The sequence below is a fragment of the Artemia sp. Qi Xiang Cuo genome, chromosome 11 (assembly GCF_049724085.1).
Source record: "Artemia sp. Qi Xiang Cuo chromosome 11, ASM4972408v1, whole genome shotgun sequence".
Lineage (NCBI taxonomy): Eukaryota > Metazoa > Arthropoda > Branchiopoda > Anostraca > Artemiidae > Artemia > Artemia sp. Qi Xiang Cuo.
In genome coordinates, this window is record NC_142804.1 from 53,429,384 (window position 1) to 53,501,472 (window position 72,089).

The 72,089-nt window shown below is 35.0% G+C and overlaps 1 protein-coding gene and 1 long non-coding RNA gene across 2 annotated transcripts; both read right to left on the minus strand.

Moving 5' to 3' along the window:
- Window positions 1-7,852: 7,852 nt before the first annotated feature.
- Window positions 7,853-17,073, minus strand: LOC148947141 (uncharacterized). Its single transcript, XR_016142428.1, has 2 exons — window positions 17,050-17,073; window positions 7,853-8,217 (listed from the first exon to the last, which is right to left on the minus strand). It is a non-coding gene; the product is annotated as an uncharacterized LOC148947141 (long non-coding RNA).
- A 9,825-nt stretch (window positions 17,074-26,898) lies between these two features.
- Window positions 26,899-45,819, minus strand: LOC148947142 (uncharacterized). Its single transcript, XM_089096899.1, has 2 exons — window positions 45,615-45,819; window positions 26,899-31,870 (listed from the first exon to the last, which is right to left on the minus strand). The coding sequence occupies exons 1-2, from the start codon at window positions 45,771-45,773 to the stop codon at window positions 26,960-26,962; spliced, it is 5,070 nt and encodes a 1,689-aa protein (XP_088953025.1). The 5' UTR covers window positions 45,774-45,819; the 3' UTR covers window positions 26,899-26,959.
- Between the last annotated feature and the right edge of the window lie 26,270 nt (window positions 45,820-72,089).

The window sequence follows — 72,089 nt, forward strand, 5'->3', positions numbered from 1 at the left end:
CTCTTTACAAATATAATAATCATTTTTGTTGCAAATGAATTTTACCCCCTCACCCCTATATATACCAATTCAGAGCTGTTTTCAGGCACAGCAAATTCAAACAGGGGTTGTTCTTGTCCAGTTTAAAGTTTCTAGTTTTTTGTCTAGTTTTAGCAGGTTCAAAGTTTCAACCCCATGTTTGATGCACTGACGGACAATGTTTGATGCACTAGACAAGAACAACCATTGTTTGAAGATGGGCTGTTCACAGCTCAGCAAATTTGAACATGGGTAGTTCTTGTTTAGTGCCTCAGTGCATCAAACATGGGATTGAAACTTAAAACCCACTGAAACTAGACAAAAAACTAGAAACTTGAAACTAGACAAGAACAACCCATGTTCAAACCCACTGAGCCTGAAAATACAGCTCAGGGTATATATTTTCACATTAGGGGGGGGGGGGGGGGTAGTTTAATATTGCCTCTCATTTTCATCAGAAATAAACTTTAACCCCATCCTCCTAATGTGAAAATATATAGGCTACCCTGAATTGGTAGGCCTAGATAGGCTATAGGGGTGGGGGTAGAACTCATTTGCAGCAAAAATGATTATTATATTTGGAATGAGCATAAAAAAGGGCATTGAGAGGTATGTTTACTTTCTTGTAAGTCAATAATATGAACTGCAAAAAAATTACCCATACTTAATCAAAGACAAGTGTCCATCATGTCCAAAATTAAAGACCTATTTTCCATTTTTATCTAGAAGTAACTTAGCCGGTAAAGTTCTACAAAATCATATTAGGCCTATTGAGTTAGGCTAGGACTAAAGTGAATACACCATTTGATACCTTTTTTTATGCTGATTACAAATATAATAAGCATTTCTATCGGAAATGAATTTCAGCCCCCCCCCCCTATATAGGCTATACCTAACCTAACCCTGAATTGGCCTATAAATAGGGGGGGGGGGCTGAAATTCATCTCCAATAGAAATACTTATTATATTCGTAATCAGCATAAAAAAAGGCATCAAATGGTGTATTCACTATAGTCCTAACTCAATAATATGATTTCGTAGAACTTTACCACCTAGCCTATGTCTGAGATTAAGCACTGTCAGATTCCTTGGGTCTTTTCCTACTAGGCTATTTTTATTTGATTAGGTAAGTTGTTTCTTTCTGTAGAGCTGCTGATCTTGAGTGTAGAACTACCTTGTTGGAGTTGCTGCTTATGTCTCATCTCATCAACTGACAAAAAAAACAAGAAATCAGCAAACTCTAGCAAAGTTTATTTCTTTTAGCTACAGGCTACCAATTTTGTATGGCAGCCTTGATAAAAAAAAACGAGATAATTTTTACCTTGTGACTTGCAGCTTCTTCAACCATATTTTATTGATTAACTTCTTGTTGGAACCTGAACCAGGACAAATCAAATATATTAAATATTTTCAGTTTGTATTGTATTTTTACTTTTTGCTAAAACCATCAGACAGGGTTGACGTTAAATACTGCATATGATTTTTCCTAATAGCGAAAAAGGGTCGGCATCAAAAATGGCGAAAATGCCAATTGAAAGTGAAATTGGTGTCCAGCCCCGCGTTCAATATATCTTAATGTAATTAATTATAGTTATTTATTGAACAAGTACCAAGCAAATTACGACTAATATTAAGTTAAAGACGTACTAAGTGCGAATTACGTTCCGGTCTTTAGAAGGTAGAGGTTGAAATTTAAAAACAAATTTCAATGCTAGGCTTGAAAATTTCTTTGACTTAACTTTTGCTCATTTTTGGTTTAATCTAATTCTCTACTTTTCTTTAGACCTTTTTTGTGTAAAAAAGTTCGAAATTAATTTTTTTGTTCGTTTTAATTGACATATGTCTTTTCCATTGGCTAAGAAAATTATTTGAAAAACTTTTAGAACGTTTGAAGACTTTTTGATTTTTCTTCTCATGAATAAAAATAAGCGCTACCAAAAGTGGGCTAATGTACAGAAAGCCGTTTGGAAAACTGTTTCTTAAGCTCTAGAAATCATCCACCACGAGAGTGGTATAGATTCGTAAACTAAATACTGAATAGATACGACTGTATTTTGGCCACTTTACTAATTACCAAAACTTCTAGTGACAAAGAATCGGCAGCTCTGGCTCACGGAATCGCAATCAGACTCCAGAAATTTAAATATATATTCACACTAAATCTAGTGTAGGGATTTTTTTTGTGCCACAAACTCTATGTCTGAGCAGCTGTAGGCGGTAGGCTTAGTTTTCTCTAGGGCTACTGGTCTTATTGCAGCTACGCGAGATAGTTCTATATATTTAAACTGACGAATCTTTCGATGAAATCATCCATAAAACAAAATAATTTTCTCGTGAGTGCGGTCTCACCGATAACCTTTTGTAAAACTTGCAGGATTCTGGTTTCTCATCTAAAAGTTCAAAGCGTGCACAGGGAGTAGCTTCCAACTAATGGGATTTTGTAACCATGTTGACTTTTGGAAAGTGATCTTGCTGAAGTTAAAGAATCAGCTAGGGATGCTTTCACAAAAGATTATTTTCTTATGATAGTTACGGTGCTGCGAGTTGGAGACCCGCCTTGTGAATGGTCCTTCACTGTTGAGGGCTAGGCACACCTAGCTGATTTCGGGAACCAATTTCATCATTAGTGGTCAAACGATAGAGGTAAGAAAAATTTGTTGAAAGAAAAATTTATTGCACAAAATTTTCAAAACAAAAAATCATAAACACAAATAGTCAACTGGAGTTTATTAATAGTTGCTTCATTAGTCTCAGCTTAGTTCTCAGCTCAGTAGTGGGGTCTTTCGCCACAGACACCTCTGACTGACTATTTATTTGTATTCCTATTTTTTTGTGATCATCATGATGAAAATCAGCGCTGATTTTGTAAATCAGCGCCAAAAACTAGAAAATTTTTCAAGCTCAAATCGACGCCGATTTCCTTTAAAATTGGTGCTGATTTGGAAATCAGTTCCCGAAATCAGCTACATGTGCCCAGCCCTTTAGAGCCAATCTCTGCGTTAGATATTACTTCGCCGCAGCTTCTAAATACTAGGCGAATAGCTAGAATAGCAGCGCATTAAAAAGAAGCTTACATTGCGATAACCATGTTAGACTTGTAAACAGATCTTTTGAGAAGATATGTCGACTCTAGCCAATGCGCTTAACGATTGTCTAAAGGCAATGTCAATAGCGTATCCCGAAGTTTTGAAAATTAAACCAATCGTCATTACTCTGTTTATCACAGTTGCTAGTTTTGAGCTTCCTTTCTATACTAAGCCTGAATAAAAGCCAAGATCAACGACAAGTGACGAAAGGCTCAGTGATCTAATATTGATATTTAGTAAAAACACCTTTGTGAAATCATTGGTTTTTGATGTTATCGTTGATATTTTTAGAAAAATGAGACCTTGTCGATTCCCAGCGTTGCAACAAAATTTTAAATTACTTTCCAACATCAGTTCTATCTGTATTTATTAAATCTGTTTAAATTGTTTTTTACTGTTATTAGCCGATTATGGGCAGACCTGTACTGGCTACTCTGAATAAATATTGCTCTTAAATAACTTTGTGAGCCGGCCGCTTTAGGGGGCATACAGATTTTGATTAGCCCCCTTAGTTCAGAATGAAATGATGCCACTGCGAATAGTTGCCCTTCATAATTGGTGAACTAAAAAGGACGCTAAAACCTTTAATTTATGTTCAAATGAACTCTGCCAATATTCTAGGATGATTGGTTCGATAATCTGGTGATTTTCATTAAGGTCACTACTTTTTGCGGTGTTTTTCCCTTTTTTTTCAGAAATCAGGCAAATTTTCTCAGACTCTTAGCTTTTGATGGGTAAAATTAAATAATGAATCTTATATATTGGGAATTAGCCAAAACAGCCATTTCTTATAAGTTTTGGTTACCATTGTTCCGAGTTGCCCCCTACTTACAGTAGGTTACCGCGAAGTGCATATATGTATATATATATATATATATTGACTTACTTACTTGACTTAAAGCTCTTGCTCGGCAGCGTAGCCAGCGTAGAGGGAACTATATACATATATATATATATATATATATATATATATATATATATATATATATATATATATATATATATATATATTTATGTATTATTATATAACTAATTTTCTAGTAGATAAATTATAGTTAATTATTTGCTTGCAAAAGCTGCTACGACTACCATTTGCTATAAGTACTGTTTCTACGACTATCACTCCTGACACTACAACTACCAAGACTGTGGTTTGTACTGGTACAGTGATTACTACAACTATAACTGCTATATCTACGAACACAGCTACTACGACTCATACTACTACAACTACTACTGCTATAAATTACTACCACTATTAATTTAAACTCCGTAATGAAGTTATAACATGATCATTTACTTATTATTGGGCACATGTCAACGGAAAACACAATAAAGTGAGTTGGTCGAAATTTTGTTTTTGGTAGAAAACAAACCCCTTCTTTAGGGCTCCCATGAACTTTTCCCTACCAAGAAAAATACAATCATCCGTTGGACCAAGAAACAACATCTGAAAGTTTGAATCCAATTGGAGCCATGATCAATCATATCTGCTAACCTCCATGAAAATTTGAATATCTTATTGTCCGCTCTTATTTCTAGTAGAATTGTTTACATGTGCTAATATTTTTCTTTGTAGCAGCATATTTTACACAATAACTGAGAAAAAATAGCTTGAACTGTCTTACATTTTTCGTTTAAGTTAAATAATTTTATTGGTCGTATGATTTGTTTGAAAGAAGTAAAATAAGTCTACTCTGTTATATCAATAGATATAACAAAGCTCTTCAATATTTATGTGTAACAACATTCTTTCAGTCCAAGCTTACCCTTGTTCCAACTAATTACTTGCGATTGCCCGACTTGAAGCTGAGTTGAAAAGAGGAACGATCTGCTTAGTCTAGGGACATAGGGATCTTTAAAACATTATTTCGACCAATCTCGGACCAGCATAATGTAAATAGCTGATCATCATCAAACCTGCAAATACCCTTCACCTAAACTGTACGATCAGATTTTGCTCCGAATATAGCTTGTGCAAGGTCATGGAACCTGTTCCCAGAAGAAATCAGAGGTGGAAGCTCTCTCACGTCATTTAAAAGAAGAGTAAAAAATCATTCATTAGCATTGGAAAGATTAGTTAAATAATGATAAAAAAGCTATATAATGTACGAAATAAAAATAAACCATTTTAAACTTCAATACCTTCTTTTAAAAGCGTTAAGTTTTACTGTTTTTAGAGCTTGATTCAAGACACTAAAAGATTTATTGGATTAAACAAATGCCAGTACGAATGTTTTATGGTAATCCAAACACATTTTCTGATATATTTTGGAAAACTTCAATTTTAAACCCGCCTCTTAAACTGAATAATTTATGTCATTAGGTCCAACGAATAATATTTTATCTTACTTTGTTGTAAAGAAGACATTTGAAAGTAGTTGTTCTGTTTAAACCGTATTGACCTCTTTACCTTTTCTTCCCTCCCACTTGGTTAGGAATTGAAGCTGTTAATGTAAAAACTATATTTGGCGTTAGTTGGATGCCTGACAGGTGTCCCTTTAACTAACTGGTAAAAGTTGTATTAGAAAAAATATAAAGAAATTGTGTTTTCCGTTTTTTTGCTCCCCTGTAAAATTTATACTGTGAAATATACTGCCTTTTGAATCACGGCAGCCGATTAGACCCATCCGACTATCATAGCTGAAAATTTTGAATCATAGGAAGCTCATGCACTGCCTAAATAAAGAACGATGTTGTCACAATTTATTATTGACTTGTTCTTTTCTAGACCAGGGTCCTTCGTATCGAAGTTGTCATAGAAACTTCGGACAGGGCTCATTCGATTGGACATTGGAATGTCTAGTGCCCTTTTTAATAGTTGAAAGTGATTGGAAGGCAACTAACACCTCTTCCACGTTAGCCGTTTCCCCAAACGGTTTCCCAAACCGTTTCCAATCAAAATTTTGAGATAGCCATTTTGTTCAACGTAGTTAATTTCCAGATAGAAATTATATTTTTGAGGAGGACACTCCCCCACAGCCCTGGGGGCAAGGGTTGTAAGTTATGTCCTGGGGGCCTATAAGGTTCTATAGAAAGCTTTGTCTCAGAAACTTCAAAAAGGGTTCGATCGATTGGAAATTCAAAGGGCTAGTGTCCTTTTTAATAGTCGAAAGTGATTGGAGGGCAACTAACCCCCATCTCACCCCCCCCCCCCCCCACAGCCCTCAGGGAAAGGGTTGTAAGTTATGCCCTGGGGGAATATAAGGTTTTTATAGAAAGCGTGATCGTAGAAACTTCAAAGAGCTCATTCGATTGGAAATTGAGATGGCTAGTGCTCTTTTTAATAGTCGAAAATAATTGAAGGGAAACTAATCCCCCTCTCACGCCCACCATTTCCCCAAACACATACAATACAAATTTTGAGATAGCAATTTTTTTCAACGTAGTTTAAAGTTCGGGAAATTAAGTCTTTGAGGATGACAACCCCCCCCCCCAGAGCCCTCAGGGCAAGGGTTTTAAGTTATGTCCTAGGGGTATATAAGGTTTTTATCGAAAGAGTTGTCGTAGTAACTTCAAAAAGGGCTCATTCGATTGGAAATTGAAAGGGCTAGTGCCGTTTTTAATCATCAAAAGTGATTGAAGGGCAACTAAACCCCGTCTCACGCCCACCATTTCCCCAAACACACACAATCAAAATTTTGAGATATTCATTTTGTTCAACGTAGTTGAAAGTTCTGGAAATTAGGTCTTTCAAGATGACAACTCCCCCCCCCCCACAACCATCAGGGCAAGTGTTGTAAGTTATGCCCTGGGGATATATAAGGTTTTTATAGAAAGTTTTGTCGTAAAAACTTCAAAAGGGGCTCATTTGATTGGAAATTGAAAGGGCTAGTGCCCTTTTTAATAGTCGAAACTGAATGGAAAGCAACTACCCCCCCTCTCACTCCCACTATTTACCCAAACACATTCAATCAATGTTTTGAGATAGCCATTTTGTTCAACGTTGTTGAAAGTTCTGGAAATTATGTATTTGAGGATAACAAACTGCCGTGAGCCCCCAGGGCACAGGTTTTAAGTTTCGCCCTTTGGGCATATAAGGTTTTTATAGATAGCGTTGTCGTAAAAACTTCAAAAGGGGCTCATTTAATTGGAATACAGCCATTGGAATATAGCCAAAATTCATTTAAATGTTTTCACTTTTATAACTAAGAAATAAAAAATTAATTAAGATTTTAAGGTATTAATATTAGCATATGTATATTAAATTGACAATGCACATTTTTGCAGTAAATTCATTTGAATTTTTTTTCGGTAAAGTACAAATGTTATTCTAGTATTTAGAAAGCATAGGGTTTAGAACTTTACTCAGATTAATTTATGCTCGTTTTGAGTTTGACTTATTTTAATTTCTGTTTATTTTGGATTTCATTTAGTTATTGACACTGATTTGTGGTGTAGATTTTTTGATTCTATTTTTTTTCGGTTTTTGGTTTTATGGGGTTTATTACTTTTTCTTGAAAAACTTATTTTGTGCAAAGTTTTTTTGATTAATCATAGGTTTAATTACATTAAAGCAGCAGCGTGTCTCCGAGTATTGGCGATATAATAATTTCTCAGATGGCTTTAAGAATTTACGCAGGAAAAGTTAGGACTTTCACCATAACATAAAATCAATTCTTATTTAATTAATCTTAATTTCAGTTTTGATAAGAAATTTTCTCGACAAAACTGTAAGGCAGACAACACAAAAATACTATTTTCTGTTTTTTGCCTACTACTGATGTTCACAAAAAAAACTGATCCGATTCAGAGCAAAAGCGGATTTAAGCTTTGAAAATACATAAAATTCACATTATATCACACAAAAATCACAAAGAATCAATAAAGCTGCTTTGCTACTGTCTGGGAGGTTCATTTACATTTATATGAGGCATATCATTGTAATCAATTATCTTAGCCTGTTTCTCGTCAACCCAGCTTTTGGCCTTTCCAACTGCTGGCCTGTCTTGCGGTATGTCAACAGGAGTGTCTTTCGGCATTTGTGGGTATATCGGCTTTTGATTCTCCTCTGGGTGGGCCCAGTCTCGATATTTATCGACTTCTTGCGATGACTGTCTCTGCATCCTTGGCTGTTGCGACTCTTTCTGTGCCATTTTTATACCTTGACAGACTAAAAAAATAATGAATTCGATATTACGATAATTCACAGTCATTAAAAAAATGAAGTATCTATAAAAATCGATAACACACTGATGAAATGGGCATTTTCTAGAATTTTTTTATTTCCATATTATGAACAGAAAAAAGTTACCAAACATTGTAAATAAAAACGCGAATCATGCGAATCAGGTTTTTAATGGTTAATCAGTGCTAAAAATGCAAAAAAAGTCGAGTCATGCTGAAAAATCCAATCATCAGAGTTTTTACTTAATTAAATTGTCAATAGTATTCTGTTTTGAACAAGAATTGTTAACAATCAAAGATGACCATCTAATCTATTTTCCTTAGTTTCACCTTTGCCTACTCACAAACATGTATTTTTGCATCAGTTGCTGAAGTGCAGTGATAAAACATGGCACGTGCCGTCCAATTTTGTGATTTAGCAAGTTCACCGTGTAGGATCAACTCAGGAGCGTCTCCATCCTAGATCAGAAAGTCATTATTGTTTTTTTATTTGATGAGTAACGAATTAGCATTTGTAGTAGTATGTCAGCCATTTGTTAATAACTTTAAATAAAATGTCGATTTTTATCTCATAATTGAATTTTTTTAGGTAATTAATTCAGTGAAAAAAAAACAAGTTTTCCAGCTTTAGCGATTCCGACAGATTAGCACGTGAACGAGGCCTTGACCCTACTCACCCAGCCACTCACCTTGGAAAAACAGTACAGTCAAACATAATCAACCAGAAAGAAGGATCCATGGACATGCAACATCGTAGTTAGTAAATATAAGTCATCGTAAACTCAAAAGTAAAAACACGTTAAATCTAATGGATTATTAACCAAGGGTGGATCTACATCAAAGTCTTGGAGGGGGGTATGATATGACAAGGGAGCCAATAAGCAAAATCTTAGGGGGGGGACAATGTGACAAGGGCGTCAATAATTGACCAAATTGACGAAACTTATTATAAAAAAGAGTGAAGAACAAGGAATAAGGGCGCCAGAAAATAACTTAGGGATGGGGACCCGGGCCCCACCACCTCCGGATCCGCCATTGTTATTACCTAGTGATCCCCATAAATCAGGTCTCATCAGAGAATTTTATCAAAATTTAATTTTAAAGTCAGAAATTGGTGGGCATCTCCAAAGAATGTTGGCAGAATGACATTTATCTCTCTTGAAAAGACAAATATATACCCCTAATAAAGTTTTTATAAAAACAACAACATTCTTTTTACAAAGTGTTCTCTCGTAAAAAAAAAAAGCTGCATTCACCGCCTCCATATAAAAATAATCTTGAGCACTTGTGATGAAACTAAATTAAATTTTAAATGTCCTCTTTATGGAAATTCTCCATTTGAATGTAAAAGGACCTTAAAGTTCAGGGCAAACTTAACGTAAGGAGATTAGAGCAATAGTAACATTGCTAGGATATTCAAGAAAAAAATTACTCTTGAGCAAATGTTTGAGTCAAGTGTCTTCAAATCGTACATGATATCTAACTATTAGTAATACCTTTAAGCCTTTTCAGCAGATAAACCTTTTCAGCAGAAAATGAACTCTAAAAAAACGGAATTTTGATAACATTTCATGTATGTACGAGTTCTCTAGCATCGCAAAAAAATATTCTATTATGCTAATTTCAAATACGTAAAATATGCTAAGTTTGAAAATACCTATTAACAATAGCTACCAGCAGGAGATTCTTGCAAAATTCAGAAGAAGTGATGAAAATGCGAAATTTCGGATTGTATCTAAGAAGGATGACAAAAGGTCGTTCTAGTTTGTTTTCTAATTTATTTTTTGGATTTATAGCTTATTTATAAGCTACTAATCAATTCTTATGTTTTTTTCTGAAGTGATCGTATGGAACGAGTCGTTACAAAATACCGGAATAGTGCCTTTCAACCAAATAATGGTCGAGTGCCTTTTTTAAGTAAACTAATTTAAAAATAACTGGAATCCCTCTGATTTACAGATTCAAGCGTCAAACCGGTCAAAATCAAAATCTGTCTGGCATATTATCAGGTCGTCTAACGCCATCGTCCTCCCCCGCAAAGATTTCTAGGTTCTATTCGATGATCCCCTTATGTTTCAAGACGTTCAAGAAAGTTTATTGGCCATTTTTCTGAGGTTTCATGTTCAAACATGTCTTTTTTTTACTTAAACTATCTTGGCCTAGGAACCTACAAATATAATTTCCACGCCGTCAAGATAGATAAGCTTTTTGCACAATTTTTTGAGTCTGTGTTCAAGCAAACCGATTACTTTCAACTTTTGCTGTGCATACTTGGCAGGAATGAAGATAGAAGTTTTAAGCTGATAAAAAATATTTTCATCCATTTTCAGGCCCTACTTTACGGAGGCTCGTGTTCCCAGCCAAATTTATATCAGATCAGGGTCTCCTTGGCCAAAGGACTTACGGGTGTGTGTCGAACCGATCAGGGACCATTTTCTGGCCAATTTTTGGGCTACGTTTTTGAAGGTCTGTGTCACCAACCTAAAATTCTTTTTTTATACTTGAGTTCCCTTGTCCAAAGGACTTGCGGATTTAAATTTCAAGACATTTGGAATAGACGTTTTGTATTGTAGTTGTCTTTTAAATGACGTAATTCGCCAGATTCATCTTTTTTTTCTTTTAATTTCCTGCTTAAATTTTATCAAGAATATACTTGAGCAACAGTTTAGCTTCTTAGAGAAATCCATGAACACGATTATTAGTGAGAATATTCTGTAAGTTCCCAGAACCTCTGTAAGAGAATATTCTGTAAGTTCCCAGATTCTCAGATAACATTTTCGTTTGTCAGGAAAATTCAGTGAAATTATTAGTTACAACTTTTTATTTGCAAGTGGAAACACTTTTGCAACTGAAATTTTTTTGTTAAACCTAGAGGAAACACCTTTTATTAGTACAGACAAATAAAATGTTTTAATGTCAGAAAAAATAAAAATCAGATCCATAAAATCAGTGGAGTCCTTTTTATATTTTAAAGTACTAATGGAGTTAAACTACTAATGGAGTGAACTAATTTGAAAATTGCTTTTGTGCAACAACATTAACTTAAAATTTCAGAGGAAAAAGATGGAATTTGAGTTCATTCACTATAGGATAGGAAGATTTCAGTGGGAAATTTACAAACCCCTGCAAACAGCTCATGGCAACGAACTATAAGTAAGGAGCGATTCTTTCCAATAGTAACTCGAACTAAGAAAAGGAATTTTGATAATAATTGATACATCAAAAGAATTGGACAATATGCTGTTTCCAAATATTTAAATTCCTCAACTTTAATATTACCCATCAAAAACTACGAGCCTGAGGACATTTTCCTGACTTTCGAAACAGTGGGGAAGCCTACCAATAAGACAGTTGAACTTAATAAAAGCCTAACCATCAGATTAAGCACATCAGAAAACTATTGTAAATGTTTCAAGCTCCCATCTACAAAAATGGAGAATTTAGTATTTTTTGCCAGACGAAAGATCGTGGATGCCTTTATTTATTTTTTTTTTTTTTTTGTGTGTCTTCTCCAAGGGTATCGTATCGAGCTAATAGTTCAAGCATATGGGAAGAAGAATCGTTTGAACAAAATCAAAAGTTCCAGTACCCTTCTTAAGTAGCCAAAAAGATTGCAGGGGAAAAGGCCCTCCTCCCACTCCCCTTTTCCCAAGACATCCGATCAAAATCTCGATATCCATTTAATTCACAACATATGAAAGGTTCAATAGCTGTGCCCTTGCGGATGACACTACCCCCCACAGTCCCTGGCAAAGGGGCTGTTACGCAATTAGCCATTGTATACGTATAGTATACGTTTTTCGGAAATACGTGTATTTTTTGAGGGGAGGATTTATCTCTCAAGGGATTTTCTACGGTTAGAATATTCTGTAAGGAAGAAAGTTTCCAGGGGGAATTTTCATGGAAAATTGTACACATTGGTGGGGGGAGAGAATTTCCTGGCAGGATTTGAAAAGCAGTCATAAATTAAATATAAAAGTTTTCAACTTAAAGTAAGGAGCAGCATTGCATCTTAAAATGAACAGAAATTAATCTGTATGCGAGGGGAGCTGCCCTTTCTCGGCCCTCATTCTTTGCGGTTAAGTTTGACTTTTTGTCACAATTCTTAACGAAAGACTGTTTGAGCACAAGGGTCATTAAATTTGAAGGAATAATATTTTTGAAGATTTTTTTAAGACTTTAGCGTAAAGAGCAAGGGTTAAGGGGCAGCCCGCATATATGGAATAATTTCTGTCCGCTATGAGTTTCAATGTTGCTTCTAAAAAAGGTTTGAGACAATCCTTATAAATTGTAATGTGGTTCAGAGTAAGACTCATAGCGGAAATTGTGAAATTATGAAAAAATTAGAGTATAGCCTAAGGCTATATGAGACTATTGGAGAGGGTCTGGGATGAATTTCAAAAACGTGAATCAAACCATGAAAATAAGCATAGAGCTACCAATCTAAATAAAAATAACCTCTCTTTGTTCTAGCCGAAGAAATCCTGTTCTAGATATGGTTGGGCGATATTTAATATCGATATTAATATATCGATATGTCGCACCAAATATCGACATCGAATATCGAAACTTAATATCGATATTGAAAACGATATTATTTCTTTTTTTTTGTATTTACCAGTGAACATCCAGCAGAAAAGATCCAACAGAGAAAATTGTTTCGTAATGTCGAGAAGAAGAATAATATATTCAAGTCATTGACTCATCCATGGGTGTACGTAGCTTCTTGTAGCAGGGGGGGGGGGGCGCTGAGGTTGTATTGTCAGTTCACAAAACCTTTAAGCTTCAGCATTAATCTTCTTGGATTAGAGATAAATCTTTCCAAGGCATTATGGATAATTGCTTCTTGTTTGACTTTTGTTCTGTCATTTCGGCTGTTTATTTCCAACTTTTTCAACCATCTACCTTTTATCAACTGCTTTTTTAGCCATGTACCTTTTTTCAATTGCTTTTTCAACCTTCTGTTTTTTCAATCATCTGCTTTTCAGCCTTATCTAGTGTAAATTTGAAGTTCTGAACGGGGCAGAAGGCCCCCCCCCTCCGTACGCCCATGGACTCATGGTTTGTTTATACATTGCGGAAATTCATGCGGATTTAGCAATCCGTGCGGAAATTCCGTCCGTTTTTGTGCTAGAAAAAATCTCTAGCTTTCCGCAACCTTTTGGTCAAATCAGGACGGAATTTTGTCGAGATTTTTAAATGAATAAAATCATGAGTATGGATTATCAAAAACAACACGATCTTGTAACTTTCGTTCAAGGCTACACCCGGCTTCTATGATCCTGCGCACCCAGGCTATAAGAAAACTAGGAAAAACGGTATCATTTGGCTCTCTATGGTTCAACAGCTTTCAAAAGAGGGTAAGAACATAGGTCATGCTGTTGCAATAATTTGAAATCTTTGCCTTAAAACGCAGTGTTATTTTAGCCATGGTTCGAACAGAAGCGGACGGATTTCCGCATGGATTTCCGCAATGTGTAAACGAACCATCATCTATGCTGATACACAGCATGCAAAGTTGTATCCAGAAGTTGTCATAACCCGTTCGCAAACTACGTTTAGTGAGGGTGGACTCTTAAATTTTACTGAGAACCTCCGAAAGGATCGGCTAGATAAAATACCTTCTAGGCTTATAGGTTTTGTTCAGATCACATTCGTCACTATTGCCAAATACTTCAATTCGCGTTTGAAGAAATTATATATTATTTCTGATGATTTTCTCTAAGCTGAGAGTAAAACAGCAAAAGACATGGGTTTGGCCTTACTGGAATCTGTATCAACAGATGCAAGTGCCCTGACAGTCCCCGGGATTCAGCCACTATAGGATCAAGTCAGTTTCTGGGGATTTCATGACGAGGTTTCGGCAGTCAATGCAAGCCGAACTTCATCAGCCGCTGCATTTTTCACGGCTGTCCAGATTTTCAATATGGAGTCTTCAGTTCCAAAAAAACTGATCCGCTGAAGTCATGGAAGTTTTGTAATATAGGTCTCAGAAATACCTATAGCAATTTGTCATAACATTAATGTCCATGTCCGCCACCAATGCCCTTTCTGAGAGTGAATTCCAACCTGATCAGTTAATCATATATTCGTGATAACAAAATGTGAGTAAGGAGCAGCTCGGCCAAATAGCAACCGAAACTCTAAAGCACGGAATTTTGATAACAATAGGTACATCAAGCGAATTGGCTTTTCCGCTGACTCAAGATACATAATATTCATCAAGTCTCATGTACCCATCAAAAGTCATGGAAGTCTCAGCAAATTTGTACGACTTTTAAGAAAGGGCAGAATCGTCCGTAAAAAGTCACAGAGTGAGTGAGTTCTGTATTTAACAATAAAAATCATAGCAAAAAACTACATCAACAAAATCTCCCCTATAAGGCTCCATGGCCGAATCTTAGAATCTTAGAAGAATCTTAATAAAATTTGCAGCATCAGATTCGGCATATCAGAGAACCTTACTGTAAGGGTTTCTAGCTTCCATCTGAAAAAATGTGAAATTTTATAATTTTTGCCAGACGAAAGATCACAGATGCGTGTTTATTTTTTATTATATATATTTTTTTTGCACTGTGATCTTATCGAACCAATGGTCATATAAGATCAGGAGAGGGGCTTGCTCGAACAGAAAATACAGTTCTAGCTCTCAATTTTGTAACCAAAACCGATTGGGGGGCAGCTAGATCCTCTCCCTCCCATACCCCTTTTTTACCAAAGTTATCCGATCAAAATTTTGAGAAAGCCATATTGATCAGCATAGATGAAAAGTCAAGTAATCATGCCTTTGGGGATGACATGGCCCTGCAAGTCCCCGGGGAAAAGGTTGCAAGCTCTGAAATTTTTCTATTGTCTACATATAGTATTTGTGGTACTGTGCTAAAATCCAGGAGACGCGAAAGAAAGACCGCATCGAAATCTCTAAGCCGCTATTGATAAACAGGTTTCCGCTGCTTAGTGAGATACCGCTCACTCCGTGAAAAAAATTTAAACTTAAGTTTTTTTGGGGTTTAGGGGGACTAAAAGGTAGCTATGTCAGGTTAGGTTAGATTAGGTTACGTATCTAAAATATGCTATGCTATACCCTCACCCCCCTGATGAGCAAATATATAGCCAAAATTTGTTCATAAACTATTATATTTTCCTCCTATTTTGTTTTATTTCATTAGTATTAACCAAACTTCTCTTCTCGCATGTATCCTGGATTTTAGAACAGTACCTTATTTCTTATTGGGAAGTAAACAGACATTTATGGGAGGGTGAATTTTCTGCGGGGGGACTTTTATACAGTGGAGATTTTCCAAGAGTAGATCAAAGTGAAACCATAAACCGGGGAATTACCAGAATTCTTATGCTAAATTATTTTTATTTTACGTACTTTCTCTGCCAATTGAATCTTATACGTGGAGATATACCGGGGAAATTGCCCTAGAAAAATTTTCAAAGGAGTTGAAATTGTCTGGGGATTTTTCCGTGTATAGGGGGGGAGGGGGGTTCACGGGGGAGAGTCTGTATGGGGGAATTTTACGCGGGAGAAAGTTTCAATTGAGACATTGGGAGGGGAGAATTTCCAGGAAACACTTCACGGAGTGAGGATTTCCAGCATGATTTGAAAAACGATTAGAGATTAACAGAAAAACAACCCTTTTTTTCAAACGAAAGTTGCCTCAAAAGAATTTTCCAGGCGGAATTGTCCGGAAGAAGTTTTCTGGAGGGGGAGAATTTTCGGCAGGGATGGAATTGTCTGGGGGAAGGGGGATCTTACGCAGGAGGAATTTTCTTGGGAGGATTTTCCATGGAGAGAAAAAGCAGAATTTTCGGTATTATTTGAAATATAATTCAATAAAAAAAATCAACTAAAAGTAAGGAGCAACACCCGAATTTAAAATGAACAGAAATTGTCTTGTGTATGAGGAGGGGGTCCCTCTCCTCAATACCTTGATCTTTACGATAATTTTAACTTTTATTCCAATTATTTAAGAACAACTCCTGAAACAAAAGAGCCCATTTAATTAGAGTAAGAAGATTTTTAAAATACAAAAAGAAATTTTGGTGTGAAGACCGAGGCATTGAGGAGGTGCTATCCCCCTTATACACGGAACAATGTCTGTTCGTTTGAGTTATAATGTTGCTCTGTACTTTCAGTGGAAAAACATGATTTTGTATTTAATCACTGAAACGCAGAACCAACTCTCAGGGGAAAATATTAACATGCTGCTGATTTTGAATAGCCAAAAACAGCCAGTAGATTTTTACTTATTCTGAGGCCGAGGAATCCCAAATAAGGGTTTTTATAATATTCATATATAGTTACACATTAGGGGTTGGGTGTAAAATTCATTTCTGATTCAAATGAGAGGTAAGTTTAAACTTTACCCCCACCCCAACCCCCTAATGTGCGAATATATAACCTGAATTGGTATAAATAAACGTTCAAATAGGGATGAAATCCTTTTAATAGACAGTGATGATGATAACAGTGATAGGAATTCACAAAAATACCAGATATTTTGGTCACATATGCAGTGACCGTCATCAGTAGTAAAACTCTGATGTAAAAAGTAGTAAAAATTATCTACTGAATTGGTTGGTATCTATAGGGGCGGGGGTAAAATTCATTTGTGACAAAAATGATTATTATATTTGGAAAAAGCATAAAAAAGGCATCGAATGGTATGTTTACTTTACTCGTAAGTCGAAAATATGAACTGCGAAAAATTTTCCCATACTTTAGCCTGTAGACCCATCCCTGAAAGTTTCATTTTCCTAACCTAACCCTATTCCAATATAGCCAAAAGTAGCTGAAGCAGAATTTTACCTTGATTTGGTAGTATGAACCATACCACTGAGGAGATATACGCAAAATAATAATGGAACTCCTACAAAATCATAAACTTTTTCCTCCAGGCTAACGCTGTCTTCCCAATTTGGAATTGGCAGGGGTGGCTGAGACGGCACTGTATTGACAACAATCAACAACACAGATGTAAAGCTACAATAGCACATATATCAAAGTTAACACAGGAAAGACATAGATAGCAAAGAAGTGAAGTACAAAATGCTAAACCGGCCCCAGGGCTACCTTTCATTAATGTTTCACAAGTTTTCACTACCATTCCCAAACTACAAATTACATTGAAATGCTTAACGATATGGGTTTTTAATAGACAACCTTTTAAAAAAACTGAAAATTATTATTTTGTTATTCTGATTTTGCTAACGACTTACTTATTAAAGCTATCCTGATTCTATCCGTAATACGATTGGGTTATTTTTCAATTTCTTGACTGGAATTGCGAAGACTCCAACGTTGATGAGTCGAAGATTTGCTACGCAATACCCATATGCCAGTGTGAAAAAATTACACAATACACAAACACACAGAAGAAGCCTGGCCGCAGTGAGCCGAATTACAAAGTATAAAGATCACGGTGCAGATTTTTAAAAGGAATGTTTTAAAATTTTCCCATTGAATTATTTTTTCATCCTACAGTATTCAAATTTAAATTTCATCGTCTCCGTTCAAAACTTAAGGTCAATTTATCGCACAAGCGCAAAGGCGTAAGTAGGTTTTCAGTGCAAGGCGGCGATGTTAGTGTTTGCTTCAACTCTAATAATGTGAGCAGGTCTGTTTTTCATAATGTTGATTAAAAAAAAAAAAAAAAAAAAAAAAGTTTTTCAAAGAAAAATAAAGTAAGATCAGCAAAAATAAACATTTATAATAATTCAAGCTCAAAACGATCAGAAATTACTTTTAAAGAACAAATGAAATGCAAATGAACAAAAATCAAATAAAACAAACATACAACCGGTACCATATAAACGATCAAATAAATCTTAAAACAAGCAAAAATTTAATTGAGTGTGCAATTCAAGCTTAAAACGAACAAAAATTCTTTTACTACTAAAAAGCGAGTAAAACGCAAAACGAGCACAAATCAAACAGGTATTAATATAAATGAATAAATAAATCTTAAAACGAGTAAAGCTTAGATTGAATATGAAAATCAAGCTTAAAACAAACAAAATCGCTACAAACAAGAGTGTGGTTACTGTCCCCTTCCCTAACTGCAAAAGTATAAAGCCTATCATTGGTGCTTTACTGAAAACGAATTATATTACAAATATCTTCTTTTGTACCTATTACAACATTGAAGATAAAATGAAAATTGAAGTGAAATACAATGTTGGGTTGATGAGCTTTCAGAAATTAATGTAATTATATATCAAATATTCAGTTTAATTTTATTAGTTCTTTCCAAGACTGTTCCAGACACTTTCAGCAAAGTGCCAATAACACAATAGGCTTTATATTTTCACCGTTACGGAAGGAGGTAGTAGCCAAACTTGTTTGTAGTGATTTTTGCTCGTTTTAAACTTGACTTGCATATTCATTTTAAGTTTTAATCGTTCTAAGATTTATTTATTCATTTATAATAACACCTATTGTATGTTTATTTGCTATGATTGTTTATTTAATTTCTGTTCATTTTAGATTTTATTTATTTTAAAATAGTAAAAGATTTTTTGTTCGTTTTAAGCTTGATTTGCATATTCAATTTAAGTTTAACTCTTTATAAGATTTATTTATTCCTTTATATGGTACCTGTTCTGTGTTTGCTTACTAGGATTGTGTATTTAATTTCTGTTCGTTTTGGGTTCCATTTATTCTTCAATTAATTTAAAAAAATTTCAACAAAACAAGTTTTGCAAAGAAAAGTAAAGAGCTCCATGAAGCCCAGAATGAGCAAAAAAAAGGAGTCAAATAGAACTACTACAAATCACTGTGAATAAATAAATGACACTCAACACGAACAGATATTACAATAAATAGCAGAGTCAAGCTCAAAACGAGCAAGAATTAGCATGAGTAGGGCTGATAACCCCCATGCCTTGTCAAGACCAGAACACAATTGCACTTTACTGAAAACAAAATACGTTCGAAACTTTTCACTTTTATTACTTAAAAAAAAAAAACAACAGCGAGAAAACAAGTGACCATGGAGTGTCGGTTTAATTGACACTTACTGATATTTATTCCTTAATGTTTTGATAACTTTTTATTTATGAAAGTAAGAAAAGTGAAAAATTTCAAACATATTTTGTTTTCAGTTGATATATTGCTGAGGTGTCTTTTTGACAACCATAAGCCCAATGCCTTTTGATTTATTTTAAAGAAACCTTTAGTTTTAAAGCATAATGGACCAATTGCATAATTGTGGGCGGTTGACATGCCTAATATCTCTAAGGACATAGTTACTGGACCGTTCTACTATGCTGAACAAAACGGCTGTCTCAAAATTTATACTGGATGTGTTTGGAAAATGAATCAGCTTGAAAGAAGGGCTGCTTGCCCTCCAATCTCTTTTTACTCTTAAAAAAGGCACCAGAACTTTTAATTTTGAATCGAATTAGCTTCTTTAAAAGTTTCAATGATATTTCTAGCTATTGTAGAGTGTTGCTGCCAATGATATTGCTTATATGCTCTTTTGAAAACCTGCATGCAAACAGTTTTTTCCTTTAATCAAAACTCCTAAACGTTCACTAAAAGTTTCATCCTAATACCTTTAGCGTCATTAGGTACATTAACTGTAGTGGTAGCATAAAAAGTATACATATTGCCTTCTGGGTAGAGCAAAATCCCCCACAGCTTACCCTTAAAGGTCTAAAATTAATAATACAAGTTGTTCTTCAGACATTGCTTTGTCACCTTTTTGAAAGTCCACATGCTCATAGCTTGTTTTGATTTAGTTCAACATCCTTAAATGTTCATCCATCCTTAAATAATCCTTAAAAGCTTCAACTTAATACCCTTAGCTTTCGCAGTAGCAATAATTGTAGCAGCATTAGTAGCAGTATGCACGTAGCACCTTTGGTTTCTTCAACATCCCCTTCAACACACGCTAAAAGTTTCAGCTTAATACATACCATCAGCCATTCCTGAAGCATTTCTGATGCTTTCGCTTGACAACCTGTGTGGGATTAGTGTGTCTCGATGTTGTTCCATACAGTTTCTATATATCCCAAATTTTTCGCCTTAATATCCTTAGTTTTAATAGCAGTAGTAGTAGCAGTAGAATTAATTTCAGGAGTCTAAGCTTTAGTGGCAGCAGTACCATTAGTAGAAGCAGTAGCATTAGGTTGCAAATATTTCGTTTTGGTTATTTCAACATATCTCACAACAAGCCCTGTTAGTTTCAACTTCCCACACCAAACTGTTCGTAAGATATTGCCGTTACACCCTTTTGACAACCTGCATACAGAGGGCGCATTCTGATTCAGTTCATTTTTCCTCCTAAAAATTTTACCTTCATGCCCTTAGGTATAGCTGTTATAGTAGTCACAGTAGTAGTATTGATATTACTACTAAAAGTATTGAATAGCGATAGTACTACTAGCAGCAGTAGTATTAACCTATTGCCTTTTGTTAGTTGAACATCCCTCTCATCAAGTCCTGGAAGTTTCAACTTTACAATTAGCCATTTCTATGCCCCATTGCTTATATGACATTTTGATAACCTGTATGTTCATATACTTCTTGAAATTTTATCTCAATCCTCTTAGCCCTATAAGTAGTTGCAATAGAAGTAGTAGTAGTAATTTTAGTGGTAACGATAGTATTAGCAGTTGTGTGCACATATTGCCTTTTGGTGAGATGAACTTCCCCTCTTAGTATCCTCTTTAAGTTCCAACTTAAAACCCAAATTAATTCTTGAGATACGCTATTTTGACAATTTGCATGCACATTGAGTCTTTTGATTTAGTTCAAATTTCCCCTCAATACTGTAAATGGAGTAGTGTGGTAGTATTAGTGGTGGTAGTTGTAGTAGTATCGATAGCATGCAAAAATAGCCTTTTTGATCATCTCCCTTATCATTTCCTCATCATTTCAAATATCAAAATTAATATACTCAGTTATTTTTGTGTTGTACCCTTTTGACAATCCGTATACAAATAGCGTGTTTTGATTTAGTTCAACAATCCCCTCAACATGAAAGGCTGATCTGAATACCCTTCGTCTTCTTGGAAAGAAAAGTTCAAACAGACATATCTTTCTCAATAACACAGAGTATATGTAAACAATGAACAAATTGCTTGACTTAACAGTCGCTGTCCTGAGGACTGCGGGCAGGTGAACATCCCCAAAGACATAATTACTCGTTCTTTCCACAATGCTGAACAAAATAGCTCACTTAAATTTGATCGAATATGTTTTTGGGAATGAGAGATTTGGGGGGGGGCTGACGTCCCTCCATTCACTTTTGAGTCTTAAAAAGGCCACTAAAACTTCCGACTTCCAATCAAATGAGCTCCATCCGATCCAAAGTTTATGGAACTACCCGTTCCATAAAAACCTTATATGCCCTGGGCATAACTTATAATCCTTGCTCATGCGCTCTGGGCGATTGTGTCCACCCTAAAGACATTGTTATATGAGTTTTGGACTATTGGTAAGAAAATGGCTATCTCACAATTTCAATTGAATATGTTTTGGGAAAAGAGGATTCCTGGGAGGGGAACTAGTTGCTCTCCATCATGTTTGACTATTAAAAGGGAACTAGAGCTATATATTTCATATCAAATGAGCCTCCTTTGAAGTTCACACGACCACCCTTCCATAAAAACCTTATAAGCCCCTGGGGCATAACTTACAACAATTATCCCCAGACCCTAGGGGATTCTGTCCACCCTAAAGGCCTTATTATATAATCTTTGGACTATTTTTGAAAAAATGACTTTCTCAAAATTTATTGGATGCATTTTTGGAAAATTCAAAGTAGGGAGGGGGCGGCTGCTCCCGATCACTTTGACGCTGAAAAAGTGAATTAGAACATCTGATTTCCAATCCAATGAGCCTGCTCCGGTGTTTATACGACCACGCATTCCATAAGAACCTTATGTGCCCTCGGGGCAATTTACAACCCTTGCGCTGTGGGCTGTGCGGAGGGAGGGGGTCATCCTCAAAGACATAATTTCCAGATATTTCATCTACGCTGAAAAAATGGCCATCTCAAAATTTAATTAGATGTGTTTTGGGAATAGATGGGTGCGGGGGAGGCTTCTTGCCCTCCAATTACTTTTGACTATTAAAAAAGGCCCTTCCAATTTCCAATCAAATGATCCTTTTTTGGAGTTTCTACGACAACAAATTACCATCTCAAAATTTCTATCAGATGAATTTTGGGAAAATAAGAGGGAGGGGGGAGGTATCTGCCCTCTGATCACTCTTAATCTTAAAAAAAGATACTAGAACTTCTGACTACCGATCTAGTGAGCCCCCTCCGAAGTTTATACGACCACCCTTTCTATAAAAACTTTAAATGTCCCCAGGGTATAACTTACAACTCTTGCCCCACGGGCTGTGGGGGAGTCGTCATCCTCAAAGACATAATTTCCAGACCTTTTAATTACGTTGAACAAAATGGCTATCTCAAAATTTTTATCTTATGTGTTTGGGGAAATGGTGTTCATTTGAGGGGGGTTGGTTGTCCTCCAATAACTTTCGACTATTCAAAGGAGCACTAACGCCTTCAATTTCCAATTGAATGAGCCCTTTTCGAAGTTTCTACGAAATCAAATGGCCATCACAAAACTTCTATTAGTTCCATTTCAGGAAAATACGAAGTGTCTGCGGAGGGGGGGGGGATATCCACCCTCCGATCACTCTCAATCTTAAAAAGGGCGCAAGAACTTCTGATTACCAGTCCAATGAGCCCCCTCCGAAGTTTATACGATTTAAGTTTTACAAGCTAAGTGTATTAAGGTTTAGCTTTCAAGGAATGTTTAGGCGAATGCTGAGATAAATCAAAACGAACTATAATCATGTAGATTGTCAATAGGGTGTAAAGCAATATCACAATATAGGCTTAAATTATTAAGTTAGACCTTTCAGGGTAAGTTGTGACAGATTTTGAACTAGCGAGAAGACACTGTGTGTATACTTCTGATACTACTTCTACGGTTACTGTAACTAATGACACTAAGGGCATTAAGTTGAAACGTTTAGGGGGAGTTTCAATTAAACGAAAAAATTATACGCATGCAAGTTTATTAAAAGGGCAATAACATAGGTAGCGCTGCTCTATCATAGCAAGTAGTATCATTGATATTTTAAAGAAACTAATTTGATTGGAAATTCAAAGTTCTAGTAACCTTTTTAAGAGTCAAAAGTGATTGGAGGGCAATCAGCCCTCTTCTATAGCTCATAATTTTCCAAACATTTCCAATCAAAATTTCAAATATCCATTATTTTCAGCATTGCTGAATGGTCTTGTTCCCCCCCCCCCCCTACAGTTGTGCAATTTGCCCATTATGTTTAAAAAATAAATATTTCCTAAAGATTAAATAAAAAAGCACTGTTTGTATGCTGATCATCAATAAGATATCTCAGCAATATCCCAGGAACTACTGAAAGTATTATATTTAAACGTTCGCGGTTACTTCTATTACTACTTCTGCTGTTAAAATTTAATTAAATCAAAAGATTGTAAGTGTATCTAAGCTGTCAAAGAGCATAGATAGATTTTTTTTTGCGAATGGTATCAAGTTTGATTTTTCAGGTCAACTAGAGGAGGCATAGAGCTAAATTAAACATTACTATTTATGTCTAGATTTTTAAAAGGGTTTATGTTGTTAAAAATTGTTGAAAATTTTTTTGTCCAATCTATAAATTATTAAAAAAATGAAAAGATTTAAACTATTTTCTTTTTCCCTGAAAATACTATGTCAATATAAAACGAACGGAAATTAATTGAAAAAAAATTCCACAAAATAAATTTTTCAAAGAAAAGTAAAGAACTTCATTAAACCAAAAATGAGCAAAAATAAAATCAAATAATCTACCAAGCGTAAAACTACCACAAATAATCATAGATAAATAAAATGAACATAAATTACAATAAATAACCGAGCAAAACTCGAAACGAGCAGAAATTAACATGAGTAGGGCTCTAAACCCCTATGCTAATCCCAAGGCCAGAACATAATTTGCACTCTACTGAATTTTTTTAAAAAATGTTTCCACTTTTATAACTTTATTAAATCAAATATTATTAACATTTTAAGGAGTGAATATCAGCACATCTATATTAAACTGACAATCCACATTCATTCGTATTGTTTCAGTAAAGTGCAAATTTTGTTCTGGCCTTGGGAAGGCATAGGGGTTCTGAGCCCTACTCATGTTAATTTCTGCTTGTTTTGAGTTTGACTCGGTTATTTATTGTAATTTCTTTTCGTTTTAGGTCTCATGTATTTTTTGATGCTGATTTGTGGTAGTTTTACGCTTGGTAGATTATTTGATTTTATTTTGCTCATTTTTGGTTTAATGGGGTTCTTTATTTTTCTTAGAAAAACTTATTTTGTGGAAAAAGTTTTTTTTTAATTAATTATTAAAAGTGACTGATAGCTTTATAGCCAAACAGTTCATGGTAACGGACAGTAAGTAGGGAGATACGCGGCTCAATAGTAACCGAAACTCTAAAAAACGTAATTTCTATATCAATAGGTATATAAAAAACCGACTTATTATGCTTCAAACATATTACATAAATATATTATATTCCAAATACATTCCAAATATATAAGATCCATCAAGTTTAGTGTTACTCATCAAAGGTTACAAGCCTGAGAAAATTTGCCTGATTTTCAGAAAAGGGAGGAAACACACCTTAAAAGTCAAAGAATCTTAAATAAAATTACACCATTAGATTCAGTGTATGAGAAATCCTTACTGTAGATGCTTTAAGCTCCTTTCTGCTAAAATATAGTTTCCTTTTTTTTTGGGCCAGAACAAATAACACGGATACGTTTATTTGTTTCTTTTTTTTAGTTTTCAGGTTTTTCCCCAGGGGTGATCGTATCGAGCCGATGGTCCTAAAACATTGGAAGAGGACTTATTCGAACGGAAATTAGATGTTCTAGTGCCCGTCTTAAGAGACCAAAAAGATTGGAGGGCAACTACCCCCCTCCTACGCTCCTTTCCCTCCAAATTCGTCCGATCATGATTTTGATATAGTATTTTGTTCAGGTAAAAAAATTATGCCTTTGAAAATAACATGACCCCCCCCCCCCACGGCCCTCGGGGATAGGTCTTTAAGTTTATAAATTTGCCCATTGTTTAAGTATAGTGTTTATTATTGGGAAGTCTACAGACTTTTTTTTGGGGGGGGGAGGGAATTTGTGCTTGGAGTGGGTATCCATGGGGATAATTCTCCGGGGGGTGAACCTTAGGTGAAATTCTTACTGGGGGGATGCGACAGAATTTCTATACAAGATTATTTTTATTTGTCTTACTTTCTGTTTGCCAACTAGATTTTGCATGTAGAGATTTCTGAGTCAACTGTTCGGAGAAATTTTCAGCGATTTGAATTTCCGGGAAAAATATTCACGGAAGGGGGATTCCCAGAGTGATCTGAAAAACGATTAGAAATTTAAGTTTTTTTCTAACGAAGGGATGCTTAGGAGAATTTTTCACACTGAATCGTCCGCAAGATATTTTACGGGAGGGATGGGGATTTTCAGCGAGGATGGAATTGCCCGGAGGAAATGTATTATATGTGGGTTATATGAATAACCCACATATAATATGTGCCCTTCTTATTCCATCGTCATCTTCGAATATGTGGGATTAGTATTGGCTCCAAATACATTTAAAGATACAATAAATTTGGTTTTTACGTCCGTTATGGAGGGGAACATGCAAGTAAAAATTGAGTGCTAGAAGAGGGTTATCTTCAAGAATGAGGCATTTGAGACATATGCAAATTAGTTTATATTTTTTCAGTGTCCTGGTCGGAGTTGATATCAGTGGGGGGATTTTGAGGGGGTAATCCATGCAGTGAGAACTGATGAGTTGTATTAGCGAATGCCTTAGATATCCTCAGTTCGCTACGTAGTCAGTAATTTGTTACCGATACATTTAAGGGAACATTAAACATATACGTTTAAGGTTCAACTGGCTGCAAAGTTGACTTAATGTTTTTAAATAACTTTCTCAGACTCCTGATATAAGTGTTGTTTCTCCAATACTTTTGCTGGTGAAGCCGACATGGGGTGGCTGGAACACCTTACGCTGCATAGGCAACGTAAATCCAGGTTCTTTTCATTTTGTGTTTCGTTTCATTTACTGATTGTAATTTCTGTTCTTTTTAAGTTTGCATTATTATACGAGTTATGACTGTTCGTCACAAATTGTAGTCTGGCCCTTTACTTTTCTTTCACAAACCACCTGTTTAGAAAACGTGCTTAACAAATTAATTATTTTAAAACATCCTTCTTTTATAGTTTAAAAAGCGTTCAGAGACGATATAAGACGATGGACAAATAATGGAAATTATATTATAAAAAAAGATCCAGTTTTGTTAGCCTTCAAATTATGATTATTTATTTTCATTTAATTTATTTCCTTAATTTTTATCTAATTTAATAACGATACTGTTGTTGGCATCGTCTGTATACTGCCAGTTCTCACAAATAAATGCAAGCTTCTTTTTTATGAAAACTTAACTTAAAATGCCTTCTAGTTTGGGTTCAGTTGTGAATAGTGGATAACTTTCACCTTTACTGAACATTTTAACCCTCTTTGTATATTTTTCGATGTTTTATTAGATTTCAGATCTCTGTATAGCAATGATCGAATCTGCAAGTTTTCTTAGCGATGTTTAGATATTTAAAGAGATACTTTATTAAAACTCTTACAATATAGTAGCCTAATTGCCGCAAGTTTCTTATTTTTCATACCAAACTTTAAAAACCAACACTAATTGATGAACTAAGGACATATTTATATTAACATTGCTGATAATGTTCAAGGTTTTATAGTTTTCCGGTATTTCAACTTTGTAGTTAGATGATAAAGGGTAATTTGTAAGTTCAACGCTATTATAAGCTGACTTTGGTACACTTTTCCATCGAGGTCCTGGAGTTTGATAAGTGCTCTCAAATACCGTCGGCTTAAGCCTTAGATCATTACCAAAATCAAACAGTTGTGAGCCACTTTGCTCCAATAATATTGTATAGTATGCACCGTTAGTTGAAATATTAGTCAGAGTTGCATGAACGCTTTCAATCCAGAAATTACTTTTTCCTTCGACAAAAATAGGAAAAACAGCACGTCGCTCTGTTTTAAGCAGCACGAACTCAAAAGGGAAATCGAGTTCATCTAGCACTATTTCTATTTTACCATCCTGCATGCTGGTCCATCCATTTAGTTCATTTTTAAGAAGATTCAAAGCTGTTCTAAATTTTATAGGGGATGACATGGGTGAAAATGGCTGCATTTTCGATAAAAAATTATTGTTCTGTCGAATATGTGCAGCAATGTTCGTAAGGTCAGATAAACTGGAATAAATCTGTTTTCCTGTTGACAGTAGATTTAGTATCGAGTTGGCCACTATGTTATCGAGTGCATTCTGGGCAGAAACCAAATTGGTTACTGTAGTTTTAGACGTTTGAAGTAAGCTGTCTTTACGCCTTTTGAGGCCATCAATCGTCAGTTGTATATCAGAAATATCTGAGCTGGCCTTAATCAGCTTTTCACCAAGCTCAACTTTCATATCAATAGCTGATATCAGTGATTCAATGTCAGGTAAATTTTGGGCCCCTAATTCACTTGAAACCTCGAATAAAACTGACCTCAATCGAGACACTAGCTGACGGACTTCATGGCGTTTGAATTTAGTACTGACGTCACTACTTGCAAAAGAAGCCGGGGTATAGGCTTTCATTAGATCAGAAACTTCAATACCAAGTTCTATTTGACTTTTTATTCCAATATCATCTATGTCCTTGATAAAATTTTCCATGTAATCACTTAACGATTCAGTTGCATCAAACGTATCATTGACGAGTGAAAAATAATCTTCAAACACGGCACCCATGTCGGTTGGGCTTCTTGGAGGCTTAGGCTCAGAAATCGTATTCACGTCACTGATGGTAATCTGGACATCTTCTATCTTATTTTTAATATCCTTGTAAGTATTTTTTAACCCCTCAAGGTCATTCTTCTTTACCAATGAAAATAAATCTTTTGTTGAATCGAAAAGGCCACGAATCCCAGTAATGGCCCCTGGGTTACCAAAAAAACCTGAAACGATATTCACCACAGCGAACACTTTTGAAAAAAAAGATCCAATTGAGCCTCTTGCCTGTTTTCTTGCCTGTTTTCTTGCCTCCTCTACTTCTTCAATACCCTGAGCTAAACCACTTTGTGCCTCTGATAAAAGCTTATCTCTTAACTTATCGACAATATATTTTAAGTTGCCAGTTTTAAATTGACTTATAAGGTCATCAACAGACTTCATTGCTTCCATATATGTTTTAAAATCGGTCGATAAAGACTCTTGTTTATTTTTGTATGATGCTATTAAAGCATCAGCTAAATTTATTTCACTTCTAATTAGACTGTTTAAACTCATTCCGATCAATTGTGTTGTATAGTGAGCTCTGAGCGTGGATAGAGTATCTTTTTGCTGGTTTATAAGTACTAGCAAATTTTCAATATAATTAATCATCCTTGGAATTGATTTTTCACCATTATACCTTATTTCCGATCTTTTCGTTAGATTTAGCGAATTTATTTCTTCAAATATGGAAAAAAGTGTGTTTCCAGCAACCGTTAAATACTGAATTTGACTATTTCTTTCATTATTTTTTCCATCTTTGCCTTTTGCTCCATCTTCTCCAAGACCACCATCATCTTGTCTTCCAGTAAATTTTTCACCGGACCCTATAGTGCTACTCAGGATTTTATCGTGGTATGGGTCTTGCTTCCATTCTTGAATCCGAGTGTATGTTACTTCCAAAATCTTGTTCTGTCCTCCTCTACCTCCGACACCTCCAGGACCACCAATTCCACCCTTTCCTCCTTTTCCGCCTTGGGTGACTAGCATAAAATGTTTCCTGAAACTTACATCACTGTCAAGTTTTAGCTCCCCTGGCTCACCTCCGTCACCCCCGGGCCGACCTGGATTGCCAGTCAAACCTGTTGCTCCAGGTGTAGCACCAGTTGATAATTGTACAAAAGTTTGTGCGTAGGTCCAAGTTTTTCTGCAAACCCAATATTTCCTCTTTCCAGTAATTTTATGGATTCCACCTCTTCTTCGTGAACACTTTTCCTCGGCATAATGTTGTTGGGTTAGTTTATTAGTATTTAAAGCATCATAATACGACTTGTCATAAAGGCTGGCAGAAATAGACCCATCCTTCCCATCTTCTCCCTTTAAACCAGGAGCACCATCTCCACCGTCTCCACCATTACCTCCATTTCCAATGATTTTCAACACGCCACCTTTGACAGAAAAATGAACTTTTATCAAAACAGTTCCTCCACTTAGGCCAACCAAGCCAGGTTGACCAGGTTCTGCCTTTGGAGGAGAAAAAGGCTCAATTAAATGGACAGTAGAACCCTTAGTGTTTATATTAAGATACCCAGTTTCAACTGATAATACCTTGAGTGGTGTACTAGTGTATCCATAAACTGTTACATTAAAACAAATTAACCGGAGTTCATCTATATCAGATCCCATCGATGACAAAATTGTAGGCAGGTCACAAATCTGGTCAAAGATTCTTGCCTTCCTGCCATTTGAGACAATATTAGAAGTAACACTGATAAAGTCAAAATGTGCTTCAATTGGATTCATTTGGCTTATAAAGTTAAAGCTGTTCTTTAGTCTTTCTAAGCCTTCGCTGAAAGTAGTTTCAATGTATCTAAAAATTGCTTGCACTTTTTTCAAGGAACCCCATACATTACAGGGAAGAACTGATGAAGAAACGTCAAACTGTGGCTTTTTCGCTATAATATCTTGCAGACTTGCAAAGGCTTTAAAAGCTTTGTCAATTTTCTCTGTTGATTTTACAGATTCAATTACACTAATCCCAGATTGTAGAAGCTGTTCTGCTTCGGCACGTTCAGTACAGGCATAAGCTGTTCTTTGCTCAGAACAGAAACCAAAAATTTCTTCTTTTTCTTCATCAAACAAGTCTGCTACCTTATAGCTTCTCTTTGAAATTTCTAACGGTAATTCATTCATTTGACTTCGAAATTTAGAGACTCTTGCTGAAAAGTGATCTTTCAAACAGTGATGAATTTCTGCGGGTAAGTACTTGCATACCGGAAGGAATTTTAGCAGCAATGACCGACTATTGCTTAAAGTCGTATTGAAATAAAAATATATGAGCTTTTCTAAAGAGTTTGTCAAGCGAGGCTGAACTATATTCCATTCTTTAATAACAATGTTTGTTTGTCTTTTAGTTTTGCCTTCTTCCAACAGTGCAGCTAATGCCTTTTTGTTATCATCTATCAAAACATGAACAGCATCAAAAAGGGCTTCATTTTTCTTATTTCTTTCAGTTTCAGTTAGATGCTTATTAAAGCTGACTTCATATTCTGTTAAATTGTTTTTTATCTTGACGTTGAACAGAGCATCTCTAAGGTCATTGTCTAAGAATTCAGCATCATTATTAATCTTTTCAAGGATGAGACCATAAAGGGGTGTCAACACAGTTGGCGTAATGATTGTCCCAGCTAAGATTCTAACTTCGTTTTCTGCATTTAAAATTAATTTGATTATTTTAGTAAGGCTCTCTTTGAAACGATCTGATCCTTCCCCTTTAAGGCTAGTATATTTTAAATACTCGTCTGTTCTCGGTAGATACAAATAAGGGAATCCTACTACTTGAATCGACTTGAAACACTGTTTTAGTCTTCTGCGTATTGAATTTCTGTTTGTTGCAGTTTGGGTTTCTGATTCAAACTCTTCTTCTAAAAGTTCGTCTGTAAGTTCTTCGTCACTTTCATCGCCTTGCATTTTATTCACTATTACGACTAATCGCCCGCCCATAAAGTCAGTACAAAGCTCACCGCTATCGTCTTGGATTTTGTTTGCCAAATTAAGGTAGCGATCCAATTTTGTAAGTTCCTCATCAGCCCGTAAAGAATCAGTTGTCACCCACATAATAACGTTGGAAAATAGCAAAGGAGGAATTGTTGAAACAAAATCAATGCTGTCACCTCTCACTCCCATTCCTTCGCTGTCAGTAAACACTAACGGAAAAGGTGATCCACTATTATCGAAACCATTTTTTAATACATTATTTATTGCAGGAACATATTCATTGGTAGAAATTATTGGGGAGATGTCAATTCCTAAAGTCGTTGTTTTCGTGCTTCTTCTTCCCTGGAGAAACATTTTTTCATTTCCAGATAGCAATGAAGCAATTGTTGATTTTCCAGATCCACGGAGCCCCAAAAGTGCCACAAGGACTTGCGGCTTAGAAAAGTTGCCAAGTTCTTCTAACCTAATCTTCCCACTCTCTTGGAGAACACCGAGCGTTTTTTCTTCTGTTACATCTCCCGTTCCTAATTTGTGCACTGTAATTTCTTTTGGGTAGTTACTCTTCATCGTTAAGCTACCACGGGATTTTTTATTTAACAAAAATGTCCATGTACCGTTAATGCAGCTTGAATATAAAAGTGGTTTGCTACCAGAGTTATAATTTAACGTAATTTCAAACATCTTTGAGTTTCTTGTACATGAAGATTTGAGCAATAAGTATTTGAAATCATTCTTCACTGAAACCTTTGCAGAAGAATCTTTGTAAAGAAGAAGCTGCTGGCTTCTTTTTCTGCTTTGCACCTGCAAAAAATAGCAATAAATATTGATTAAGTATTTGAGCTACTGCCGTTCTTAGTATACAAAATGCATCGTAATACACGGTTCGTTTCTTTTTAGGCAAATTCAAAAATTATTCATTATTGAGCAAATATCTATTTAATATTTGTGTGTCGTTACCGTCTTCAAACTTTTATTCATGGCCCTAGCCAGAGCCTGACTATGGCTATGATCGTGGGCTTTCTTTCTTGAAAGTTTTGCTTGATAGACAAAAATAAGAATCTGATTTGAACCGAAAGACGGCAAGAAATGTAATTAATGAATAAATTATCAATTATTTACCACACGGTGGTAGGCATAGTAACTAATTATGAATAATAATTCTATTAGATGCAATAGGTTGTAAATTGAATGATTGAATTATTTACCATCAATCATTATTCGTTGTGATTGGTTATCTATAACATAGAAATAGTTATCCTACATAGAATGGGTCACTGACACAATTTTTTGTTTGTTTTACTTTTCTTGCATTTGGAGACATAAAATATTTTTAAAGAAGTATTTTTCAACATTTTCACTTTACTTTTTCCATTCTTTGATTTTAAGTTTTAGCCATTATCAGAAAGTATAAGGGATAGGAAACAATTAGACTGGATTAATTTGATTTATAAAGCTAAAGCTGTTCTTTAGCCTTTCTAAGCCTTTGCTGAAGGTTGTTTCAATGTATCTAAAAATTCAATGTATCTGGATGTGGATTTGGTTGATCATATAAGTTTGATCCTACATGACTAAAATTTGACCACACTGACTAAGCTAAATTAAACTGTTTAAAAACAGAATCACTACAGTTGCGTAAGTTGATTTAACATTTATTTTAGTTGCATTCAACAAAGCTGTTGTTCAAATTTTATATAATTTGAAATTAAAGCTTAGAAAGGCTCTTGACTGTCTCTAAATAACATAATAGAAAGAATTGTCCGATGAGAAAGTTCAAAACATTACGGATGAATGAAAATGGAATAAGAGAAAATGTAGATCAGAGGCATCTTTCAGCTCTCTTATTGTGTTAAATTTCTAGCATGTAAAAAACGGGTGACTGAAAACAGCAAAGGGTATAAAACAAACTTTTCTATACAGGGCTTTGCAGTCTAACGCCAACGACTTTCCACTTTGGCCGCGGTAACCTATGTAAGAATCATGGGTAAGACATTTCATTGAACTGCGTCCAATCTTTTCTAATGATCAGTTCTCCTAAAATGTTAAAGTAAAAAAAGCTGTAATGATAGAAATATACTTTATGATGAGAAGCTAAAATTTTTTTGATCATTGCGGAAGAAAAATTCACTTAATAATAACACTCCTTTCCCCAAGGTATATTAGCTACAGGTCTTACATTCTTTTTATAGTCTTACATTCTTAGAATAACTTTAATATCTACATGTTCGGTAGAATTCGACTTCATATTGTTATCACAAAAAAGACACATGGCATCCAAAAAGAGATTTTGGGTGCCATTTCTGGAGCGGAAAGGCTGGGAAGAATAAAGAGGGCACTGCCGTAATTCCAATTGTTGAAAACCCTACACCTGAGGCTTAAAATTCTCAATCTTTTATAGTTCCCCTCTCAGCATACCCAATAAAAGTAAAAATCATGTGCTGAATAAAAGATATAGTCTAATACTAAATTCTAGGCAAGACTAGATTAACAAAAAATCAGTGGGGGGAGTTAAATTGTATTATTAATATCTGGAAGGGGAGCCCAAATTTGCTGTTTCGTCATTTGTTTCAATAGAAACACAGAAAAAAAAAGGTATTTTCCAATGAAAACACTGTAAAGACAAAACCTGGGTGGGGCAAAAACTAGGGGACAGAGGCACCCCTGCCTCCCTCCATTGACACAACTTGAACTAGCAGGTGACCGTAAAGTCATAGAAGAGATGCTTCAAGGTTCAGTTCAAAACTATTGATCATTTCCGCGTGCTTCTTAAATATTTATAGTTGGAAAGACCATTGAAAAGCTGTAACGATTGGTGATGCAACTTGAACTATATGTCAAGAAACAATTGTGTTTAATAAATTGAATTAATTTTTTACATTACTAATCTGGCAAAAAATCGTTCACTTTGTCCAAAATTTAATTTGTCTTGACCTTTTAAATTCAAACTTGTGTGACGCTAAACATGACAAATTTCTTGATCATGTTTACTATTAGAAGTATATATGGTTCAAGTCTGTTTTTATTACACTACTATAAATTGAATTTAATCGATATCCCTTGTTGTTCAACACAATTACAAATTGTTTTTGTTTTGTTGAATGTTTTATTATAGTGCGGATTATCAAATATATGTTCCACAACTGTTGAATCGAAAATTTCTGTTTTTTTTATTGTATTTTAAGGAAAAATCTATTGCTATTTTGTGCTGTTGGAGTCTATTTTCGAAATTTTGTTGTGTTCTCACAACGTAAAATTTTCCACAATAAGCAAGGTATCCTAAACACACCACTTTGTATGTTTTTTTTTGGATTTACATCTGAGTTTACTAAAGATCCTATAATTATTTGAGGTTTGAAAACAACTTTAATATTTTTTGTTTTTAATACTTTTCTTAATTTTTGTGATGAAACTGGAAAAAAAGTGAAAAAGTGGGAATTTTTTTTATATCCATATCTTAAGATTTTTTTACCCGTTATTAAAGATTTACGTTTCAATTGTAATTAGAAAAGCACTGTAGCCTCCAAATCATCTATATAATGATACTAATGTGTATCATTACGTACAAAAATATATATAATAACCTTAGCATCTGGAAATTTCATCGATTCAAGATTCAAGGTTTTGTTTAATAGCGTTTTTGATTCTTCAATGTTATAATTATAAACGACATTTTTTTTAAATATATTTGGTTTTTAGTAAAGCGCAAGTAACGCAATAGCCTTTATAAGTTCTAGCATTCCTGTTTGTAGTAAATTCTACCAGTTTTAAGGTTGCATTGACTAAATATTTTATGTTTTATTCGTTTTAGAATCTATTTATTCATCAATGCTATTATCTTTTACCTTTATATTTGATGCGATTGTTTAGTTTAATTTCTTTTCGCTTTTTGTTTCATCTGTTCATTGATAGTAGTTTGTGGCCGTCATTAATTCAGATTTATTTATAGGACTTTATTTCTGATCGCTTTCAGTTTTAAAAGGGCTCTTTATTTTTCTTTTGGAAACTCTGGCTGAAAAAAGGTATTTTTTTAATTGGATTGTGTTCGTTTTATTGCCAATTTTTTTTTATTTCTTATATATGAAATTTTTTTTATCTTAAAGCTTTTTTGACAGCCTGGTTGCACATAGTGTCCCCAGGTCTAGTTCAACATCACCTCTGAAAGTTTCAACTTAATATCCTTAGCTGTCCTATAGATATTGCATATACGTCATTTTGACAACCTGGATGCACGTAGTGTCTTTTTGATTTAATTAATTATCCATCAACATTCCTTGAAAGTTTCAGTATATACTATCAGACGTTACTGAGATATTGGAGATATAACATTTTGACAACTTGGATACACAAGAGCCTTTAATTTACTTCAATATTCCCCCTTAGCCTCCACTTAAAATTTCAGCTTTATACTTTTAGCTGTCTCTGAGATATTGCAGATATGCATTTGTGACGACCTGGATGCACAAAATATATTTAAAGCTATTTAAACATTCCTCTCAATATTCCATAAAAGTTTCAATCTAATACTCTTAGCCGCTCTTGAATGTTTGCAGAGGCGCTCTTTCGAAAACCTGGATGCTCACATTGTCTTTTGATTTAGTTCAACATCACTCTCAACATTCTCAGAAAATTTTAACTTAGTACCCTTAGTCGTTCCCGAGATACTGTAGATTCACTATTTTTTACAACCAGGATAAACACAGTTTCCTTTTAATTAAATTCGTCACCCAACTCAATATTTCCTGCAAGTTTCAAACAGCGCACTAGCGCTGCCTAAGTAAAGAACGATGTGGGCATAATGTGTTTTTTTTCTTCAGCCGGGCACTTCGTATCGAAGGAGTTGTCGTAGAAACTTAGAAAAGGGCTCATTCGATTGGAAATTGGAGTGGCTAGTGCCCTTTTTAATATTTGAAAGTGATTGGAGGGCAGCTAGCCCCCCCACGCCCATCATTCCCCCAAACACATCTAATCAAAATTTTAAGATAGCCATTTTGGTTGCGTAGTTGATTTCCAGATAGTAAAATATGTTTTTGAGGAGGACACTCCCCCACAACCCTCGGGGCAAGGGTTTTAAGTTATACCCGGAGGGCATATAAGAACGATGTTGGCACAATGTGCTATGTATTATTTTTTCCTTTAGAGCAGGGCACTTCATATGGAAGGGGTCATCGTAGAAACTTCAAAGGGAAAATTGATTGGAAATTCGATTGGAAATTGAGAGTTCGAGTGCCCTTTTTAATAGTCAAAAGTGATTGGAGGGTAATTGCCCCCCTTCCCACGCCCATCATTCCCCAAACACATCCAATCAACATTTTTAGATAGCCATTTTGTTCAGCGTAGTTGATTTCCAGATAGAAAATTTGTTTTTGAGGAGGACACTCCCCCACGCCCGTCATTCCCCCAATCACATCCAATCAAAATTTTGAGATATATAGAAAATATGTTTTTGAGGAGGACACTCCCCCACAGCCCTCAGGGCAAGGATTTTAAGTTATGCCCCGGGAGCATATAAGGTTTTTAAAGAAAGTGTTGTCGTAGAAACTTCAAAAAAGCTCATTTGATTGGAAATTCAAAGGGCTAGTGCCCTTTTTAATAGTCGAAAGTTATTGGAGGGCAACTAGCCCCCCCCCATGCCTATTATTCCCCCAAACACATCCAATAAAATTTTTTAGATAACCATTTGTTCAGCGTAGTTGATTTCCAGATAAAAAATATATTTTTGAGGAGGACACTCCCCCACAACCCTCAGGGTAAGGATTATAAGTTATGCCCTGGGCATATAAGGTTCTTATTGAAATAATTGTCGTAGAAACTTGAAAAAGGGCTCATTCGATTTGATATTCAAAGGGATAGTACCCTTTGTAATAGTCGAAAGTGATTTGATGGCAACTAACCCCCCTCTTGCGCCCACCTTTTCCTCAAACAAATACATTAAACTTCTTTAGATTGCCATGATATTCAAAGTGTTCGAAAGTTACGAAAATTGGGTTTTTAAGGATGACGACTCCCCCTCACAGCCCTCCGGGTCAGGGGGCGTAAATTATGACCTGGGGCATATAAGGTTTTTTTATGGAAAGCGCTGTCGTAGAAACTTCAAAAAGGCTCATTCAATTGGAAATTGAAAGGGCTAGTGCCTTTTTTAATAGTTGAAAGTGATTGGATAGCGACTAACGCCCCTCTCACGCCCATAATTATCCAAAACACAACCAATCAAAATTTTTATATATCCATTTTTTCAACGTAGTTGAACGTTCTGGCAATCAGGTCTTTTAGGATAATAGCCCCCTCAGAGCCCTCAATGCAAGGGTTGTAAGTTATGCCCTCGGGGCATATAAGGCTTATATAGAAAGTTGTTGTATAAATCATAGGCAGAACGATCGCGCTGCCATACAAATGAATGTACATTGTCAGTTTAATATACATATACTGATATTTAGTAATCAAAATGTTAATATTATTTGATTTATTAAAGCTATAAAATTAAAAACGTTTATATTTTTTCAGTAAAGTACAAATTTTGTTGCACCCAACTTATGTTAATTTCTGCTCGTTTTGAGTTTGACTCGGTTAATTATTGTAATTTCTTTTCGTTTTGGCTTTCATTTATTTATCGATGCTGATTTATGGTAGTTTCACGCTTGGTAGATTATTTTATTTTATTTTTGCTAATTTTTGTTTATTGGAGTTCTTTAATTTTCTTTGAAAAACTTAATTTGTGGAATTTTTTTTTAAAATTAATCACCTTAATACCCACAGCCGTTTCTAAGGTGTTTGGATACGCCTTTATGACAACTTTAATGCACATAGTGAATTTTAATGTAGATCAGCATCCCCCTCATTATTCCCAGAGAGTTTCAAATTAATACCCTTGACTGTTCCTTATATATTACAGATACGTCTTTTTGACAACTTTGGACGCACAAACTGTATTTTGATTTGCTTTAACATCCCATCAACACTCCCTGAAACCTTCATCTGAATCCATTTATCCATTTCTGATATATTACAGATACGACCTTGGACAGCCTGGATGCACGTAGTATCTTTTGATGTAGACCAACATCCCTCATCATTCTCTGAAAGTGTCAACATGGTACCTTTAGCTGTTCCTGAGATATTGCAGATACGCTATTTTGACTACTTGTGAGCACATTGAGTCTTTTGATTTAGCTGATCATCCTCTCAACATTCCTGATAGTTGCAACTTAACATCCTTAGTTGCTTCTGAGATATGTCAGATACGCCCTTTGACAATCTTGATGCATATAGTGTTTTTTGCTTTAGTTTAACATCCCCAACAACATTCCATGAAAGTTTCAACGTAATTCCCACAGCCTTTTCTAAGGTGTTTCAGATACGCCTTCATGACAACCTTGATGCACATAGGGTCGTTTGATTTAGATCAAAATCTTCCTCAATATTCCCTGAAAGTTTCAACCTAATATCCTTTGCTAATTCGGTGATATTGCAGTTAAAGTTTTTGACAACCTGAATGCACATAGTCTCTTCTGATTTAAATCAGCATCCCCCTAAAAATTCCCTGAAAGTTTCAACTTTATACTCTTATCCATTCCTGAGATATTGCAGATACAATATGTCTCCGGGTTTAGACAGCCCGGTGAACACAATGTCTTTTGATTTGGGTCAATATTCTCTCAGCATTCCCTTAAAGATCCAACTAAAGTTTAAAGTTTTATTCCTTAACCGTTCCTGAAATATTACAGGTACGCTCTTTTGACTAGCTGGATGCTCATGGTGTCTTTTGATTCAGTTCAACTTCTCTTTCAACATTACCTGAAAGTTTAAACTTAATACCCTTAGCTGTTCCTTAGATATTGCACCAGCCCCCCTTTTCCCTTATAAAACGTACATCAAAACAATTTTCAATTTATCTTACTTGCCGCCCTCCCCCCAGGGCCTGTTGGGGGTCATGCCGTTTGTGGAGGCATATTTATTGAACCCTTTGACTATTTTCATCAAAATGGCTATCTCTAAATTTTAATCAAATTTCTTATGTGGTTATAGAGGGCTGAGTAGCAAAAAAGAAGGGAGGGGGTCTGATTTCCCTCCAATCACTATTATCACTTAAAAAGGGGAATTAGAACTTTTAATTTCAAATCGAATTAGCCCTTCCGAAGTTTTTACGGCCATCCCTTCGAAATGATGCGGGTCTGGGAAAAAAAATCAACGACATAATTAATTTCTTCATTCTCTCGATATAGCATTCCTTTTAGGTCAAAAAGAGTTTTTTAGTGGATCCAAGACTCCCCTGTTTGAAGCCGAAAGTAACAACCCTGGAGCTAAGATTTTCATAAAGATCAAATCATCAGAAATACAGAAGTATTGTCGAGACCAAAAACTTTGTGCTCGAGATTGCACAAATTGGAGCTGATATTGCAAGAATTGTCACCAAGAATTCAAAGAAATATCACCAAGAATACACAAAATAGAACCAAGATTGCAAGAAAAGAAGCTGATTTTCACAAAAGAATTGGACACATATTAAAAAGTTGGGCTAAGAATTACACACATTTAGCCAAGGACGCAAGAATTTTCACCAAGAATTCAAAGAAATGTAACCACAAATGTGAAAAAAGGAGCTAAAATTACAAGAAAAGTAGTCGAGAATAAAAATATATCACAATAAAAACATCATTATAGCCTACATATAGAAAAAGTAGCACCGACAGCTACAAAAATGGAACCGAAAATGCAGGAGTTCAAGTCGAGGTTTTAACTCTTGTCAGCCCTGTCACTTCTCTTGTTATGTTTTATTTTGTCAGTTCCGTTAAATTTCCAGTCCTAAGACTCTAACCTACTTAGGAGAGGGAGGGGGATCAATCCAAAGAAAAAATCCTAATCCTACAATCAATCAGTATATTTGCTGCTTTACTGCACAGTGTAAATATTTTATTTTTGTTTATCTTCAAGATTAAGACTAGGCCAAAATAAAAGTTCAATGGGCAAATATTAAGGGTATTCTTCCGTAAAATGGTCACTGCCAAGGCAAAAGCCTTTCGGTGTACTAATTTTCAGCACACTTAGGCTGATCAAAAACACATCATATTTAGCTCCCCCCCCCCGAATAATAAAATTGAAGTTCTTTAAAACTTCCTTCTCTAACCCTACTTGAAAGTTCTAACTCCATCCCCCGATCTGTTGCCGGAATATTGTGAAGATATTATTTCGAGTACCTGAATGCTTCTGATGTATTTCAATACAGATCTGCCCTCTCCTCCTATTCAGAAATCAACGTTCCCTAATCTCCCATCAATACTTCATGGAAGTTCCAACTTGATACCCCAAGCCATTCGTGTGATATTGCTGGTACGTTTATAACCTGGCAACACATAGTATCTTTTCATTTAACTTGCTGCCTAACCGTGCGTAGATTATAGCTTATACTACAAATATACTTTGAAGGATAGGAGACAAGAAATTTTTAGCCCCTCTCCCACAGCACAAAATTTGAAATTCCCATGTCTCATCCGCCTCCCTTCTTCTCCCAAAGAGTACACTCAAAGTCAACTCCATTCCCCAAGATGTTTCCAAGATAATGCATAAGTACTTTTTGATCACCTGGAACCACATAGCATCTTTTGATTTATCTTTTCCCTTCTTTCAAGTGAAAATTTGAGTTTTACTTGACCTTGTAACGATCCTTGAATGTTGCAAGTCGACCCCCAAGCATTCCTTGTGAAATTACAAATAATTTGAAAACTGAGGGTCATGTATCGTCTTATAATTTACTCAGGCCTGTCGTTTTGGAGTATAACCTCGGAAAAAAAATACAGGAATCATGGTCTAGCAAATGATCCCTAAGAGTTCCTAACCGATCGGACATCCTAAACCAAACATGGAAGCCTTTTCTAAGCTCATCTGTGAACAATGTTTAGCTTACATAATTAAGGGCCACCGTTCCTGGAAATGCAAGGGGTGATACTGACCAAGTGGAAACAATTATTAGACATCTTGACAATACTTAACAAAATGGCTCTATAAAAATTTTTGGTACAGTGTCGGAGGCTGGGTAGCAGAAAAGGGCATGGAAAGCTACCATCCCATTTGGGTATACTTTTGCATTCCATTGGTTTTTGATCATTAAAAAGGCGCAGCTTCGATATCCAATCGAATGCGCTACCTGCCAAGTTCCTATGGCCAACCCTTCCGCACAAAGTAGCCGAGGGGAAAATGTTCGCCCCTTTTCTGGGACTTTTTTTTAGTGGTACCGATATTTCGTGCTCTATTCTTCCTTCTGCACTGGGGTCTGCTTCGCAAAAGACTTTAGGGTATAAATTTCCAGCCGATCAAAAAAATCCTTTTTTAGCCCTCTTTGGACCCAATTTTTGGGGGACCAATGCCCTCAAACTATTTTTTTAACATTATGTCACTCTTTGTCCAAGGGCTTAAGGCTCTGAGTTGCTAACTAATGATGTACAAAGAGTCTGTTACTCCATTTTTGAACCCCCTATCACCCTCCCGACTCACACTACGAAGTGGATGATCTTCTTCACCCAAAGAATAATCCATGAAAATCTTAAGCCGATCACAAACCCAAGATAAAAAATAGCTTCCCTTTTTCATTATAAGAACTCCGTGTAAATGACGGGAAATTTGTATTATCTAGAGTCTTTGTCCCAGGGATATATTTTTTTTTAACCTTTCAACTATTCTAAGCAAAATGACTATTTTACAATTTTGACTCAAGTTAATTGGGGTTAAAGGGTGGTGGATAGATTAATGGGCATGGAAGAGGGTTGGTTACTCTCCAATCACTTAGGCATGGCCTCTTCTGATCTTTTTATATTATAGCTATAAATAGATAGACTAATAAAGAAAAGTAAAAGATCTGGTTTGTTTTGATCTCTGTAATGTGTGCATAAGCTTCCTAAATACTAATGTTTAGTTTCCTAACTGACCTTATTTCACAATCTGAGACAAGCTTAAGGACATGACAACTTTGCATATAAATTTTGGAGGCTGATTAAAACCAAATCAAGTTTATTATCTAACGTGGGTTCTCTTTTGACGCCAAATTTATCAGGGATTAATGCATCTTCGATTTTCTCCACATTGTACCCAAAGAAAAAATACTTACGTCTTTGGAACGAATATCGTCACCAAGTTTTACTTCTTGGAAAAAAGAAAAATCGATGTTTTAAGGAATCGATGTTCTACTGGTACAAAAAAGCCGAAAACCAACTATTGTATACTTATAAAATTATTTTAATAGGTTAGTTATATAGTGTCAGTAAATTTAATGGAAACCAGATTTTTCAAAATCGACTGGTCTAATTGTATTTCCAATTGCGTGAAATATTTTCTTATTTTTTACAGTGAAGTTTATTAAGAAGTTTTTGTTTATTGAGAAGTTTTTTCATTGCTGAAGTTCTTTTTAATGAGAAATATTTTTGTAAATATATTTTTCTATTGTAAAGTTTTTGCTACATGGTAGTTCTTGACAAGGTTGAATTATAAAATACTCGAAATATCAGTAGATTATACGAAAAATATTAGCAAACTAAAGTGTTAAAGGAAAGTACCAACAACTTTTATTTTTTCCAGCAGGTTGTTATCGGAAGGGTAACTACCTCCCGGGAAGTTATGATGATGGTAGACTCCAGGATGATAATTTGAGATAAACTTTCCAGGAACAGTTGAATACTAAACTTGAGAGTTTAAAATTTGATAATGTAGAAGATAGTTGGAATAATTTTAGAAAAATAATTTGTGAAGTTGCTGAAGGTGTATTAGGGAAGAAAGCTAGAACTGCAGCTAAGCATATTAGTGAAAAAGCTTTATGTTTAATAGAAAGGAAAAAAGACTTGTACAAGAATTATCTGAGTGATAGATCCTATGAAAACCAAAGGAATGTAAAGAAAGTGGAGAGAGAATTAAAATATGAACGAAGGAGGTGTGAAGTGGAGGCCATGGATAAAATTGCCTAGGATCTGGAAGATGCAGCTAGACGGCATAATAATAAAATTTTGTACTGGCACGTTAACAAATTGAGAGGGAGTAGTCCATCCGGACTTGTCCCAGTTAAAGATAGGAATGGGGTCACAATTAGCGATAAGGAATAAACTAAAGAGAGATGGGCCGAACATTTTGAGAACTTGCTTAACCGAGATAGAGTTGCAGGAAAAAATATAGAGGAAAATGAAACAGTTTGTGATACTTTGGATGTGAACGAAGATTTGTTTTGTGAGGAGGAATTAGCGACAGTACTAAAATGATTAAAGAATAATAAGACTCCAGGTGCTGATCGGGTGGTAAATGAGTTTCTCAAATATGGTGGCGCTGAGGTCAGAAATAAGTTATTGAAGATTATGAATATGATGTTTGAAAAAGGGGAAGCACCTAACGATTTTAGGAAAACCTTAATTAATCCACTTTATAAGAAAGGTGATAAAAGTGTTTGTGGTAATTATCGAGGCATTAGTCTGGTCTCTGTAGGTAGTAAATTACTTAGTAATATGATACTTTTTAGACTGAGAGATGCCGTAGACAAAGTTATAAGAGAAGAGCAGTGCGGCTTTAGAAAAGGTAGAGGATGTGTCGACCTAATTTTCACTCTTAGGCTAATAATTGAGAAGTGTCTCGAGTTGTCCAACAGCTTTGCTCTTTACTTTTATAGACTACGCGCAAGCTTTCATATATGTTGATAGAAGAGCTTTAGCGAGGGTTTATTCTTGTGTGGTAGACCAGGCATATAAAATAAAGGTATTAGTGTTATGCACAAGAAAAACTTTACTGAAGTTAAGGCGGAACATGAGGGTAGCAGTTGGTTTTGTATTAAATCAAGAGTTAAGCAGGGCTGTGTTCTATCCCCCTTTATATGGATTATTTTGATGGACTTTGTGTTTAAGGAGCACAGGAAAGGCAATGGGAGACCACGGAATCAAATGGGGAGGAAAAAGTCTCCTGGACTTGGATTATGCTGATGATTTAAGCATCCTAGATGAAAGTGTGAGCAAAATTTATGAAGTTTTAGAGGTTTTGCGAGTTCAGGGTGCTAGAATTGGTTTGAAAATTAATGTTAGGAAGACTAAGTCACTAAGGCTAGGAATAAGTGAAGATGAAAAGGTGAAGTTGGGTAATGAAAACATTGATCATGTGGGCAGCTTCACTTACCTTGGTAGTATTATTAGTAAAGATGGTGGGAGCAGTGAAGATGTTAAAATTAGAATAGCCAAGACTGAGGGTGTTTTTCACAGTTAAAAAAAAGTCTGGAAGAATAGGAAGATAAGTCTGCTAACCAATATTGGAATCTTAGAAGCTACAGTGATAACAATGGTCAAATATGGCTCTGAAGCATGGACGCTCCGAAAAGTGGATGAAGATTTGCTAGATGTTTTCCAGAGAAATTGCTTAAGGATTGTTCTGGGTACCCGGCTGACAGACCGTATTTCAAACAATAGGCTATACGAAAAATGTGGTTCAATACCGCTCTCTAGGGCTATCATGGAAGAAAGGTTCAGGTGGTTCGGGCACGTTTTGCGGATGTAGGATGACAGATTGCCGAAGGTTGTTCTTTTCGGACAAACATCTAGGGCTAAACGGAAAGCAGGTCGTCCCCCTCTGGGGCGGGAGGACGTCATAAAGAAATATTTAAAGGAAATGGGAGCTTCGTGGGTAGGTGTAAAAAGGGAGGCTTTGAATAGATTGGGGTGGAGGAGGATCGTGCGTAGCTGTGTTGGCCTCAGGCGGCTTGGTGCTGCGGTGAGTTGTTAGTAGTTAGTAGTAGTAGTAGTAGCAGGTTGTTATAAATAAAAAAAAAAAACATTGTTTAGAGAAATTGTAAGATGTAAAATAATCAAAAACACTTTGTAGGGGAATTTATGAAATGGAATAACTGTTAGGGTTACTATTAAGAGTTAAATAAAGTAAGAGAAATTTAGTTCTTTGGTGACCGAATAGTTACTCTATGTACTTTACGTGATACTAAATGACAGTGATGACAACAATAGAATAATAAAATAGTAGAATACAAAGATATTGTTAAGCAAATTCCTGCATTATGATAATCTTTCTTACTTCAACTAATAATAATAATAATTTATTGTTACCACCGGTAAGAGCAACGCACGAAGAGAAGTATCAAAGAAGACAAAAAGTAAAAACAAAAAGGGCACTGACAAAATGACAACAATAGAATAATAAAATAGTAGAATACAAAGATATTGTTAAGCAATGTTAATAACACTTCCAGAAATTAGCTGAAATATTAAGTCATGAACGCCTTTGATTGTCTCTTCAACAAAGAACTTTCCTGTATACTAATAACTGGACTAATTACTAATAAACAAATAAATATTTAGGATCGCTATAAATAGCCGATTCTTTGATTTAGTGTTATCAATAGTTAGGCTCTTACACTTTTGTTAAAAATTTTAAGGGCTCACTCAACAAAGAACAAATACTATGGCGCTTCGCAACTTAATGATTGTAAGTACTTATAGTGATAGTGCAATGTTAATGATAGTTCTTCAGTGTACTAATTATTCGATCGGTCTGTTCACTGAACATAGAACAATTAACTGAATCATACCTTAGCACCCCCATCCAGGATCAGATCCTTCTCCAAATCAATCCAGTCAATAGTATCAACGAAGTCAACCAATTTGACAACATTTTGTTCAAAGTAACTGTAGTTACAATGACTTTGGCCAAAATATGTGATAAAAAAACAAGCCAAGTGCCAATTCATGTTAGCTTAAATACTAGTGTGATTGGAAACATGTAGCCTACTGCTCCTTCTCCTACACACAGAGAAAATGTATAGTTCCAAAAATTTTTTGGGAAATACAAACCACGTCATATGTTGGCGTCATTAATACACAGTGTTTTGATTGTTTTTTTTGTACTTGTGCCAAACTCTAGTGGTCTTAATGAGAGTGCAAAAATCACCGCTAAACTAGTCAGCAACGGAAAAAACTTTTGCGCATTAGAAGGCTTAATTAATGGGTAACTTTATCTTTCATACCTTAATGTTGTATTTTGAGAAGAAATAACGCTTATTAACTTCCAATTTACTCGTCCCTGAAATCTAAATCTGAATTTAGTGAAAATTTTTCAAATACGAGTAATAAGTGGTAATGCCCTTAAAAATAAGAAAGAAAAAAATTACATTCAGGAATGACAAAAAATTCAAAAAGCAAAATTAAGTTTGCAAAATCCTTCTTTCGGAGGATTTATATGAAAGAAAAATAATGGCTTGGGTTTGGTAAGTCCCAATTGTCCCAAACTCCAAAACAGATTTTATTTTTAAATAAGAATTGTGTATCGCCATAGAAGGAGGGGGTTACTCTGGATTCCATAAGTGGCTAGGGGTCGTGGAGCATTCTAGTCATTAGAGAGTTTAAGAGGGTGAAAGCCCCACCCTTGTTTTAGGCTTTGTTTCTTCGCTTTAAGTTTGAATTTTTATGTTATCTGGTTCATTTCATTACTCAAATCAAAATCCGGTCGTTTTAGGTTTCAATTATTAATTTATTCATTCATAGTAATATCCGTTCGATGTATATTAGATTTACCGCATGGTTTTATTTCTGCTCATTTTTGATTTTCATATTGTCGTTTCACTATTCTTTGGAAATATTTTGTGTGGATGCTTTTATTTTTAAAAACAACATCAAAAGAAACCGTTGCTACAATGATTCCGATTAAATAAAAGCTAACAATCTGAAAATTATCCGTCGAAAGCTGTTAGTAAAGGTCTGTTTGTAGAATTTTAATTGTACAAAAGTTCAGGGACTTAAGGATCTCAGCGTCAAGCTGATTGGAAAAAAAAATATAACCTTGTTCGGACCCTATTTTTGAGGGGCCCTTGCCCAATCTAATCTGTTTGTTAATTAGGCGCCAATTCTCCCAGGAGTCTAAATTTGTAAGTTTCGAACTGTTCAGAGACAAAAAGTAGTTTTCCCCTAAAGTCGTTCCCTTCTTCCACAAATATTGGAGGTACTCTTGGCATAGGCAACGATACCTTGCATGTTCAACCTTATTGGGAAAAAAAGTTTTTGGCCCGTTTCGGTTACTGTTTCTCACGGGCCCATGCCTTTAGCCTAAAGTTTTTCGTAAATTAGCTCTTCTTGGCCAAGCAAATTACGCGGACAGTTTTTAGCCATTTGAGGAAAAGTTATTTAGTAATTTTTTGTGCCCTGGTTTTCGGCAAACCAATATTTTTCTTTTTTGTGCTTTGGGGTCCGCTTGACCCAAGAACTTATAGATACGAGTTTCGAGGCGATCAAAACAACAGTGTTTGGGCCAACTTGCGGGGAGGGGGGGGGCTTGTGCCCACTCCTAAATTTTGGATGGTAAATTAGAATCCCCTCAGTACAAAGACTCACGGATGTAAATTTAAGGCCATTTGGAAAAGAAAAGTTTTCTCTGCCCCTTTTCGGCTCAATTTTTGGACTATATTTTTTCAACTTGTTGTGGGAAATACATTATGTCCCTTTGACCAAAGAACCCACAAATATAAGTTTTAAGCCAATACAAAGATTATTTTGTTCATTTTTGGAGGGTGGGGTATATAGCCCTAACCTAAGTTTTTGTGCATTGCAGTATCCTATTAGATTGTATCCCATTAGATAACTATTAGATTACGGATGTAAGATTCAAGCCATTAAAAAAAAAAATGTTTTCTTTCCTTTATTCGGACTCGATCGATGTTGGGTGAACAAATTGGCATTAAGGTTTGCTTGCTCCAAGGACTTAAGGTTATAAGTTTCAAACTGACTTGAAAAACTAGTTATTTGCCCTTTTGGGTTCCATTTATTAGACACATTTTTTTTTTCAGTTCCTCGTTGCTGATCGTCGTCCTCTTATACAAAATATTTTTAGATGTAGAATCAAGCCAATCGACAGAAAGCTGTTTTACCAAATTCGAGGCCCACTTCTCTAGGGCCTGTGTCTCCAATCTAAATCTTTCCTCTAATAGTGTTTCTCAGGCCCAGAGACTTAGAAATACATGTCTGAAACCGTTTGTAGGAAAGTTCTTTTGGGCCCTATTTTGTGCGAAACAGTCTTTTTGTTGCAGTTTAGCAGCCTGCTGCCCAAGAACTTAAGAAAACAAGTATCAAGCTGATCACGAATAGAGGGGTCTTTCCTTATACTTTATTTGCTTTGTACATTAGGATTCCGTTATCTCAGGGAGATAATGGCATCTACTTTTTTTGTATATTAGGTACCCCTTCTACCAGGGACTTGCATAGGCAAGTTCCAAATTGATCAGAGACAAAAAATCGTTTCTTCCGAACGTCTTCACAAAAAAATGAAGGTCTTGTTGCACCAGGGGCACGATCGATGAAAATTTTTACCGGATATTAAAATAAATTTTCTGCCCCGTTTGTAGGCCCTGTCTTGGGGAGCCTGTGTCCCAACCCTTTTTCTGTATGCTAAAGCCCCCCTGGATTAGGAGCTTCCAAATTTATTTTTCCGAAAGCCTTTATAACCCTTTTTTTACTTAATTTCTTGGGTAGGCTAAACCAATATGTTTTCTATTGTCCTTTTTGGAAAGGCCCATACCCCTATATTTCCTAGCCTAAGATTGCTTTGTACATGTGCCCTGTTGTAAGTCCCAGTACCCTCTTGGCACTAGGACTTACACTACATGTCTAAGATCGTTCCAATAAAGGTTTTCGTATATTTTTGTTGTCAAATTCTGGGGTATACGTTTCAAGGATTTACGCTCTCCACACGCTATATATTTAAATAAGATAATTGCTTCAAGCTGATAAGAAAGTCAAAGAATTAAGTATAGGAGTTTCCCGCAGAGCGAAAAATGAATGTTGATCCTCTTGGGGTCCCATTTTTGGTAGCCTGTTCCCACAACCTAAATTAATTTAGAATAAACCCTAGTCCAGTGGCTAATGAAGAAAATTTTCATACCCAAACAGAAGAAAGGGTTTTGTCCCATTTTATGGGCCCAAATACCCTTCCATCCCCAGCGAAAGTTGAAATCCTGAACTTTTAGCTAACCAGACAACCAAGACAAAACATCGCCTTTTCTCTACCACATCACCTATCTGTGAAGAATAGGAAACCCGCAAAATTTAGAGCCGTGGCTCCTGGAGCTGTTTGGGTCACTTGAGCCCTGCAGATGTATTCACTCAATCCTTAAACTATTCAGATCAAATTGACTATCTGCAAATTTTGTTCCTATTTCATTGAGTTTACACGAGCACACAGGAAAAAAAAGGTACAGGATGAGAGCGGATAATCTTCTCATTCTTTTCGGGTCTTAATGGACGTTGGAACTTGCAGATCTCCAATTGAACTAGCCCCTTTCCAAGCTGTTAAACCAGCACAGAAGAGGGAGGGGGTAATGATTACTAAAGACACGCTTCATTCTTCACTAATTCGACGCTAGTCAATTGTTTTCGATGTATTTCTAAAAAGATTCCGTTTTTGAAGTTTAGGTTTTCAAACAGTTCGTGGTAACGAACTGTAAGTAAGGAGCGACCCGGCGCAATGGTAACCGAAAATCTAAAAAACGGAATTTTGATACCAATATATACATCAAAAGAATTATATTTTAATTATGAGTTCAAATACATAAGTTTCACCGATTTTAGTTCTATACAGCAAAAGTAATACACTTGATGCAAGTCCATTTGTGTTCGAAAAAAGGAGGAAAGACCCCCCTAAAGGGAGTGGCAACCAAATGAAATTTGCATAATCATATTCAGCGTATAGGAGCGTCGTGACGCACAGGTTCCAAGCTTCTGTCTATAAAAATGTGGAATTTTCCATTTTTTGCCAGAAGAAAGATCACGGATGCGAGTTTATTTGTTTTTTTGGTTTTTTTTTTCGTATCGTATCCCGTGACCATTGGAGGTGTATGCGTTAAGGCAACTAGGCCCCCTCTCACGCCCATTTTTTTCCAAAGTCACCCGATCAAAATTTTGAGATAGCCATTTCGGTCACCATGGTCTAAAAAATAATAACTATGTCTTTTAGGATGACTTAATCCCTCAAAACCCCCAGGGGGAGGGCTGAAAGTTATGAACTTTACCCAATGTTAACATACAGTACTGGTTATTAGGACCCGGCTCAATGGTAACCGAAACTCTAGAAAACTGTATTTTGATACCAATAGATGCATCAAATAAAATCATATTTTAATGCTGATTTCAAATATATAAGTTTCATCAAGTTTAATCTTACCCATCAAAAGTTACGCGCCTGAGAAAATTTGTCTGATGTTCGAAAAAAGGGAGAAACACCCCCTAAAAGCTATAAAAACCTTAATGAAAATCAAACCATCATATTTTGCGTATCAGAGAACCCTACTGTAGAGATTTCAAGCTCCTATCTACAAAATTGTGGAATTTTACATTTTTTGCCAGAAGAAAGATCACGGGTGCGTGTTTATTTGTTTTTTTTCCAGGGGTGATCGTATCGACCCAGTGGTCCTAGAATATCGTGGGAGGGCTCATTGGAATGGAAATTAAAAGTTCTAGTGCCCTTTTTAAGTGACAAAAAATGGAGGGCAACTAGGCCCCCTCCCACGCTCATTTTTTTCCCAAAGTCACCTGATCAAAATTTTGAGATAACCATTTTGTTCAGCATGTTTGAATATATTATAACTATGTCTTTTAGGATGACTTAATTCCCCGAAGGTCCCGGGAGGAGCGCTGAAAGTAATGAACTTTACCCAATGTTAACATATAGTATTGGTTATTGGGAAGTATACTGTACAGACGTTTTCAGGGGAGATTTTTCCTGGTAGTGGGGGGCCGGGAGTTATGTGGGAGGATCTTTCCATGAAGAAAGTTTTCATGGGGGAAGGGACATTGCTATGAAGGGGACGCCAGACTTCCCAGCATTATTTAAAAAAAGATCAGAAATTAACTATATAAAAACAAGTTTTTCAGCAGCAACAGCAGCAACATAAAAACTGCAAACGAAGCGAAAATATTACATATATGAGTAGGTTCACCCCCTAGTCAATGACTCACTGTTTAAGCCTAAGATGTTTTAGTATTTTCATAAGAGCTATTTATTCTAATTAACAGCCTTTGTGATTAAGTGAGTTTTAAAGAATTGGAACAAAATTCGAACTTTCGCTTAAAGAGCAAGGTATTGACTAGGGGGTGAACCCCCTAATATACGTATTTAAAATGTATGAATATAGAAGTTCGTTACGTAAATTAATTCGTAAGTTACGTATATTTATTACTAATAAAAACGTTCGTAAATAAAATGAAACAAGTTTCGAGAAAGCCATTTAACCAAATAAAAGTAAATTAATATGAAATTTTTTTTTTAATTATTCATGTACTGTGAGCCAAGATCAAATCCTGCATTTATTCAGAAACGTTCACAAATTAAATAAAAAAAACAATTTATTTTTAACTGAAAGTAAGGAGCGACATTAAAACTTAAAATGGACAGAAATTATTCTGTATATGAAAGGGGCTGTCCCCTCCTCAACGCCTTACTCTTTACGCTAAAGTTTGACTTTCTCACGACTCTATTTTTTTTAAACAATAAACACTTTAGCGTAAAGAGCAAGGCATTGAGGAGGAGACAGCCCCTTTCATATACGGAATAATTTCTGTTCGTTTTAAGTTTTAATTTCGCTTCTTACTTTCAGTTAAAAAAAACTTGTTTTTTTTATTTAATTATTGACAAGGATCACCATTGGCTTATAGCTCGCTACTCCAAATTGTTTGAATATCATCTACATAAAGTTGAATTCTCAAAATAACACCAGGTACAACAGCAGGTGAGCTGCTGTGAATATAGATCATCTAAAATGTAGCAGTTTATCATTATTGCATCATAGCTAGTTTTTACATTTCCGAGAAATATAAGCATGAGAAAGCAAATGCAATAAAATCAAAACATGGAAACTAATCCTGCATCGTTGACAAATAATTTGCCAAATTTTCAAGGTCTGGCGAACTTGAAATTAAAATGTGAAACAATTAAGCTTTTAAAAAAAGGCTTTTATATTTTTATGATGTTGCATATTACATTTAATAAAAACCCTCCACAAAATGTTTTGTTATTCTAACTGCTAAGAGCACTTATCAAATGTATTTTTTTTCTTTGTCCGTGTGCTAGAAAATTATCCTCCGTGATATATACCAGTTAAATTCTTCACTACTCCCAAGCATATCTTCATATCTCTTTCCATTGTCGGTAAACTTAAGGGATGTCAAGGTCGTGACTTTACACTGGCTTTTCTGAATCTCCTGTTCTTTCAACACACCCTTCACTAATTCTGCTACATTTCTCATCACCAGTCCTCCAATTTCGAACAATTCGTCACAGGGTTCGAACATTACATACACAAGAACACTTATACAGTTTAGGAAAAAGCGTAAAATAACCCCAAAAGAGAGGGCAATATTTATGAAAATTAAAACCGATAATTCGCTCCAAATCCTTAGAGATTTTCATTTTTTTTCCAAAATGACTGGTCACTGAGGCATAATAATAATAATCTGTATTTAAAAGCCTTTTAAAGCCAAATACAAAAAAAAGACAAATACTAAAGAAAAATTACATCTCATTTGACATCTTTCCCTTCAATACAAAATTTCCTCCTGCCACAATATAACGGGGAGACCTAGACCTCATTAACCCACGAAGCAGCCTATCTTCCCCTTCTTGGATAATTGATCCCATCTTAAATTCGAAAGCTGCTTACACCGGAGGAGAAAATGGTCCAACCCATAGTCATTCTCCCCACGTCTCAAGCCATTACACCCGGCCTCCGGACCTTCCTTCATTTTCCTTGCAACCTTACCATAAATTGGAAGATCATTAGCTTGAATCTGAATCTAAATCTTCAGATATTAAATGGACTATCCCAGCTTAAAACAAAACTCCTGTCTAAAATTCTCTTTTATATCTCTATACAAAGTAAGACTCGGAGATTTATCCACAGCTGATTGGCATAGTTGCACCTCTTGGTCTTCAAGTCTTGCACTAAATTCCTTGAATAACTTTTCATGATCTTCAGGCCCTTTTCCTTTCTCCCACAAACTTGAAAATCCATTCTCATCTAATATCCTTTTGATTTGTGCTGTCCATGATGTTTTGTTACACCAAGGAGACGATCTTCATAAGCTGCTGGAGAAAGTCTAGTCAAGGGAAGTTATTTTCAATTTCAGGTTAAATATATCAAGATCACCTTTTAATACTAACGAATGTGTTGTATTCTGTAAGCCAAAAAGTCGTTTATAATATTGAAGTTGAAGGGTTTCTAGTAGCTCTGCCGGCTGATACCCCCATATTTCTGATCCGTAATGTAGGATAGGAGTAGTAAGGCATCTAGTACCGCTAGATATACATGCACTTTCACAAGCTTGAGGCGTGGATATGCGTGTAGTTTAACCGGTACATTGGTTTACCAGGGCCAGTCACCTATTACAATGAACGGTACTTGTCCTACCAGACGGGTTTTCTAATGTGACACCCATTTTTTGGAGGTCAAACAGAGAGAAAGAGCGGCGGTCACACTAACTTGATTAGTAATTGGATTCAGATATACTACGAACGGACTTTCAGTCCTACATTCACGGGTTTCTGCAAAGTGTTATGGGCTTCATTGAAAAAATACCAGTTTAAAAAAAAAAAATAAACATGTATCCATGATCTTTCTTCTGACAAAAAAATACGAATTCAAATCAAATCTGGACAAACCTGTTAATAAGCTGTATTCCTTACATGGTGTTCGTTCAAAAAGCGAGGATTTCTGTTAGATAAATAATTCTTATATTTTTTCCGTTCAATTGAAATCGAGGATTTCTGTTAAATATATAATTGTTATTCATTTTAAAATAGCTTTCTGGGGTTTGAGCGGCTCTGTTGTTTTATTCCGTGTGATTTTTTATTTACATGGTGTTCGTTCAAAAAGCGAGGATTTCTGTTAAATAAATAATTCTTATATTTTTTACGTTCAATTGAAAACGAGGATTTCTGCTAAATAAATAATTGTTATGTCTTTTAAAATAGCTTTACGGGGTTTGAGGGGCTCTGTCGTTTTATTACGTGTGATTTTTTCTTTACATTGTGTTCGTTAAAAAATAGAGGATTTCTGTAAAATCGATAATTCTTGTATTTTTGTATTTTAAATTTAAATCAAGGATTTCCGTTAAATAAATAATTGCTATACCTTTTAAAATACCTTTACGGGGCTTGAGGGACTCTGTCGTTCTATTACGTTTGATTTTATAATATCTTTTAGGGGTTTGAGGGGCTCTGTCGTTTATTCAGCGTGATTTGTTATTTCATTTGAGGTAGTTAAAAAATTGATGATTTCTGTGAAATAGATAATTATTTTATTTTTTTACGTTCAATTGAAAGCGACGATTTCTGTTAAAAAAATAATTGTTATACCTTTTAAAATAGCTTTACGGGGTTTGAGGGACTCTATCGTTTTATTTCGTTCAAAAAGCGAGGATTTCTGTTAAATAAATAATTCTTTTATTTTTTTCCGTTCAATTGAAAGCGAGGATTTCTGTTAAATAAATAATTGTTATACCTTTTAAAATAGCTTTACGGGGTTTGAGGGACTCTGTCGTTTTATTCCGTGTGATTTTTTATTTAAATAGTGTTCGTTCAAAAAGTGAGGATTTCTGTTAAATAAATAATTCTTATATTTTTTCCGTTCAATTGAAAGCGAGGATTTCTGTTAAATAAATAATTGTTATAGATTTTAAAATTGCGTTACGGGGTTTGAGGGTCTCTTTAGGTTTATTACGTGTTATTTTTTAATTAAATTGTGTTCGTTAAAAAATCGAGGATTTCTGTTAAATAAATAATTATTATATTTTTTACGTTCAATTTAAAGCGAGGATTTCTGTTAAATAAATAATTGTTATACCTTTTAAAATAGCTTTACGGGGTTTGAGGGGCTCTGTCGTTTTATTCCGTGTGATTTTCTAATTACATGGCGTTAGTTCAAAAAGCGAGGATTTCTGTTAAATAAATAATTCTTATATTTTTTCAGTTCAATTTAAATCGAGGATTTCTGTTAAATAAATAATTGTTATACCTTTTAAAATAGCTTTACGGGGTTTGAGGGGCTCTTTCGTTTTATTCCGTGTGATTTTTTCTTTACATGTTGTTTGTTCATAAAGCGATGATTTCTGTTAAATAAATAATTCTTATATTTTTTCTGTTCAATTGAAAACGAGAATTTCTGTTAAATAAATAATTGTTATACCTTTTAAATTAGCTTTACGGGTTTTGAGGGGCTCTGTCGTTTTATTCCGTGTGATTTTTTCTTTACATTGTGTTCGTCCAAAAAGCGAGGATTTCTGTTAAATAAATAATTCTTTTATTTTTTTCCGTTCAATTGAAAGCGAGGATTTATGTTAAATAAATAATTGTTATACCTTTTAAAATAGCTTTACGGGGTTTGAGGGACTCTGTCGTTTTATTCCGTGTGATTTTAAAATAGCTTTACGGGATTTGATGGGGTTCTGTCGTTTTATTCCGTGTGATTTTTTCTTTACACTGTGTTCGTTCAAAAAGCGAGGATTTCTGTTAAATAAATAATTCTTTTATTTTTTTCCGTTCAATTGAAAGCGAGGATTTCTGTTAAATAAATTATTGTTATACCTTTTAAAATAGCTGTACGGGGTTTGAGTATCTCTGTTTTGCTATTACGTGTGATTTTTTCTTTACATAGTGTTCGTTCAAAAAGCGAAGATTTCTGTTAAATAAATAATTCTTATATTTTTTCCGTTCAATTTAAAGCGAGGATTTCTGTTAAATAAATAATTGTTATAACTTTTAAAATAGCTTTACGGGGTTTGAGGGGCTCTGTCGTTTTATTCCGTGTGATTTTTTCATTACATGGTGTTCGTTCAAAAAGCGAGGATTTCTGTTAAATAAATAATTCTTTTATTTTTTCCGTTAAATTGAAAGCGAGGATTTCTGTTAAATAAATAATTGTTATACCTTTTAAAATAGCTTAACGGGGTTTGAAGGACTCTGTTGTTTTATTCCGTGAGATTTTTTCTTTACATGATGTTCGTTCAAAAAGAGAGGATTCCTGTTAAATAAATAATTTTAATAGCGTTTAAAATAGCTTTTCAGGGTTTGAGGCACTCTTTGGTTTTATTCCGTTTGATTTTTTCTTTACATGGTGTTCGTTCAAAAAGCGAGGATGTCTGATAAATAAATAATTCTTATATATTTTACGTTCAATTTAAAACGAGGATTTCTGTTAAGTAAATAATGTTTATACATTTTAAAATAGCTTTATGGTGTTTGAGGGGCTCTGTCCATTTATTACGCGTGATTTTTTCTTTAAATCGTGTTGGTTAAAAAATCGAGGATTTCTGTTAAATGAATAATTATTATATTTTTTCCCGTTCAATTGAAATCGAGGATTTCTGTTAAATAAATAATTGTTATACCTTTTAAAATAGCTTTATGGGGTTTGAAGGGCTCTGTCTTTTTATTACGTGTGAGTTTTTCTTTAAATTGTGTTCGTTCAAAAAGCAAGGATTTCTGTTAAATAAATAATTCTTATATTTTTCCTGTTCAATTTAAAGCGATGAGTTTTTAATTTCAATTGAAAGCGAGGATTTCTGTTAAATAAATAACATTTTTTCCGTTCAATTGAAAGCGAGGATTTGTGTTAAATAAATAATTGTTATACCTTTTAAAATAGCTTTACGGGGTTTGAGGGGCTCGAAGATTTCTGTTAAATAAATAATTGTTATACCTTTTAAAATAGCTTTACGGGGTTTGAGGGACTCTGTGGTTTTATTCCGTGTGATTTTTTCTTTACATGGTGTTCGTTCAAAAAGCGATTATTTCTGTTAAATAAATAATTGTTATACCTTTTAAAATAGCTTTACGGGGTTTGAAATAGATACCGAGAGTTCAATGACTCTTCCCTCGTCTTCAGGACGTCTGGACCTAACCTCGTCTTCAGGACGGTGATAACCCCCTTCAAATTTAGGACCCTTAAACTCTTCTAGATTGAAAAGTGGAATCCTAGGGTCACACTTTTGAATCAAAACTTTATCTGTAGGTACATTGCCCTTTACGTAGAGTGCTTCAACCCCGAAAAAGCTGCAAATTTCACTGACTTCCTCCTGAACATTCCTCAGTTCCTGACCAGCATTATTAAGTGGTGTAATCACTCTATCGTAGTATCTCAGTCTGTTTATATGACGTAATGTAGTACTCCACAAGCTTTTATCATACTTAAACATGTTATAGTTCACTAGCCAATGATAACGGTCAATTTCTTCGAGTTCCATGGACAATAATAAAAATGCACATTCAAATATAACACCACAAGATGATTTTTTCAAACTGATAAATTCTGTGTCATACAGTCCTATCATCTTGGAAGTTATTAATGTAGTTGTTAAGTAGAAAAATACTTCATCAAACTTTTATACCTTCGCTCAAGGTTGAATGGAGTTATGGCTATGGGGGATGAGCCCTAAAACCATCTGAATTCATTGTGGGGAAGAGTCATAAGACCGTTGGAAGTCATTGCGGGGAAGAGTCATTGAACTCACGGTATCTATTTCAAACCCCGTAATATCATACTCAAACATGTTATAGTTCACTAGCCAATGATAACAGTCAATTTCTTCGAGTTCCATAGACAATAATAAAAATTTACATTCAAATATGGCACCACAAGATGATTTTTTCAAACTGATAAATTCTGTGTCATACAGTCCTATCATCTTGGAAGTTATTAATGTAGTTGTTATGTAGAAAAATACTTCATCAAACTTTTATACCTTCGCTCAAGGTTGAAAGGAGTTATGGCTATGGGGGATGAGCCCTAAAACCATCTGAATTCATTGTGGGGAGGAGTCATAAAACCCTTGGAAGTCATTGCGGAGAAGATTCATTGAACTCTCGGTATCTATTTCAAACCCCGTAAAGCTATTTTAAAAGGTATAACAATTATTTATTTAACAGAAATCCTCGCTTTTTGAACGAACACCATATAAAGAAAAAATCACACGGAATAAAACAACAGAGTCCCTCAAACCCGGTAAAGCTATTTTAAAAGGTCTAACAATTATTTATTTAAAAGAAATCTTCGAGCCTCTCAAACCCCGTAAAGCTATTTTAAAAGGTATAGCAATTATTTATTTAACACAAATCCTCGCTTTCAATTGAACGGAAAAAATGTTATTTATTTAACAGAAATCCTCGCTTTCAATTGAACGGAAAAAATCCTCGCTTTCAATTGAACAGAAAAAATATAAGAATTATTTATTTAACAGAAATCCTCGATTTTTGAACTAAAACAATTTAAATAAAAAATAACCCGTATTAACACGACAGAGTCCCTCAAACCCCGTAAAGCTCTTTTAAAAGGTATAAAAATTATTTATTTAACATAAATCCTCGATTTAAATTTAAAGTAAAAAAATATAATAATTATTTTTTTAAAATAAATCCTCGTTTTTTTAACTAACACAATTTAAATAAAAAAACAAACGTAATAAAACGACAGAGTCCCTCAAACCCCGTAAAGCTATTTTAAAAGGTATAACAATTATTTATTTAACAGAAATCCTCGTTTTCAATTGAACGGAAAAAATATAAGAATTATTTATTTAACAGAAATCCTCGCTTTTTGAACGAACACATGTAAAGAAAAAATCACACGGAATAAAATAACAGAGTCCCTCAAACCCCGTAAAGCTATTTTAAACGCTATAACAATTATTTATTTAACAGAAATCCTCAATTTTTGAACGAACATCATGTAAAGAAAAAATCTCACGGAATAAAACAACAGAGTCCTTCAAACCCCGTTAAGCTATTTTAAAAGGTATAACAATTATTTATTTAACAGAAATCCTCGCTTTCAATTGAACGAAAAAAATATAAGAATTATTTATTTAACAGAAATCCTCTCTTTTTGAACGAACACCATGTAATGAAAAAATCACACGGAATAAAACGACAGAGTCCCTCAAACCCCTTAAAGCTATTTTAAAAGGTATAACAATTATTTATTTAACAGAAATCCTCGCTTTCAATTGAACGGAAAAAATATAAGAATTATTTATTTAACAGAAATCCTCGCATTTTGAACGAACACTATTTAAAGTAAAAATCACACGTAATAAAACGACAGAGTCCCTCAAACCCCGTAAAGCTATTTTAAAAGTTATAAAAATTATTTATTTAACAGAAATCATTGATTTAAATTGAACGGAAAAAATATAAGAATTATTTATTTAACAGAAATCCTCGCTTTTTGAAATAAAACGACAGAGTCCCTCAAACCCCGTAAAGCTATTTTAAAAGGTATAACAATAATTTATTTAACAGAAATCCTCGCTTTCAATTGAACGGAAAAAAATAAAAGAATTATTTATTTAACAGAAATCCTCGATTTTTGAACGAACACCATGTAAATAAAAAATCAAACGGAATAAAACGACAGAACCCCATCAAACCCCGTAAAGCTATTTTAAAATCACACGGAATAACACGACAGAGTCCCTCAAACCCCATAAAGCTATTTTAAAAGGTATAACAATTATTTATTTAACAGAAATCCTCGCTTTCAATTGAACGGAAAAAAAATAAAAGAATTATTTATTTAACAGAAATCCTCGCTTTTTGGACGAACACCATGTAAAGAAAAAATCACAAGGAATAAAATGACAGAGCCCCACAAACCCCGTAAAGCTATTTTAAAAGGTATAACAATTATTTATTTAACATAAAGCTTCGCTTTAATTTTACCTTAAAAAATATAATAATTATTTATTTAAAAGAAATCAACGATGTTTTAACGAAACCCATTTAATGAAAAAATAAAACTGAATAACACTACAGAGCCCCCTCAAACCTTGAAAAGATATTTAAAATGTTATAAAAATAATTAATTTAACATAAAACCTCGCTTTCGATTGAACGTAAAAAATATAAGAATTATTTATTTAACAGAAATCCTCACTTTTTGAACGAACACCATGTAATGAAAAAATCACACGGAATAAAACGACAGAGACCCTCAAACCCCGTAAAGCTATTTTAAAAGCTATAACAATTATTTATTTAACAGAAATCCTCGCTTTAAATTGAACGGAAAAAATATAAAAATTATTTATTTAATATAAATCCTCGCTTTTTTAACGAACACTATGTAAAGAAAAAATCACACGGAATAACACGACAGAGTCCCTCAAACCCCGTAAATCTATTTTAAAATCTATAGAAATTATTTATTTAACAGATATCCCCGATTTAATTTGAAATTAAAAAAGTATAATAATTATCTATTTAAAAGAAATAGTTGCTTTTTGTCTTGCAACGACAAAGGCCCTCAAACACCTTAAAGCTATTTTAAAAGGTCAAAAAATAATTCATTTAATATAAAGCCACGCTTTCAATTTTACGGAAAAAAATTTAAAAGAATTATTTATTTAACATAAATCCTCGCTTTTTTAACGACCACAATTTAAAGAAAAAATCAAGCTTAATAAACGACAGAACCCCTCAAACCCCTTAAATATAATTTAAAATAAAAAGGAATAAACGACAGAGTCCCTCAAGCCACGTACAGCTATTTTACAAGGTATCACAATTATTTATTTAACAGAAATCCTTGCTTTCAATTGAACAAAAAAAAATAAAAGAATTATTTATTTAACAGAAATCCTCGCTTTTTGAACGAACACCATGTAAAGAAAAAATCATACGGAATAAAACGACAGAGCCCCTCAAACCCCGTAAAGCTATTTTAAAAGATATAACAATTATTTATTTAACAGAAATCCTTGTTTTCAATTGAACGGAAAAAATATAATAATTATTTATTTAACAGAAATCCTCGATTTTTTAACGAACACCATGTAAATAAAAAAATCAAACCTAATAAAACTACAGAGCCCCTCAAACCCCGTAAAGCTATTTTAAAAGGTATAACAATTATTTATTTAACAGAAATCCTCGCTTTCAATTGAACGGAAAAAATTTAAGAATTATTTATTTAACAGAAATCCTCGCTTTTTGAACGAACACCATGTAAAGAATACAGCTTATTAACACGTTTGACCAGTTTTGATTGGAATTCGTATTTTTTTTGCCAGAAGAAAGATCATGGATAAATGTTTTTTTATTTTTTTTTTAAACTGGTATTTTTTCATTGAAGCCCATAACACTTTGCAGAAACCTGTGAATGTAGGATTGAAAGTCCGTTCGTAGAATATCTGAATCCAATTACTAATCAAGTTAGTGTGACTGCCACTCTCTCTCTCTCTGTTTGACCTCCAAAAAATGGGTGTCACATTAGAAAACCTGTCTGCCAAGCCATGTAGGGTTCATAGTAATAGGTCACTGGCCCGTTGTTTTTGCAATGTTTAGGAACAGGTGGGGAATCCCCACTCGTTTGGAATGGTACCAACAGGACATAGGCAAATAGCACGTAGTTTTATAACGTGTTTAATCACGTGTAGTTTTAAGAATGTGCATGTGAACTCATGACCTACATTCATTGTGTAATTGACAACAAAAACAGAAAAAAACCTGTTTGAGGACATTATACACTGCCAAATAACCGCTGGCTGTAGACTATGCCTTGGAAAGCTGCCATGGAACGTAAAGGCTGCAAAGTAGTACCTTGGTTACTACTAGAATGTTGATTTACATGATCAAGATCAACAGTGTCAATAAAATATTTGATGGATTTTGGATAAGAAAATTAGTGAGAATAAAACAGTTGTAAAACACGAAGCCTATTGTTTTCATGAGCTTAATATGGAAAAAAATTAATAATAATTCTTATGCTTAGAATTACCTTGACTATGAAAGAAAAGATCTAGATTTTTCAGTACCATTATGAGCCATCAATCTGAAGATCTTAAATTTCGACTTTGGATTTAGACTCAAACACTGCTGAATTGAAATTTTTCCTTTGTCAAAATATGCCATTGAATTTATATTATAATTGAAGGTAACCGAAAAGAAATAAGGAATGTACATTTCTATCAGTTTCTTGACAAAAGGCTTAGGTTTTAGGTACACTAGAAGCCACAAAATATTCTTGTTTTTACATTCATAAAAGCTTCCAAACTTCAATATCGTGCCAGATCTATCACTTCTGTGCCTACAGGGGAAACCACGTAGCTCCTTAGGTTTAATTTGGAGTGGAGGGTTAAGCAGGCTATTTCAACAAAAGGGGGAGGGGTAAGTGACTTGGTCAGCTTATTCTTAAAATATCGGTTTTTTTTACTATTTTTCATTTAAGACGTTTTATTTTCCGAGCAGCTCACCTTATAATTTTTTTGGTTGTGACACCCTAAACCCAAAGTAAGTCCTGCGTATATGTCTGAGCCGCGGTGTTCAATCATTAGCCAACCTACTGAATGGAGTTTGATCCCACCAATAGATAAGCCTAGCCCGGCACCTCGTTGCGTTGTTCAATTATTAGCCAGCCTGCTGAATGGATTTGGATCCCACCAATAGATAAGCCTAGCCAGGCACCTCGTTGCGTTACAGCCGATAATCATGTTTGTTTCTACTTCCTTCGGGCAACAAAGATGTAAGTTACCTCCTTTCCCCTACACCAAGTTAGAAGAGTATTTTAATACACACACTGATGAACCGAAACAAACTTTTTGTAAAAGCCTGCTTTCTTCTTCTACTGAGTGCCACCTCTTGTGGATCTCAGTAGAAGATCCACAAATGTGGATCCCGAACTAACGCCCTTGTCCAAGGACACGAGTTCAAGAAAGCTTAGATTTAAGTAAATTACGAACCTTTATTAATTTTTTCTTGCACTCAAAATTTCTCCCAGGTTTCCCTACGCCAGATTTATCTTCAGACCAGTCAAAAACGAAGTTTACATACATCCCGGTCGGACGACAGGAATTTCTGATATTCTACTGAAATTAAAAGTTAGATGTTACGAGCCAAGAGCATTTTGGTATTTGTGCCCAAATTTACTTATTATTGCACAAAATAGAAGAAGACGACATTTTACATTAGCGTGATCCATTCTGTAGTTTTTAAAAAGCACTAGGGATTTTCTTTTCACTTTCAATTGAACTTTTTCTAGATACTCTATGACCATTGGTTTGATGCGACTACCCCAGGAACAAAATGGTTCGTAATTCTTCAAGATTCCTCCCCAAACGCAACAACCCCTCGAACTGCTCTATTTCTTTTTAGAATAGCGGCACAACAAATTCTTTAGCATTGTTTAGATTAAATATTATCAGTTCAGAACAGAACTATATCCTACTTTTCATTAAGGATGTGATATCCAACTGTTTCTTCGTCTTGTACGATAATGATAGAAAGTGATAGATTGGATTTTTAGTCGTTTGTCTAAGGGAGCCTACATTTCAAGGTACTTTTCTGAATTGGATCAGCATTAAGGTTTAACTCTCTATTTCTTACAAATGACATTCGATATCGGTTCCTAATAGAGGAGATATTGCATGTGATATTTGTCACAAAAATTTAAGAATTTCAATAACATGAATGACAAGTGAGTTCAAAGAACATTTTATGTTACCTTAGAAGGGAAAGATGATCCATAAAGTTGACTTTAGAAACCAAAATAGAATTCCACGAATCAGACTTCAAGGTGAATGCAGCTGTAGTGTTGCGAATGGCGTCGTCTGTTTTCCCGAAGTAGCTACTAAGCTCCAATCTAGGATTAGTCTGTCTAAAGATTTGTTGAGACTTAGTAAATTGAAGAAAATTAAAAATAAACAGCAATCATATTTTTAACAAACAGTTAAAAATAAACTGATGGACTACAAGGGCGAATAAAATCAGAATTGAAAATTAAGAAAAACACTAATAAATAATAATAAACACTAAAAAATAATGATTTAGTAACAAAGTTATTTAACAACAAACTAACAACAGATTTATTTAATACAACAAACGGATGAAAGGCCTAGGACCAAAATAAATTTTTTTGGAGCAAGAGCCATAAAAAAAGCATTTTAGTACAGGCAAACTAGCCAAAAATATGGGTCGACCCCAAAAAAATTGCAACAGAAATGATTTTTTAACCTCATTGTAGAGAAAAAAGCTTAACAACATATCCAAAGTTGCACCTTCTAGGTCAAGCCCAAACTATTTTTTTTTTTGCCTTTCACGTAAATTTTTCCGGTTTTTTCTAAAAAAAAAAGAACTATCGGTAAATGTTCGTTTTTCTGTATATGAAGTACCTTCCTGATCTAAAATGAAGAGCTGAGCAGGAAAATGAAGGCAAATTTGATGTACAATGTACCAGAAAAACGTTTCATAATCATCAAAATGTGATCTTACCGTTCTAATCGTCGTGACCTCTTTTTCACCATACTGTCAGAAGACAACTATTCTGACATAAAACGATGAGCTGAGACCAAAAATCAAGTTAACCTGACGTAATGTAACTAAAAAAACCGTTTCATATTCATCAATATGCATTTTTTTTTTATTGTCATTTGACATTTGTCTTTTAGCTCTTATTGCCCACCAATTCATCCATTGTTGGTAAAAAAAAAAAATAATAAGTGGGCTGATGGATTATGGTTGGCTCGTTTAGAAGACCAGTTAGCGCACAGAAGGCGACTACACCACTTTCATTACCTTCGTAGGCAATAAATTATGTCAATGTTTCGTCTCACGCTTTGTCCAAGTGATTTCCCGGATAAAGCCGTAAGCTAAAAAGTCACAATTAAAAATTACCCCGAGTAATGACTTACTAAGTCACGTTAATGCCCGTGTTTGATATCTTGCCATCTAGAGATACAAAAAGGTCATTTGATGTATCTGCCACCAAGCTAAAAACGTTTCACTGTGAATATTCCCCTTTCCCGTTGACTTGATGTAAAGGCAAGAGATCATTTTTGTTTGTGTCATAATTCCAATCAAAGATTTGCAGTCTGAAATGATAAACTAATGTATCCAACCGTACGTAGTAAAATTCTTGGAAATTTATATCAAAGAAGTGTTTTATAAAAAATAGTGGGATTCGTCGATAGGAAGAGACTGGAACTGCTCCAGTACAGAACTTTGAAATTGTGGTTCCAATACTCCTATATGGTATCCGTACTGAGAAATTTCTTAAGATCCGAACGATCTGGAACGACCTTCGGGGTTAGCTGACAAAAAGGTTGGATTAGCAATAAGAACGTGCTTTTAAATTATTTTTCTTTCATCTCATTGAATCGCCTTGTTTTACCTTACTGTTTATCAGTCCTGGTTTGAACTTAGCTGAAGTAAGGATGCTAGGACTGCTTTGAAATTTTTTTTAATTTTTGGTTTTATTGGTCGCATGTTATTGTGAGTCTTCTTTCTTTTATATATTTTTGTCTTACTGAAGACGGCCCTTGGACATATTGCCTAAATATTCATTCAAATTATCTCCACTCTCTTGCAAAAAGATTTCCCTATTGTTCTTCGTTTTTTTAATGTTTGAACGATCTGGGTCATGGGATCTCCACTTAAAATCCACCCTGACATGCTACCTTATCTGGCGGCATCTGGGCACAACAAGTACATCAGTTTTACGTCCAGCGAATGGTCAAGCTCCAAGAAGCCCATCCCACCGTTTATCCAGCCTTCCAGGATGGGATGCATAGGATCAGACGTTCTGATAGATTCTGGCCTGGGCTCTCCACGGATCTTGTCATTGAACAGGAGCTCAGGCTTTGTCTCAAAACTGCTTGTGGGCTTACCGATGGAAGTGGTATGACAGAGGTTCAAAGGTCTTTATGGGTTCTGTCTCGACTAGTCTGCTCTGTACTAAATCTTCTGATAGATGATATGTCACAAGTTTTCTATGGAACTAGTGAACAACATAACGAAAGGTCCGAGCCGAGGTAGTTAAGAGACTGTAAAGACACCCAGATCGTTATCGATTTCCTTGAAAAAGGATCACCATTTAATAAGGATCTTCAACTAAGAAACATCACCAACGGTCTGACAGCCTACGAATCTGACAACGTTAATTTTGCTAGAGATTTAGGCCTAAAAATCATTGACTCCATGTCTGGAAAGCTGGTTGCTAATTTTGTGTTTCGACAAAAACAACAAACAGTTCAAATTACCACAAAGCAGAATCCAGGTGGAGATGACAAAAGACTGGACCCCACTCTCCTTTTTCAGAGGTTCATTACGATAGCAAATAGGATCAATCTCACGGGATCTGAGTAATTTCAGCACGAACTGTCTCCGAACAAGCCAGAGTTTTCCAAGGCTATACCACAGGCTTGAAATCTTGAGGAGCACTCTACTCCCCTTCCCAAAGGCATTCGATATATCATCGACGATGGAGCTCTTCTGCACAGAATTCCATGGGCCAAAAAAGAACGATATTCTGAAATTCTTGACCATTATGCTACTTACGTGACCAAAATGTATCCATCTGCCACTATTGTGTTCAACGGCTATGATGGCGGAGCTACCATAAAGGATGCGGCCGAGTCGAAGAGATGTGGCATAATCGGCCATGAGATCTTTTTCACATCAGATATGCAGCTGAAGATAAAAAAAAGTATGAGTTCTAGTCCTGCAAGAAAAGTAAGGCCAGGTTTATCTGCGCGTTGACTGTTTATCTCCGATCAAAGGGCTCCGTCGTAGTCCAGACACCAAGTGATGCAGATTTCCCAATTGTGCAACCTGCTGTTGATTCTTCCCGGTCTTACGACTCTGCCGTCATTGGAGATGGTACTGATCTTTTGGTTTTATTGTGTTATCACGGTGATCTATCAAGCAAGAAACTATTCTTTGCACCTAAGCCAAAGTCGAACAAAGCTCCCCGAATGTGTGATATTCACAAATTGACGGAGAAGCTGGGCCAAGAGACATGCCATCGGATACTTTTTGCTCACGCCATCTTAGGCTGTGACTCTAATTTGCGGATTCACAGCGTGGTAAAAGGGCCTTGCTCTGAAGAAGCTAATGGCAGATGCCTTTTAAATATTCATGAAGTTGATTTGATAATTTTGTCAGTTGTGAAGACATAGTCAGTGTGTTGATAATAGTTTAGTCTAAGAGGGATTTAAATTTCGGCAGTTGAGAACTAGTTTCATAGATGATTTCCATTTTCCAGTATTTTTAATGTTTTAATAAACATTGTGCAATCACTTTTTAAGACCGACCCATCAGGTGATCGAACCAGTGACGATCAGATTCAGGTTAACTAATTATTAGATCTCAAAACCAACAATTTAGCCAGCCAAAGATGGTCTGGTAAAGAAAAATGGGGGTCACGACGACGAGAAGCGTAAAAATCTCATATTGATGATTATGAACGTTTTTATATACCGTACACTAAATTTGACTCCATTTTCGCACTCATATCGTCTTTTTACATCGGAAAATAATTCAATTCAAGAATAACGAACAATCACCGGAATATAATTTTTTTTTTTGTTAGGAAAGTGACACGTTGCGCAAAAAAACTAGTTTTGCTTCGACCTAGAATATGCAAATCTGGATATGTTGTTCAACTTTTTTTCCTCTACAATATGGTTTAAAAATCATTTCTGTTGAAATTTGTTTTTACCAACAATCGACGAATTGGTGGACAATAAGTGCTAAAAGAAACATGTCGAATGAAAATAAAAAGTGCATATTGATGAACTTGAAACGGGTTTTCTAGTAAGCTACATCAAGTTAATTTTTTTTTGGGCTCAGCTCCTCATTTTATGTCACAATAGTTGCCTTCTGATAGTATGGTGAAAAAGAGGTCACAACGATGAGAAGGGTAAAATCACATATTGACGATAACGAAACTTTTTTCTGGTACATTTTACATGAAATTTGAATTCATTTTCAGGCTCAGCTCTTCATTTTACATCGGGATGATACTTCAAATACAGAAAAACAAAAAATTATCGACAGTCCATTTTTTTTAGAAAAAACTGAAAAAATTGACACGAAAAAAAAAACTAGTTTTGCGTCGACCTACTATGTGCAACTTTGGATATGTTGTTAAGCTTTTTTTCTCTACAACATAGTGTAAATACAATTTCTGTTGCAATTTGTTTGGGGTCAAACTCTAGTTTGCCTGTATTATTAAAAGATTTTCTTTTTGTTGCTATAATCGTTGTTTGTGGACAATTCTGCACAGTAAAGGAACCAGCGCAAAGTTTTGGGGAAACTAGCGTTTATTCTAAAAGAATGAAAATTAAACTGAATTTCTAATTTTGCTAAAGTACAAAAGTTACGAAAGTAGTTTAATCGAAGTTCACGCTGAAGTTTGGTATATGCTCTTTAGGCTGAACTTGCAACATATAGGCCTAAAAGTATAAGGTTTACGCTCAATAAATAATAGCCAAAACTTTAACGTAAAAAATTAGATCTTAAGGGTGGGCAGCTATTCCCATATACAGAATGATTTCTGTTTTCTTTAATTTAACGTACTCTTTACTTTTTTTAAGGAAGTTCTTTATTTTTTTTTCCGACTTTGAACATTTCTGAAGAAAGAGGAGGGCTGTTAGCGCCCTAAAGATCCAGTTTGTATACTTTGTTCAAGCATAATTTTGTTTCAACTGAAGGAGAAATAAGAAAAATACCTCCTACCACACGCTATACTAATCTGAAAGATCTATCGAGAAAAATTGAAAAGTTTTTCACTAATACACACTTTTTGAGGCTTCAGTCATCTTCTCCTATGAGTATTGAGTTTTGAATGCTTGAGCTTTGAGAAACAAGCTGCTATAAAAAATATTACTTATACCTTTTATTCTAATCTTCAAAAAATTGATTTTTAAACAAGTCTCTAAGGATACCATAACAAGTGAAACTTACTTCTAAAATTATTCTAACTTTAAATAATATTCATTGTACGCAATTCTTCGAACGTTTCTTATTTCTCGATTTTCGAAAATCGAGAACTCCCTGGGAGTGCCAAAACGATTTCTGGGCTTATTTTGATAGGGATTCATAAAACCCCACTTTATAGTTTTGTTAATATAGAATAAAGCAAGGGCGAAGGCAGCATATTGTCTAGGGGGGGCAGTCGATAGTGTGATGGAGGGCCTTTTATCAACTGCTTTTCAAACCATCTGCCTTTTCAGCCGTATCTAATGTAAATTTAAAGGTCTAGGGGGGGGGGGCAGCTGCCCCCCTGCCCCCCTCCTCCCTACGCCCATGGAATTAAGTAACACTAAAAAATATTCTATGCTTGTCAAATGAGAAGTCAAGATCTTATTATGAGATTTAAAAGGTTGCTGACCTAGAAAAGGTTTGAGAACCCTGCCGTATGATCCAAAAACTCCGGTTTACAAGAACATTTGTGGCCTTTGTGGGAAAGGGAAAGGGAGAGGATCAATAAATTCTTTGTATCAAGACATAATAATGACAGTAGGGTTAGCAGATCTCAACTGAATTTGGTTTGAACTGGGTCTATCTTTTTCAAGTCAAGAGTCGATCCAACCTCTGTAGGGAAGGAAAAGGGCAACCCTATTTTCTTATAGTTAGGATATCTTTCAGAAGGAGTCGTCGGGTCTAAGCCAAATTTAGTGGAAAGTAGAGTCTAGTGTAAAAATTGTGATATACAGGGTCCATTGACAGTCTAATCTCTAAGAGACATGCGGAAAGAAGCTATCTACCGAAACATTTATCAGATTTCAATGAAATTCGACAGAAAGTGAGAGTGAATTTGTATGTTTTTTTTTGGGGGGGGGATCAGATCTGATTTGGTGTTATCATGGGATCCTAGAGTCCTTAAATACTTGTCATAAAAATATCTATGGTTCCTATGGAGCCTATGGTTCAATCACGACCAAACTTGATGAGAGACAACAACCTTGTCCCACTTTTGCTTTTTGGGGCCCAAGACCAATCAGACCCTGTGGGAGGGTACCTAAAGTTGAATCATCAAGTCAACTGTCAAGAGGGTCTCATGTCCCTCGTTCTAAGTAGCTCGTTCTAATAATCCAAAACTGTGATCCATCTGTCACCATTGCTGTAACACAATGGGGTCATGGCTCGGGGGATTTAGTCTCTCCTTTGGACGATATTATGTGAAATGTTAGTTTTGGCAACGCTGAGCTAGGGTGGTACAAACATGGCAATATGACGTCTAAAACACGAAGCTGATCAAACTGAATAAACTTATAAGTGGTTGAACGAAGGTTTAAACATTGAAGGTTTAAACATTTAAACACATGTCGATGTTTTGCATTCCTTGGGAAAATCATTGTATGAAGTAAATAAAAGGGCAATCCCAGTGGTGTTAATTCACGAAAATTTAGGGAGAGGAGGCAAAATATATTTTTCAAAATCTAGGGAGGCAATTTTGTTTTTGCACTTTATTTCAATGAAAATACAAAAAAGGTACGTTCCAAAATCTAGGTGGGGACAAAAATCTAGGGGAGATTCTCCCTATCACTACTCCCCTCGTCCAATATCACTGGATAGGCGTTGTTTTAAGTTTACATAACTGTATTATTGGAATGAAAAACAAACAATACAATTTCTCCGGGGATTTTGTAATAATTTCCTTTTTTTCCTCCAGGCTGATAGAGAGCATTCCCTCTAGTGGAGGCATAAACGTTAACACCAGCTATTTCAGTCTTATATTTTTTTGCAGATTTTTTTCATCAGGTTCAGCTTATATTCGGAAATGAAATCATGAATATTATTTCATGGTTCAAAACTATTTCATGCTTTCAAACCTTGGGTTCTTCAGAAATCTATTTTTCAGAGGCAGTAAGAAAGGTGGGTGTTTTTGGATTAAATAAAAAAAAAATTTTTATTCAACTGAAAGTAAGGGGCAACATTAAAACAAAAAGCGAAGAGAAATTATTACGTATATGAGGGGGCTGCCCCCTCCTCAATACCTTGCTTTTTAAGCTAGAGTTTGACTTTTTTCTAATTATTTAAGATTGACTCCTGAAACACAAGGGCCGTTTAATTTTTTTTTTTTTTATTCTAAGAAAAAATTTAGCGTTAAGAGCGAGGTATTGAGGATGGGGCAATACCCCTCATATACGTAAATCCTTCTGTTCGTTTTAAGTTTATTATCGAATTTTTATGTTTATTCAAAATATATAAAATTCATTAAGTTTATATTCACTCTTTCCCAGAGTCTTTTGATCAAAATTTTGCGAGAGCTATTTTCTTCATCATAGCCGAAAGATCATTTTACTATGTCTCTGAGGATGACTTGATCCCCCACAGCCCCTGTGGTATGGGCTCCAAGCTATGAATTTTGCCCATTGTTTAAATATGTCTTCGGCAATGTGGAAGTATGCAAATGTTTTTAGGGGGGTCATGGTGGAAGGGGGGGGGGGTACAAGGGAGGATCTTTCCATGGAAGAATTTTTCGTGGGGGAAGGGAATTTTCCATTGAGGGGGAGCTGGATTTCTCTGCTTTATTTAAAAAAGGATAAGGAATAAATACATGCCAAAAGAATTAATGACCTTTTATGAAAAAGTATTTTTTATTATTTTACTTCTTAGGCTTTAACGTTTTAAGAGAGCTGATCATAAGAAATGAAAATTAAACCATTAGAATCACCATGTCAAAAAGCCTTTGTAAGGTTAATACAGTCCCACACCTTGAACAACAAGCAAAATGACCTTTTTGTATGTTGAGCACTGAAGCGCCTCCTCTTTTTTTCTTTTTCTTTTTATTCGTTAGAGAGGTTCTAGAAAGAGGATACCTATTTCAGTAATATTACCATAATGAGGATTCAAACCGAGGTTACCACAGCAACGTTCTAACCACTAGAACATTACATCCTGTTCAATAGAATTTGTTCTATAGTTGTCGCTGTTCCCAATCACTCATCTACCACGTGCAAGAAATTTTTACTATAAGACATGATATTAAGAAATCCAGGACAAGAAGTTCCATCACCACTTGGTGCGCCTCTTTTTATGTTTTTTTTTTTCAAATACAGATCAGCAAAGCGTGTGTATATTTTATCAAGGGCTTTTAATTATAGCCAACTAGTTCTGTTAGCCACCAGATAATTTATGGAACTTATTAACGACACCGGTAGCGGAAACATACTAGATTAGGGACTATAAGCTCAAGTTTTGGGGTTTTCGACCTTGGAGATTATGTTATTGCCCTTTGCATGCTTCCAAGCCT

What these genes read in the sequence shown, in the direction of transcription:
- LOC148947142 (XM_089096899.1), bottom strand. Translation starts at nt 45,773, where the DNA reads ATGAATTGGCACTTGGCTTGTTTTTTTATCACATATTTTGGCCAAAGT. An exon ending in TCCTGGATGGGGGTGCTAAG is followed by an intron (nt 31,871 to 45,614) that starts GTATGATTCAGT and finishes TATTTTTTGCAG; the next exon opens with GTGCAAAGCAGAAAAAGAAG.